Source organism: Vigna unguiculata, chromosome 10 (assembly GCF_037176805.1).
Source record: "Vigna unguiculata cultivar grain cowpea cultivar isolate G323 ecotype 2 chromosome 10, ASM3717680v1, whole genome shotgun sequence".
Taxonomy (NCBI): domain Eukaryota; kingdom Viridiplantae; phylum Streptophyta; class Magnoliopsida; order Fabales; family Fabaceae; genus Vigna; species Vigna unguiculata.
Window position 1 is genome coordinate 10827580 of NC_140801.1, and position 72089 is coordinate 10899668.

The following is a 72089-nucleotide window of genomic DNA, read 5'->3' on the forward strand; positions in this document are numbered from 1 at the left end:
AATATTTTTATATTTCACTTTAATAACAACTTATATTTGCAGTAAATTTTTAAACTTGATTATAATAGTAAAGAATTACACAGTTAAGCTATAAACCATGGTACAAGTAGTTTTAAAAGGTGTTGGGGAAGTCTTTATTCAGTTGAAAGATTGAAGCAAAGTGTGGATCCCTTTCGGTTTCACACAACATCCCCACAAAACAGGGGAAGAGAAAATAGAAGAAGGAAAAAGCAGAACAGGGAAAGCAAGATGAAAGAAAGGCCATGAGTTACAGTATGGCCTTAATATCTCGTCTTGTCTGGGATCAATGTGACTTAGATGCAAACTAAAAATATGAATTCAACTCCTAGGCCCACTTCAAGACATGGGAACAAAGAGTTCAAACACCCACAATATTTGGCTGGTTAACATATAAACCAAAATATTTCAAGAAAACACACGTTCACAACCAGAGTGTGGTCAGGTCAACACCCACAAAACATATTACAAAAAGGATTATATCTTTACAATCACAAGACATAGAAGTGTAAATTCAAATTCTGACAATCATATACCGAACCAAATAAATTCTAACTAGAAACTCAGAAAACCAAAAAATTTTGAAGCTAGGTTGAAGGGTCAATTTAAAAACACTACACATATTCTTATGAAAAATAAAAGTCTTTAGATCATTACCAGGCCTCTTCAATTGTCCCACTTTGATTGAATTTGGTTGAACTCCAATTTTATCCCTTCGTATAAGTACCTCTACCGCTGGACCAGTAAATAAAATCATTATAGAGAAGGATTGAATCCACTGCTTTCCCTCAGAAGGGACGTAAGAAATGTATTTTGGCCACCAATCAAACAGAAAACCAACGCTAAACAAAAATAAAAACAAAGAAAAAAAGAAGACTTACTAGAGGTTGAAATTCAGAGGCGGAACTGGGAGTGGGTTTGTTCTACGAATAATGTATTTGGCGTGGTCTCAACGGAGGAGAGCACCGAAGGAACGAGGTTCGTGGGTGAGAAGAAGTTTCGGAGAGAACTTCCAATTGGCAGTGAACAAAAGAGTTTTTATGGAAAAGGGGTTAAACCCACACTAATCTTGTCCCAACTCACTACACTCAGGGTTTTGGGGGTTTGGAGCTTTTTAAAAAATCCCCATTAAATAGGTCATTAAAATAGGATATAGTTTTAAAGGAGATTGGAGCTGACTTATGTGCTGTGGGTTAAAATGATAGGCGTAGTTCTCCCAGGTGGGTTATTTTGGGCTTAAAAGAGAAATTAACATGTCTGTTTATAATTAAATTTTTTTCTAAAACAAAATTGACTTTATGAAAATTGTTTTCAGCTTTTGATTATTTTTAAAAATTGTTAAAACTGATTATTTGTGTAAACAAAAGACCTTTTTTGGTGACACGAATAAAATAAAACAAATAAACTCTTAATAGAATGAAAAAAATGCCATTTTTTCAATAATAAAAATTTACTGAGAATACAAAATTTCCGATATGTTTTTCTATAAGACAAAAAATTTCTATATTATCAGATGCACGATTAGAAGTTTTTACGTGAAACTAATACAAATAACATGTGTAATACACAATCTCTCTATTGCATAATTATATTAATTAACTATACGTATATGAAAATTATTAATATATATTAAAACATAGCATAAAAAACATAGCATTTCTATATATATATATATATATATATATATATATATATATATATATATATATATATATATATAATGGTTACCTAAAAACATAGCATAAAAAACTAATACGTGAAAAGATTAAAACTAATAATTTTTAAATATAAAAATTATAAGATATACATACTAATAGAAATTAAAGGAGTTTTAATAGTTAAAAAAAAAAAAATCTCCTTAATCCAAGTGATGTCTTCAATTAAAAGTGACGTGTGGAACTTTTGATGACTACATGTTCTGAGCTAGAACTCAAACGCTGACATATGACTCAAAGACTTTTCAAAATCTCTGTTCTCCGTTCTCACATTCTTTTTTGGGTTCAAAGAATTCTACTCAAACAAAGTGAAGGTTGTGTTGTTTTGTGAGCCACGAAATCTTATTAAAATATCAGTAATAGAAGCTTCCCTCTGATCAAGTGCAAGACATGTTTTAAAGAAGAGAAAGAAGCAAAAAGTTGGTAAGTTCAAAGGTCCTTTTCAGTAGGGTTGTTTCTTATCCATTGGTAGATTGATGTAACTCTTCTTTCTGTGTTTTCAGGTACTTGCTGATTTTCATCTACATTATGGAGCTATCACAGGACAGTATTATCGAAGCAAAAGAAGAACTCATGGTTTCATCATTATCTGGTGGATACCCAATTCGCAGAACTGCTTATTTTATCAAACCCTGCATGGAAGGCTCAGCAAATCCTCCTCATTACATGTTCTCTTCTGGAAGAACAGCAACAGTTGCTTCCAACCCCGAAAAGCTGCCACTAGAAGTGATATACAGGGGATGGCATAATCCAAATCAAGAATGGAATACATGGGTTCAACAGATGCAACAAAAGTATGAATATATGTGGATAAGGGCTGGGATAGACCATGCTATCAAAGCTTCTACTTTTCTTATCTGTAGAAATGATGAGTTGATTCTTGAGCTTGCACCAAGGTGGTGTTCAAAGACTAACACGTTTATGTTTTCATGGGTAGAAGCAGCTATAACCCTGCAGGATCTGAATGTGTGTTGGGGTTACTCTGTCAGGGGAGAGCCTTTCTCTAGACCTCTTGTGAGTGATGAGGAAAAGGAAGTAGAACAAGAGTTGATTACTGTGTTTAGGATGTTTTTCAAATCGAAGGCCAAAAGGGCAGATCATAATCCATGGATGAAGTATTTCATGAGTAATGAAAGCAATGTGGAACATGAGGCATTCTTGTGCTGCTGGTTGTCGAGGTTTGTTTTCCCTGGTAGATCATATAACTCCATTCTGAAAAGTGTTTTTCCTATTGCCATACAGTTAGCAAGAGGGACTAAACTAGCTCTTGCACCTGCTGTCTTAGCCAACATTTACAGGGTTTGAGATGGGTGTTTTCCATGTGGAAATCGATCAACTTTTGTATAATATAATATTGGTTCATTTACACAAATTTTTTTACAATCCTTGTTGAACAAGTTCAAACAAAGATTCGAGTTTCGTCCTAATGTAGTTTAGGGAATTAACTCGGGAATCAATCCAAGATGGTAATCTTAAGCCTTAGTGTACTTTTATCCTTGCTAAAATTAAAATGAAAACAATGGGGGAATGAAAGATTAAAAGAATGTATATACCTAAACTGGACCCAATGCGTGCTATCTGAATGCAAAATGCAACTAATGATGATGCAAGAAAGCTGAAAACAGTGCAGGCTAGCAACTTCAGAAACTGTTGATAGACCAGAGAAATCCAAATACTGATTTTTATGATCTAATGCATGCAACAAGTCTAATTTGCCTTGCTAATATGAGATATGCAATTATGATGCAAAATGGAATGCAAAAAAACTGAAATCATGCATGTGAACCTAAAGCTGGCATAGTTGGCAGGGACAGATGTTAATGCAGATTCTGGTTTTCATCTGACCTGCTAGTGGAGATTCTCCCTATGCAGTACTTCAACAAGTCTAGAATGAAATGAAGGAATTAACAATGCTCTTTAATCCTGCAAGAAAAGGACAGAACCTAAAATCACTCTTTGCACATGTTGTGTATCAGATTCGATGTGCACGTGCGGTACAAAAGCCGAAACAAACACACTTGGTAATTTTCTTAGCTATTCTTTTAACCAGTTCCATACAAGTCTGCACATAATTTGAATTTGCTTCTGAGTACAAGACAATATTCAAGTTTCAAAGAATATTGTTACTTCGGTCAAGAGAATTATCAATGAATTAAACAAAATTCAAATATCTCATTTTAACATAACCATTGCTAAAAAACAAGTAAAGGCAACTACACAGGTGTTACCAAAAGAGGGACCATCGCATCAAAATAACCAGCAATACAAGTTAGCAATCTACACATTCTGTTCTACTAGCTAGATTCAGGAACTCTGCTCTATAATGGCAAAAAAGGATTCTTGGACTTCATTTACAAAAAAGGACACTATGGTTCAGCTTTGACTCCAATATTTTAAACTTTATGACCTAATGTTTCTGCTTTAAGCTTGGCAACCACTCTTTCAAGCCTCCCAATCCGGCTTTCAAGATCAGAAGCTATTTCTTCTATGCATGAGCTTGCATATTTCCTTTCCACATTACTGACGCCATCTCTATCACAAAATAAATTATTGATTTTGACTCCATTTCTGTTGTCTTTGACACTTCTTGGTTCTTCAGTACTTAATGATGGAAAAACAATAGATACAAGACTAGAAACATTTTCAACTTCTTCATCACCAACAAGGTTATCGAACTCGCGGGTTGACTCGTAAACCCGTAAGAGTCTGCGAGTCATGACACTGTTGACGAGTTAACTCGCTTATAAACTCGTTATTTTTCAAACTCGGAGTTAACTCGCTGACTTCGTACCAGACTCGCGAGTTTGAGACCGAGTCACCGAGTTCGAAAAACGGGATGAAATGACAGAAAAACATGTAGTTGGCATTCGGATTTTAAGCTCAAACTAAAACCCAACGACCCAAATCGAAAATCCAATTGTAAGCAGAGATCGAAGCCCAAATCCCAAATCGAAAACCCTAATCGAACGCTAACCTATTTCGTGATCTCGAGTTTGAGCTTCATCACCTTCGACGCCGTAGCTCCGCTCGTCCACGTCGTAGTTCTGGTCGCCTCGCGTCGCAGTTCCGATCGCCTCGCGTGGCAGCTCCGTCGGGTCTCTGGTTCAGCGGCGTCACTGTTCCCTTCTTTTAATTTCCCTGTTTCGTTGTTCCCTGGTGCGTACGTATACCCTTCTTGTCTTTCTCCTTTTATTTTGCACGGATAATTTTGTTTGTTTTATATCTGTCTATGTTTGGAGTTCATAAATTTGAGAACTATTAATCGAGTCTTTTTTAAATCTTTGTGGTGGAATAAATCTTAATTTTAAAACGTTTTATTTGAGTATATTTACGATGTTATTTTATTTAAGATTTAATCATTTTTTGATTTTTATTTTGAAGGCAAAATCTTAATTTGGTATTCTTATTTATAAAAATTTTAATTTAGTTTTTTTTTTTAAATATCTCAAATGTACCCTTTCTATTAAATTGAGCTAGATGTCGTTAACTAGACAGTGACATGACAAGGTTGTCCAGTAATGAAACTATGATAAAACAGAGCATAGTGACGTAAAAGTGGAAGGGGAAATTTAAAATAAAAAAAAATAATAGTGAAATTAAATTAGGATTAGGGTTTTTAACCGCCGTATACTCACCGAAACAGTTGCTTTAGGTTCATCAACAACACCAGACTCTTGAGCTGTTTTCAATCTCTTAGTCTCAACAAGGGCTGCAAATACTACAGTGAAAACTGATATAAAAATGCCAGTCCCAATTCTTTGCAGCATTGTGATGCTTGAGGGTTTGCTAGTGATAGCTCTCGTCGCTAGCACAAATAAGCGGTCATAGATGGGACTGAAGAGAACAATGGCCGCAGTCGTAAGTGTTTGAAGAGAAGCAAGAGGTATCGATCTGCTCCATGAAACTATGTGGCTAGTGGTAGGGTCCTCCACCGCATCATAAGTCTTGGTTAGAAATGGGGTGGCCCTACTTCGTGAAGCCCCTCCATTGGCCTCGGAAGAGAAACCACTGTTGATTCATCACCTCCTATTTTGAGACGTTGGCGACGATGAGGAGGATAGTGGTGGCGAATCAAAGTACTCTTCTTTCACAGGGTACAAATAGTTCATTTTGAAAATTAAACAATTTCGATATGTACGGTTCTGATGTGTTAATTCAATTCACCCTTGGCTTCAGGTTAACGTTTGTGAAGTTTGTTCATATGTAGAATGTAAGATCTGAGAAAAATAAATAAATAAATAAATATTTATTTAATAAATGTGAGGGCGAGAATCCCTAAGTTCATTAATATGAATAAAGAAGACAAAGAGCAATGGTAGCTTAAGTGGTTAAGAGTACTTGACTATTATGAGAGGATTTAGGTTCAAGCCTTGTTTCATTAGCATATTAATTTAATTGTTTAATTATTTTAATAATATGCTTGATCATGGTGTGTAATAATATAATCCTAGAGGTGTAGGATTTATTACAAAACATGAATTGGTTGAATGGTTGTGCAATTGTTTGGTAATTGAGTTAGGGTAGGTTCAAACCTTGGCTAGTGTAACATCCTGGCCGGATATTACGGATTTAAATAATAAAATAAAGAAATATATAATAAAACTTCATTTATTATAACTTATGTTCCCAAAATGCGGGAAAAATTAAAACCGTGTAGTAGTAATAAATAATCTCAAAACCTCTACTATAACTGAAACATAAAATCCATAATAAAAACCAAGTTTAATATTAGTTAATGTCTTAAAGGCTTCCACTACCCGCATTTATTAAATAATTATTTATTTAATTATTTAAATTTCACGGGTCTTACAACTAGCACAATTTAGCTTGACTTATTTGCATTTTAATATTTTTTTTTGGTTTTGCAATGTTAGGGAAAACCTAGAAACCCTAGTAGCCATCAAAGAAACCAAAGAGGCATGGAATAATCTGTTACACTCCAATGAACTCACATGTTAATGGTGTTAATTGTTATTTTCGTTTTGGGTAATTAAGGGAGAATTAATAAGGCTAATAATGGATGAAAAGGGAGGAGAGTGGTGCTCTTGGGAAGACATTTTTGTGTGACTACCAAAACGGAGTTTTAGAACCCTAAAAATATAACTTAGGAAAGTGTTAGAAGGCTGAAAGGAGTGCCCAAGGGTGGAGATCAAATGGGAGATCAATTATGGTGTAAGGAAGGATTCTAAGAGTACTTTTGGAGACAGAATTCCAGGTTAGGGGAAGTTAGACCTGTTTTCGTTTCTTATCTTTTGTTATCCGATGAATGTTGTGAAATCTGTATGTGATGGTATGATTCTTGTGGTTTTCATATGTTTCTTTTCTTCGGTTATGGGGTACATAACCTTATTATGTGTGGGGTGATGGGTTCTCTTTGAACCATTTCGGGACAAATTTATTTCCTTTGGTTATTATATATATTAGTTTTATATGAATATTTATTTATACATTATTTGATTACATTATTTTTTTTGTAAGTAACCGATATACATTTCTATGTTATATTGTCTGGCACTTGAGATTGACAATTTCATAACCAAAAGTGTTAAGGGTTTCCGAAATTATAAAATTGAGCAAGATATATATATAAAGATTAACTTAGGAAATCAATACAGTCATAATTTATATATATATATATATATATATATATATATATATATATGGATAACTTTGGATGAATAATTGGTGCTTGATTATGTGATTTGCAATTGAGTGCATTTAAATTGACCAAAGTAGGTGCAATTATGCTGTTTTTCGGATTTTTCGTGCAGTAGGGATCGCCGGGCGGTGGTTTCTTGCCACTAGGCGCTAGGTCACTGATCTTGTTTCGTTGGGCGGCAAGATCAAGTCGCTGGCGACTATGAATTTTCTGGTCTACGCAGTTTTCGTAAAACTACATTTTCTGGTTCGTTAACCATTTGATTTAGCTGAATTTTTGACAGAGGGTTCATAACATGTTGCTCTTTAGTTTGAACAGTGTGATCTTAGTTTGGATGTCTGTAGCTGGAGATATATGACACACATGGTTGCTAGATTGGAAGTCTTTAAAATGCATAGTGATGATAAATTGTGGGCTTGGCATAATGCATTTGGAATGAATAGAATATTGTAGAAAATGTTTTGGAGTTAAATTCAATATGGCATGATTTATTGATAAAATAAAATGTGTAAGGGATTATTGTGAAACCTTAAGTGATGGTGTAATGAATTCATGATGTATGTGATTGTGTTGGATTGTGATCCAGCCATGTGATTATGACTGAATAAGCATATTTGATGTTATGGATTGTATGTTGAGTGCTTGGGGTTCTTTGGAACTTGCTCCAAAGTTCCAAAAAAATTAGTAGCAGGACGTTACTAGTGTGGCGCCTAGCGGTGTGGGGTGTGCCGCCAGGCGATAAAGGAAAACCAGAAAAAGCCTGCAACGCGTGGCACTGGCGGAAAGGGTGATTCCGCCAGGAAGAGAAGATCGGGTAGAGGCTCTAAGAAAGTGCATGGCGCCTGGTGGCGTGAGGTGTCCGCCAGGCGGTCTGGAACCAGACAAAGCCAGGCAACATGTGTGATGCGCCAGGCGGTTTGGGGTGTTGAATTGGACTACGAGGATAATTCTACACGGCTTGGATGGAGGTCTGGATGGAGTGTAACTTGTATTGGGGTAAAACGTGGCCACTCGAGGTTGTAGCTTGGTGGTTTTGGAAGTCCAGTGGAGTGTGAGAGATCGTGACTTGTACGGCGGGGTTTCGGAAGATTGTCCTCTTTAGTGTAACTGATTGAGTTTGGTAGTTTGGGGACAACTACAGACTGTGATTCGTTTTGGGGAACTCCACTTGGTGTCACGAATTGTGGTCGTGGCAAATTATTCCCGCATGTGGACTATTGGTACAAAGTTTCGAAATAGACTAATTCCAAAATTTACTGAAAGTTAAGGGACCAAAAACATATTTAACCCCATATTATTTTAATATAATATACATGTGTTTCTATTTAAAAATTTAACATCAATTTCATGTTATATATATTTTGTACAGGACCATATTACACAGTATGCCTACATTTTACTTTAGCACCAACCGGTGCATATGCATTTCATTTTAATGTAATGTACATATGTTTGTATGTACATGTGTTTCTATTTAAAAATGTCAGGGATATGCTAGATTAGTTACGAGCAGGAATGTTCGTAATGGAGATTTGAGATGTGTGATTGATGCGGGTGGGGAGGTTCGTATCTGTTGTACTCTTGTGTGGGGATACGAGCGGGGATGTTCGTATGTTTCGTGCTCACACTTGAGGCTGCTATGAGCGGGAAGGTTCATAGTAGGTGTTCACGCATGTTGGACTATGACCGGGTAGGTTCGTAGAGTTAGACTACGAGCGGGGAGGTCCGTAGAGCTAGACCACGAGCGGGTACGTTCGTGGAAGCATGATAATCCCTAAGGACCAAGGTTGTGAATGGATCTTTCTCATATAGGTTATGAGATTGGGGTGTAATGTTATCAAGAAGTCAATAAACTAAAAATTGTGCTAAGATAGATCGGGTGCGGGTTAATTTTTATTATTTTATTGATTGTATTATTTTTCTTTCTCAGCTCACCCTTTCTGTTTGTGTTTGGCGATGATCATGTGACTTGTCACGCGGGAACATATGTGAATCCAGGTGAGAACGCCGATGCATAGTGACAGAGCGAGGCAGACGATGGGGGATTGTTCTCTATGTTTTATTTTCATGCATTTTGTAATAAATTTTATGATGCTTTTTCTCTATTATGAACATGTAATAAAGATGGAGTAGTGTGATTGAACTACAGCGAGATAAGTTTTAAATTTTCCCGCACTTGGGAACTTTATATAATGTCTTAAATCCAAAAGAAATTTTATGATATATGCTTTATCTAGTAATATCCATCTAGGGTGTTACAGTGCCAAATTAAATTTTTTTATATATATAATTTTTTTAATTAAACAAATAAACTTTTCATTTTCCTCTACTTAAATTATTTTTCTACATTGATTTACGAATGTACTTTCCAATTTCTAATATTTTTCATTTCTATTCCAATTTAAGACTATTCAACTTATTTATTATGTGTAACAAAATTTGCAATGCAACCCAGATACATTCATAAAATTTTACAAATTTAAATTGAAAATACAAAATCCTTAAATTTCATAATTTAGAATTATACTAATATAAGGAAAACTACAATAGTTCATGCCAATTTCATAAAATAATTCCTAAAATCTTGATTAGGGTTCATACTAATTTGGGGAAAACTTAAGTTGGGAAAAACATCGTAATAGTTATAAGAGAATCATAAATTTAAAATACATAAATCATAATAGAATACTAAACTTGATTAATGAGATATATTGTGATAATACATTCCTCAATCTATTTGTTCTTCCATATCTTCACTGATTATCTTTTTATCTTTCTTTTTACTTTTATATTTTCTAGATAACTTATTGAAAAAAGAACCTTATGTACGGAGACAAAATCCTATTTCTTTTTATTAACGAACATCCACCAAATTGATTTTTATTTTATTTTTTAAACAATAAAAATACATAAATAAATAAGATATATATATATATATATAAATTAAATGATAAAAACTTTTCAAAACTTAATATATATATATATATATATATATATATATAATATATATATATATATATATATATATAATATATATATATATATATATATATATATATATATTATATATATATATTATATATATATATATATATATATAATATATATATATAATATATATATATATAAAATATATAAATTACATATAAAAAATAAAATTAAAAAGACTTTTGGGGAGCCATGGCTCCCCTTAGTCATAATAAAGTTCCGCCAATGAATATGGCTACATTTTACTTTAGCAATGACCTATGCATACTCATTTTATTTTAATATAATATACATGTGTTAAATCTATATGTGTTTCTAATTAAAAATTTTAACACCAATTTCATGTTGTATTATTTTATACGGGACAATATTACACAATAGGCCTACATTTTACACTAACAACGATTTGTGGATACACATTTTATTTTAATATAATGTACATGTGTTTATATCTATATAAGTTTATATTTAATAATTTGGCTTAAATATATATTTGGTCAATATTTTTGTTATTTTTATTCAATTTGGTCCCTATTTTCGTTTTCTGTTCAATTAGGTCATCATTTTCGTCAAATTGTGGTCAATTTGATCATTTTCACTAACGGTGTTTAAATAGTTAACGTTTTTGAATAGTACATGTCATGTGTCAGCTACTGGTCTTTTTGATTTTTTTTTAATTTTGTTTTAATTATTTTATAATTATTTTTATTATTTTTATAATTTTTTATAATTTATTTAATTTCAAAAAATTGTCCACGTGTCAAGTCACAATTGTGCCACGTGTCAATGCTAGTGCCACGTGTCAATTTGTGGTTGTGTTATTTCTTTTTATTCAATTTAATCCAGATATTCGTTATTTTTGTTCAATTCAGTCCCTGTATTCATTATTTTTGTTTAATTTTATCCCAAATTTTGTTAAAATAGAACCATTCAATTTTTAAAATTGACATTATTATTAGTTATTTTTTAAATTCAATTATAAATTATAATATTTAATTATAAATTGAATATAATTCTTAGATTCAATTGTTAAATAGAATATAATTATTTAAATATTATTAAAATATAATTATTAAAATTTTAAAAATATATATTAAGATTTGTAAAATTCACATTTAAATTTAAAATATTTAATATTTTTATTTCATTTTAGATATTAAAATCTAAAATATTTTATATTTAAATGTTAATTTTACAAATATTAGTTTATTTTTCTAAAATATTTTGAATATTTAAAATATTTTTATATATCAATTTTAAAAGTATTTTAGAATATAAATATTAGAAAGAAAAAAAAAATAATTATATTCTTATAATTATTTTAAATAATTATATTCTATTTAGCAATTAAATATAAGAATTTATTCAATTTATAATTAAATTTAATAATACTACCACAAACTGAAATGTGACACTAGCATTGACATGTGGCACAATCGTGACTTGACACATGGACAATTTTTTTGAAATTAAAAAAATTAAAAAAATTAAAAAAATTAAAAAAATTAAAAAAAAATAAAAAAAATTAAAAAAACCAGGAACTGACACGTGGCATGTACTATTAAAAAACGTTAATTATTTAAACATTGTTAGTGAAAAGGACCAAATTGACCATAATTTGACGAAAATAAGAACCTAATTGAACACAAAATGAGAATAGGGACTAAATTGAATAAAAACAACAAAAATAGGGACCAAATGTATATTTAAGGCTAATAATTTTAATATCAATTTCATGTTATATATATTTTGTAAGAGTCATATTACACCAAATGCCTACATTTTACTTTAATAACGATCCATGCATACACATATCATTTTAATATAACATTCAAAGGTTTATATGTACATGTGTTTCTATTTAAAAAATGTTAATACATTCAATCTCATGTTGTATTTAATTTATTCAGAACCTTATTACACAATATGCCTACATTTTACTTTAACAACAGCTCATGGATACATATTTTATTTTAATATAATATACATGTTTTTATTTATATCTACATGGATTTCTATTTAAAAAATTTAACATCAATTTATGGTGTATATATTTTGTACGGGACCATATAACACCATATGCTTACATTTTACTTAAATAATTATCCGTGCATATGCCTTTCACTTTAATATAACATACAAGTATTTATATCTACGTGTTTCAATTCAAAAAATTTAACATCAATTTTATGTTGTATTTAATTTATACTAGACAATATTACATAATATTTCTATATTTTACTTTAACAACACCATACATACACATTTTATTTTAATATAATAATGATATTATTAATATTAATATTAATATTATTAATATTAATATTAATATTATTAATATTAATAATAATATTATTATTATTATTAATACTATTATTACAAATTGTTATAATTAATTAAATCAGTAATATATTTAAATAAGAAATTAATTATTATATATAATTAAACCAGTAATAATAATATTCAAATCATTGATTTATATATAACAAAATAAAATCTGTTTTAAAAATTATAAAATATAAAATGAAAAAAAATACGACCTGTGCGTATGCACGAGTTTCTTACTGGTTAATGACGAAGATCTTCTCTAAAAATTGACTGTATTTAACAAAAATTATTAAATTTTAGTGACGAAGATCTCTTCCAAAGATTTAATAAATTTAACTAAAACTATTCTTAAAGCAAATAAAAAGATAAACATTATACAAAATTATAAAATATAAAATTAGATTATCAGATAATAATAAAATTATTAAAATTACTAAATATAAATAAAAAATATATTTTTTAATTTTAATTTCATATTTTTTTAATTTTTTAATTTTTTAATTTTTTAATTATTTAATTTTACGGATAATGTTTTTATATTTTATAATCAAGCCATTATAAATTTATAAAATTGTAAAATTATATAATTATGAAATATAAAATTAGAAAAATAATATATTAATTATGATGGTTACCTTTAACAAATTATTAATTGACATATATTAATTATGTAAAAATTACAAATTGTAATTAATAATTAAAATGGTTATAGGAAAATTTAAATTTTGAGAACTTTATAATTAAATTAAGAACTTTTATAGAAAGATAATACTAAAATTATTTTTAAAGGGTACAAAACTTTGATATTTATAGATATGAATTATTTTCACATAAAAATTTGTTAAAATTTTACAATTTTACGATTAAAATTATAAATAAATAAATAAAGTTTCAGGTATGCACGATGATCGAAACTCTAAATAAATATACATCACATAAATATACATCATGAATAAAAAGAATTAATATTGTTAAAATTGGAGCTCAAACAAATTCGATCAAAAGTGGGACCAAAAATTGAAGAGGCCTGATAATTATCTAAAGACTTTTATTTTCATAAGAATATGTGTAGTGTTGTTAAATCGACCCTTCAACCTAGTTTCAAAATTTTTCAGTTTTCTGAATTTCTAGTAAGAATTTAATTGGTTCGGTATATGATTGTCAGAATTTGAATTTACTCTTTTCTGTCTCGTGATTACAAAGATATAATATTTTTTGTAATATGTTTTGTGGGTGTTGACCTAACCACACTCTGGTTGTGAATGTGTGTTTTCTTCAAATATTTTGGTTTGTATGTTAACCAGCCAAATATTGTGGGTGTTTGAACTCTTTGTTCCCATGTCTTGAAGTGGGCCTAGGATTTGAATCCATATTTTTAATTTGCATCTAAGTCACATTGATCCCAGACAGGACCAGATATTAAGGCCATCTTGCTTTCCCTGTTCTGCTTTTTCCTTCTTCTATTTTCTCTTCCCCTATTTTTGTTTGTGGGGATGCTGTGTGAAACCCAAAGGATCTATACTTTATTGTACTTTATTGTCATGAATGGAATTTCCTATGATGATTTATATAATACTGAAAGTAGTGGACTAAATTTCCTTGAGGAGAAATGAAATCCGAGGGATAGTTTGTTGAAGTATTGTGTCATGTAGCAATCATTATGAGTCCCAGTGGTATGTGTCTAGACAAAATTGCAAAAACTTCTACTGATTCAATTTTCAATTTATGAAGTATTTTGTGTCATAAACAGTTTGATTTCATTTGTGTCATGAACTTATAGCATGTATAAGCACGACCCTTAAGATCACCTTCCTTAATTCTTATCATGAAAGCGTTTCGAGTCATAGCTGTCAACTTACCAATTATGGAGTTTTTCCACTAGAGTTTTCCTTCTGTGTCCTCCTCTCCTCCACTTGATTCATATATTAATGAGGCATAGACCCTTTTTACCATCGGACTTGTTACTTTTATCCTATTACTGTTAATCTTATTGGAAATGATTTTTTGTCACCATAAGATTCAAAAAAAAAAAAGATTTCAGCTTTTTTGGTTCTTATTAATGTCTCAACTAAAAAGTGGAACACTTACTTCAATAGTACTTTCATTTTTTGGTGGCATGTACTTTGATGAACACTTACATCAAATAGTACTTTCATTTTTTGATGGCATGTACTTTGATGACTAATTTGGTGCCTTGTGTTTACATTTATTACTTCTGTTTTAGTTGAAAACTAGTATTTATACTCGTGCGTATGCACAGGCTTTTTTCGTTTTTTTAATTATATATATATATATATATATATATATATAAATATATATATATATATATATATATATATATATATTAAATATTATAATATTTAAACATTTATATATATATATATATATATATTATTCAATTAATTAAATAATCTACTATGTATATAATGAAATAATTTAGTATATATTTTGAAAATTTATATATATATATATATATATATATAAATATATATATATATATATATATATATATGATTTTGAAAAGTTTAATAATTTAAAGAAATAATTAATAATTATAGATATTAAAATAATTGTTAACATTAAAATGTTGTTTTTTTATTGACTTTATCAACTCTTTATATCACTCGCGAACCACATCTGTGCTTAGTGTCAAGTTTTGAATGATTTCCTCATCAACTTTGTATTGTCAAATAATACTTCACATGGATTGTAGTTTGGATTGTTCTAACAAAGTAATTGATAGAGGACTATCCCAAGATTCCATACAAGAAGAACTTGAAGATGAACTTTTGGGTTTTCTTTTAGAAATTAGTTATGTTTTATGTTTTTGAGTTTTGAGCTTTCTTTTATAATTAGTTTATGCTTTTATGTTTTGGGCTTGGGCCTTCTTGTAGGGTTTGCATGTTTGCTTAAACTTATGTGCCTATAAATAAAGGTACTAAAAACTGATGTAGAACTTTTAGTCATATATTGAATTTGATTTTCATTAAAGAGAGGGTTCTCTTTGTTCTTGGCTTAGGCCTCTGGTTCTTATCAAAGATTAACATCTTTGTGGCGAATCTTCACTTGACTTATCAATCTGCTAGATTGTGGCGTCCTCCATCTCTGTCTTATTTCGCATTCTTCTCTGATTTATTCGTGTCATGCCTCTTGAGGATTCAAATTCAGAAACGATCATACTCTTTCCTGGATAGGATCGTATCATCTAGTATCTAGAGCAAGGTTCTGGTTTGAATTTCCTCTTCTATGTTATTTTTCTGTCATATGAAACAAAAAAAAATTACAATTTTTAATGTCTGCTTGTTTTGTGTTTTGTTTTAAATTTTGTTTGTTTCCTTTGTAAGGAGTAAAACCCCTAAGGTTGTTTCCAATTTGGTTGATTTTTTTTTATTTGGCGTATTTTTTTTTCTTTCTTGTTTGCTATTTAAATTGTGTATTTCTACATTTGATTCGTGGAAATTATTTGTTATTGTGTTTGGGATTTGCAAGTGCCCTTACTTTGATTTACATGAGTATGAGGGTTTGAAGGTTCAATTGTTTAATTTGTTTTTGTGTTGAACTGCAAAAAAAAAAAAAATATTGTGGATCAAGTCAAAAAGAAACAAATATATATTGAAAAAAAAAAGTAGAAAAAGAAGGATCCAGAAAAAAAAAGGGGGAGTTCAATACAACTTTTATTGCAATTTTATTTCTGGTTTATTGATATTTACTTGCAATCAGTCTTTCTCTCAGAGTCTCCGTGTTGTCTCATTTAAATCTCTTTGGTAGTCCTATTATTTTCTAATTTTAATTTTCTTGTTTTGTGTCTTTACAATTCCTTGAAGTTTTGTCTAGTGTTTTGAATCTTCTTTGTCTTCTTAAGTCAAGATTTAGATCTCGCAACTTTCTTCACATTGTTTGTTCACTCTTTCCTTAAGCCACTAGAGTTCTTTGCCAAGCACTAAAGGGAATTTGAGTGGTAAAAGGCAAGAGAGTACATTCAAGAAAAAGCCTATATGTGTGATACACGAGTGGAAAATTGAGTGAAACATTTAGTAGAGTGGTGAGGTAAAAAACAAAAAAAAAAATTATTATTGCTAACATTTTCTTGCAGGACATGACTTCTTCCCAGAATAGTGATCCTGTCTCACCTAAGACTGCGACACTCATGGTTGCACTTGATAAGCTCACATTACAAATGAATCAAATGCAACAACACAATCAACAACAGTTCGAAAGGCTCCAAAAGTTTAATGAAGATGTGAGCGTGAGATTAGAGGGAGTGGAGAGAAGAAGAAGGAGACATGATGATTCAGACCATTCTTCTCATAATGATGAAGCGACACATGATTTTAGGCCACGGCGAGGCCAAAGACGTGAGGCATTTGGGAACCACATGCTTAGGAGGGATAATGATGAGGAGGAGCATGATTTTAAGCCAAGACAAGGCCAAAGACGAGAGGAGTTCGGGAACCACACACCTCGAAGAGATAAGATGTGGAAGAAGATTATAATTCCTAAATTTAATGGAGCTAATGACCCGGAAGCTTACCTGGCATGGGAAATGAAGCTTGACGAAATCTTCAACTCTTACGATTATGAGGATGATGATAAGGTGCTTATGGCTTCCTTGGAGTTTGAAGGCTATGCTATGAATTGGTGGAATCAAATCACCGTGGACATAGCTAGAAGAAGGTGGTTGCCAATTTCTACATGGGAGCAATTAAAGGTAGCTATGAAGGAAAGATTTGTGCCTCCTTATTATAAAAAACAGATCTTCAACAAATTACAACGACTTACACAGGGAAATAAGAGTGTTGAAGAGTATGTTCAAGAGATGGAGGTCACCTTGATGAAAGCTGAAGTGGAAGAAACACATATGGCTACAATGGCTAGATTCTTGAATGGATTAAATAGGGAGATTCAAGATGTGGTGGAAATGCACCATTATGAGACCTTGGAGGATCTTATTCACCAAGCCACCAGAGTGGAACAACAGCTCAAGAGACGAAGCGCCTATAGGAAGTCATCCACCTCATGGAGAGATACGGAGAAATATAAGAAGGAGGAAGCTACTTCTACCATTCCTAAATCTAAGGAGAAAGAGTCCTCAAATGGTAAAGTAACTTCTCAAGCTAGTAATAATGATTCTTCACGTTCTAGTGCAATAAAATGTTTTAAATGTTTGGGTAGAAGACATATCGCAGCTGAATGTCCCAACAAACGAACTATGATGTTGTTGGCAAATGGTGAGTACATTAGTGAGCATTCCGCGGATGATGTGAACCTTGACTTTTGTTTTTGTGTCTCTTAACTGTTCATCTTGTAATGTGAGAATAATTATTTTTGAATGAAATACAGGATTTATTATATGACCTCTCATATTTCATATTTATGAATCCTAATATTTCATAATTATATGACTCTTCATATTGTATAATTGTATGACTAATAATATTCCATAGTCATCTTATCCTAATATTCCATAAGTTGGCATCTCATTTAAGTTTACACTGTACTCCTAAGATAAAAAATGTATATTGTATAGATATAATTTTTATATTAAAATTTTGATAACATGAAAAAAATTTAATGAATCTTATAGTTATAAATAAATTTGTGAATAGTAATGAATAGTAAAATTAAAGGTTAAATGTGTTGTCTCTAAATTATTTATATTGGTTAGAAGAGATGTATCAAAAATATATTTAACCATACAATCTATCATAACAATTATAAACTGAGATTAACACCAAATAACAACAAAAAAAAAAAAAACTCATTTACTAAGCACTACAATACAACCCAACAAATAAACCGCTAATATTACACATCCAACAAAACCCGTGCATACGCACGCAACAATGTTTGTTTGTGTGTTTTTTCATATAGTAAATATATTATATTAGAAGATATTTAGAGTTTGAGGGGAAATAAATATTTTTAATAATAAAAATTTTAGACAATACAAAGAAATGTAAATGATATAGAAATACGATAAAAAAAGGTAAAGAGTAGAAAATGTAAGGTTTAATTACTCGGATGGTATCCACTTTGGTAAAAGTGTGTCAATCTGGTATCCGTTTTTAAAAAAGTGTCAATTGCATCCCATGTGTCAGTCTATGGTTTTTTGACTTTTTTTAATTTTTTTAATTTTTTGAAGAAAAAAATAAAAAAAATGCCACGTGTCAGACCTAATTGAAACACTTTTTCAAAAGTTGGGATGTAATTGACACTTTTTAAAAACGGGTACCAGATTGATACACCTCTACCAAAATGGGTACCATCTGAGTAATTAAACCAAAATATAAAAATAAAAGTATTAGTCGATGCAAAGAAATGTAAACAGTAGACTATCTAAAAATAGAAAGATTAGATTATGCAATACAAAAAAGTATACAAAATAATCAATTTAAAAATACATATGATAGATTATGTGAAAAAATGTAGACCAATGATTGTATAAACTAAAGTAGTGTGTATTGCTAGAGTCGTCTAATATGTATTGTTAGATTCAACTAATTAGTATATGAAGTAACTTGTCTAATGTATATTAGTAGACTCGTTTAATCATTGTATAGACAAAATCGTCTAATTAGTGTCGTTAGACTCATCTAATCAATTTATATTGCTAGACTCGTCTAATTAGTGTATGAACAGTCTCGCGTAATATAATGGAAAGACTCGTCTAATGTATATTAATAGACTTGTCTAATATGTGTATGGACAAACTCGTTTAAGACTCGTCTTCTCAGTATATGAAAAGACTTGTATAATATATATTGCAAGACTTGTATAATCAGTAAATTAACATGCTCATGTATTGTGTATTAAGAAACTCTTCTAACTTGTCTTTGAAAAAAACTCATTTAATTGTAAAACTCATCTAGTCAGTCATTGTACAAACTCGTCTAATGTACATTCAATCACTCGTCTAATATGTGTATGGACAAACTCGTCTAAAATATTTTGTTAAACTCATTTAATCCGTGTATGGACATACTCATCTAATATATACATATGGTTAGACTCGTCGAATCAATGAATAAACATATTAAAATATTAAAATTAAAATATCACTGTAATAGTTATTAAAATTGAAAACATTAAAATTAAAAATATATTCACAATATAAAAGTTTAGTAAACATATTAAAATTAAATATAATTGTAAAAGTTATTGAAATTAAAAATATTGACATTGAAAATATATCTACTATATAAAAATGTAATAAAAATTATTAATTACATTTTTAATATTAGAATAAATAATGACATATAACATAAAATTACAAATATTAGAAAATTCGTATTAAAATAAATTGACATTTTGAAACAAACTAAAAGTAAAAATTTTGTAACGTATCACTAAAAGAGGAATGGGCTGAAAGGTTATCTCCCATTTATTTTTTTTTTTCGAAAAGACCAATAAACAAAATTTTTGAGCATGGAAACCTTTTAAAGATGAAAAAATAGGAGTACTAGTTAAATTAGAAAATATACAATAACATGACAATACTCGCCAAATATAATTCTTACTAAATAAAATTAAATCACATAATATTTATATTTAATTTATTAGGACTCAACAATATATAACTTCTTATTAAATAAAAATTGAATTACATATAACTTTTATATTTAGTTTATTAACAGTTAGCAATAAATACTTGGCACCGAATAATTTAATTGAACATTGTAAAATTTTCAAATGATTAGTTAATTGCTTTGTAACCTACTATGACCAAATAGTGTAGACTTTGTGTATTATATAAATTATATTCAAAAAAATCTATTTTATTGCACTCATATAACTATCTAATTTAATTATTCTAAAGAAAATATAAAGGCCGAAAAGATATTGCTTATTTTTCGAGACTCTGTTATAAAATAGATCAGTCCCAATTTGTTATCTAAAATAATTAAAAAAACTCCGATTATGATGAAGTGAATAATTTCATCAATAAATATTCCATCTTTTCTTCAACTTTGAATTGATTTGATTCACATTTTTCATTTGTGAATATTTTTATCACAAATAAATCTTCATTAATAAAATAAAAAGTAACAAAAAAATTCAGAGGTAGGATGATCGTGAAAATTCTAGTTATAATTCTTTTGATTATTTAGTAGGTGTCGATAACATACAGGATTTCCTATCTGATAAAACTTTTTTAGTTAGGGATAATGGGTGTGAAGCAGTGTCAAACTACCCAACAAGCATTAGCTCTCCCTGAAAAGGAGCCAACAGTTCATCATGCAAGAAAGGACTAGCTGAGCCGAGATCACTAACTCAAACGAATTTAATACTAATAGAAAATACTAATCGAATAGAAATAGAACTGTCTTGCCATAATTTACAAGAACATTTTGTAGTCCTAATAAGAGGGGGGGGGGGTTAAAGATTTACCCGGTGTGAGATATCACATGCTTCGAGGAACCCTAGATGCTGTTAGAGGACCGATTGCTTCTCGGGGATTTTCATAACTCTGTTGTGCAAAAATTGGATATGGATCTGATTCAAGTCATAATATATATGAGATTTCCAAAGTTATTAATAGAGGGTAAGCCTAAAAAACTCGAAGAATTATAGACGAATATAATATAAATGTCATGATATTTTATTGAAAAATGAATTCAAAATGTAACCAATCTTATAATTTTAAAAAAGACCTAATGTTAGGGATTTCTCAATAGGTAATGTTGCTCCAATACCTAAAAAATTGTTTATTATTTTTTCTAGACAGGCGAACTGTAACGTCCCAATTAAATAGATAAAATCAATTTAAATGAAACACCACATACATTAAAATATCCAGAGGGTGCGAAAGTACGGAATATGACGTACACAATACCCCAACATATCCATAACAAAAGGAAGAGGCACCACCGTGCCTAACATGAGTACAATAGTTCAAAAGTAGAACAAGTTCTTATCCAAAACAAGAGAAAATCTAACTAATAAAACTTCTAGCAATGGGCCCCATAGTGAGCCCAATACTCGTTCGAAACCATCAAGCTGCAACATCTCTATTGTCATTACCACTGCCAAGGGTTCTCACATCTGCTCACATCAATAGAATTGATGATCATCGCAAAGGAGTAAAACCCACACACAAACACATAAGCAAACAGAAGGATAAGCTAGTGTAACAATTCTTATATCATAACACTCACATTCAATCACATAGTCAAGCAATAATGACGGGAAATCACACACGAGGTACCAAATCATTTAAGACTCCAAGACTAGACTACCCGGATACGCATAATGAGGCACCACCACAAGACAGTGGAATTATGTCCTAGCAGTGAGGCGTCACCATGAGGCCTTCGCGAAATTACACCCTTACATGAGGCACCACCACGTGGCCTTCGTGGAATTACGTCCTGGCCTTGAGGCACCACCACGTTACCCTCGTGGAATTACGTCCTACCGTTGAGGCACCACCATGAACTCTCACCCTCGATGTTCATGGAATTAAGTCCAATAGATGAGGCACCACCAATTACTCCCACTAGGAAGGTCCATGGGATTATGTCCATCAGATGAGGCACCACCATGAGCTCTCACTACAAGAGTCATGGAATTACGCCTTACTCACACTTTGTACATGTTTCACCAACCAATCAAAAGGTTCCCATAATAATAATATCATGTATAAACAACCAATCATACAACTCATGCTTTCCAATTCATACACAATAAATCAACCTATCATTTCCATCTCAACCTCATATATTAATCAATGCATCATCCCTCAAACCTTTATAGTAAAGCATTCAAGTCAGGCAAGCAAGCAACCACATCATTGGCCATCCACATTATAGCACAAAACCTGCCCCAGTCTCGCTCAGGCTAGAAGACCTCGCTCAGGCGAGAGATCCTCTCGCTTAGGCGAGCCCCTTCTCGCGTAGGCGAGAGCTCGAGCAGTGGAACAACGGCTTCTGCGGATTCTCGCTCAGGCGAGTCCCTTCTCGCCTAGGCGAGATCACGCCTCGCTCAAAATGAAAGCCAGTCGCCTGAGCGACAATTTGTGCAGAAAAGCTTGGGCGAGCCTCTATTAGTCTCGCCTAGGCGAGACACGCTCGCTTGGGCGAGAAAACCAGTGCTCACCATTGTTCACTCCTGAAAAACGTCAGAAACAACACCAAAAATCATACTTTCACCAATACAAAGCAATCAAACCACGAGCATACTTCAAGCATATGATTAAAAGTCAGAAAGCATACGAAAAATGTAAATAATTGTAAACCCTAGCTTCCCTTACCTGGAAATAAGCTAGCAAGGGATCCCGACGCTTACCCCATGAACACAACCACTTCGAGAGTAGTGTTGAGAGCTGTGAACAGTGACACAAAAAGGAAATGAGGTCACTATTTTGAACCCCCTACTAGGAACTACGAAAACCAGCCCAAGGAGAAAAAGTATGGGTTAGGGAACAACTTACTTGGTGTGAAACGAGTTTAGGCGAACTTAGCAGTGGTGGAAACCAAACCCTAGCAGAGAGTGCGACTGCTCAAGGAGGCAAGGGGTTCTGTTTTACGAAAATGAGCATAGTGGTTAGGGTTAGGGCACATTAGGTATGATTTTCGTCTTTGGGCCAGCCCTTAGGCCCATTAGATCAAAGGCAGCCCTTAAAACATTAGGGCAGAAAAAATGGGCCTTACACGAACTCATAACAAAAATAAACCATTCACCAGAAAAACTTTTCCCACATCAAGCATTAACCTATTTTTAACGTACAATTAGATGGAGTAATGATCCAAATAAAAAATAAATTCTGGTTTTAAAGAATACTCCGTTTTTGATAAATAAATGGAAATACTATTTTATAGATTTATGGCAATGTCATTTTGATATTTGGGCATCGAATTAAACCACATGCTCCACCGCTTGTGCGGGCCCTCATCAATTCCTTTGAGTTTCATTCTTGCGAACGTACTCCCCAAGCGGGAATTAGGAGAATTTTCACCTACTCCAAATAGGATCGTCCAGTTCCTATAGAACACGTGAATAGTTATTTCTTGGTTTCCTCCAGTCATTAATAACTTGATTATTTTTAGATAATAGTAGATAGAAACAATGATTGTAAGGAGTCCTATTGAAACCCAGAAATATAAGCCTGCCTGCCATCCACCTCAGAACGCACCGTTCTTATAGAGCGAGAGACGTTTTCACATCTTCTTAGGCTGGGGAGAGGAAAGGTTCCCTTTTTCTAGGATACTCCGGGTTTTTCCATTCCATTTTTTTTGACCGAAATCGGTGGGTTTTGCTCGATTTATTCTTTTACGAATCCCTTAAAAAAAGTTCATCTAAATTCAAGATCTAATAAATTGAATAATTGAAAATTACTCTTTAATTTAACGAATTTGTGACTATCGAATATTAAACTGATTGATTATTTAAAAATAGATTCAAAAAGAAAAAAAGAAAGTTGGTTATTCTATTGTTTATTATTTAAGGAACCCACAAACCAATTTCAAAATCTATCTAGTTTGAACACTTTCAAAAAATTATCTTAAAAGAAATAAATGGCTGGTCGTAGGTTCGAATCCTACTTGGGGAGATTGAATTGATTCTGAAATCTGTAATTCGGAATGAAAGGGTTTGCTTTGACCTAGCCCATTCCCATTTTGGGCGGAGCATATCTACTAATTCTTTAATTCTAGTTAGTAAGGTAAGGAACCCTGAGCAGACTGTCAGTGATAAGCCGGAGGAAGGTTAGGATGACGTCAAGTCATCATGCCCCTTATGCCTTGGGCGACACACGTGCTACAATGGACAAGCTCGAATGACCTATAACAAATGGGTACCTGTACCTGAAACCAGGAACTAATTTCTAGTGGAGATGACAGGGTGGGGCATGTAGCTCAAAGGATTAGAGCACGTGGCTACGAACCACGGTGTCAGGGGTTCAAATTTCTCCTCGCCCACAGCCGGCCAAAAAAGGGAAAGATTTTTCTATGAAGTTCTAAATATGCTTGATATTGCTCCATTAAAAAGGTCTATTTGGTCAAACAAAGAATCAGAGATTCATTGGATTATCAAATGATTGTTTTATTCGATTTATTATTTCCCAACGAAATTGGAATTTTTATTTTCATCAATTTCCTATCTATCATAATTTTCTTATCTATCATAATGACAAGGGATGAGATTTGGAACAGATATAAATTATATGTGAAACACACTTTTTAGAAATACACCAAGAGCACTTCGAGTTATGACTATAATATTCAAATTTTGAAATCAAAAAATGTCCCATCTATAAAAATAAAAATTGAAATATTTTGAAAAAAAATGTTTTTTTTAATAGGAGTGAGACTTCTACTTTTTCTGACGGCAACGAAAAATATTCACCGTATTTGGGCTTTTCCAAACCCAAAAAATCGAAGGAATTCTGAGATTTTTTCTTGATACAAATATTTTTATGCACGCGGGATTTACGGATTGTATCCTTCTAGTTAGTCCATAAGGATCAGACACCCATATTCCGGGACCATACAATCCTGTTACATGAAATGCGCCAAAACCAAAACAAGCCACCCCTGCAAGAAATAAATGAATTCCAAAACTTGCTTTAGTCTCTATTTGTGGTGACAAATACCTCCCTACAACTCTTGAATTAAGAATTCTTGAAACAAATAAATATATCTATCTAAAAAAAATATATTTCTATCTACGAGGGATGAAGTTCTATTAGAAACTTGTTATTTAACAACTGTAACGTCCTAGCCGGAAATTACTTATTTAAATTAAAATAAACTAAACATAATAATAAAACACCTCATTTATTCTCAAAGTTCTTCCCAAAACGCGAAAAATTTAAAATTCAAAGTTAACGCGCCAATAACAAATAAATTGCAGCGTTTAATTATTACACAAATAACCCATCCATAACAGTATTATAAAAGTAGTCAATTTTTCTTCGTAAGGAAAACTACTACAAAAAGAACTACTAAAACTCCCATAGTTGTTCCCCACTCCATCGCTAACCATCCACATGGTCACCTGCATCAACATCTGCTCCTATGTAACAAGTTACATGATCATCGCCAAACACACACAGATAGGGTGAACTCATTTAAATAAACAACTAAAATATGACAACAAGTAAAACAACTCAGAAATATAACACATGTTAGAAATTTCCCCTTTTTCCTTAGTTTCTCAACTTTCAACTCTTGATTTATACGTCTATTATTTCTACACCCTTTGGTGAGTTCACTGATGGATCTTTGCCGCACGAGTGTCTACTCGCCCCTCCGACTCCAGGCCACCACCTAATAGTCCACACATGGGAATGAATTTGCCATGGGCTCTCACCGCGACACCAAGTGGAGTTCCCCAAAATGAATCGAAGTCCGTAGTTGTTCCCAAACAACCAAAACTCTATCAGTTGCACTGAAGAGGGCAATCATCCAAAACCTCGTTGTACGAGCCACGATCTCGCACACTCTACTGGACTTCCTAAACCACCAAGCTACAACCTAGAGTGGCTGCGTGTTACCCAAATACAAGTCGCACTCGTAATTGGGCCCCCAGCCAAAGCATCGCATCATGACCTTCACCCAAAGCTGTGTAGAAAACCTCCTCACGAGCCAACATTGCACCCATAACCGCCTGGGGCACCTGTCACGCCGCCAGGCGGAACCTAATTCCAGATCGCCTGGTGGGCATCTCACCCTGCCAGGCCCCAAGCGCCATACAACAGCCCTCTCACCTCATCACCGCTTGGCGGACACAACCTTGCCGCCAGGTGCCTCGCGTAGACAGTGGCCACTGCCACTGTTTTGTACCTCTTCTGCTTGGTGGCTCGCCCCGAGCCGCTAGGCGTCACACCAATAGCGAAATGCTACTGCTTTTTAGGCATATTAAACAGGTTCCTAAAGGACCCCAAACACACATTACACGAATCATAACACACTCAAAGTCATCCAGTCCCAACAGTATGACTGAATCTTAATGCATTCTTTTAATCCTGCCACAACAATTATCAATATTGCACATATACTTTTAAACAACACAAATAGTGAAGCATACAATCTACTTCACCTCAAACACCAATCCCCTACATGTCATGTTTATTCTCCTTTATCTTCATATTGGATCATGCCACAAAGTTGTCAATATTATACACTCTAAGCTACACAAACATTGTCGCATATAATCTAAACCACTTCAGGGCATCAATCTCACACAGGTGAATCTCATAATTATTCCAAATGAAAGACATACTAAATTACAGTCTATCACATAACACAACACATTTAAAGACAACCCTTACACTACATCCCCCTTAACGATTTCACTTCTTTTAATCCTTCTTTATTCTCTAAAATGTCTCAATCATCTGCATGCTGAATCCCTGTACATATACACATTAATTCGCCTAATTAAACCCCCCCATGACATGAACACAAACAAAATCAAATTTTTCGCTGTGTTGATGGGTCGCCTGGCGGCAACCTCAGTGCCGCCAGGCGATGCGTAAAAAATCTGCTTCTGCCCAGGATTATCTACACCAGTCGTGACCCCAAGCAATCCCAATTCCATCATCTTGCATCATACCGATATAATTTCAAATGTACCCATCATACAAAGTTTATACATTATTCATACTACAACAATTCTATAAAATAGTGCATAGGTCATGAACATATTTCATACTTAATTATTTCCAACCATAACATGAAACCAAATCCCAAATTGATTCACGAGTTTCATGCAGTTTTCCCCAATTACATGGTTTTAGTTCATAATTCATCATGTCAATTATTAGCGTACAATAAAATCCACCCTAAACATCATCACACCACAGACATACCAAAAATCAGAGAAAACTAGGCAACACAATATGTTCTGCCTAGCGGGTCACCCTCTACTGCCAGACAGTTCATAAAGAAAACCCAGATTTTAGGTTCTGGAGCATGTGTCGCCTAGCGGTTCTTCCCGACGTTGCCAGGTGGTTTCTGGAATTTCCAGAACACGACGAATTTCAAAATGAAACAGAGATAGATGCATTCCATTCATCATATTTATTACTCGAGCATATAATGGACATACAAAACATAGAATAGAACTCCCCTAACCTGGTTTCCTTTGCTTAAACTTTGAGTATCCCTTGGTTCTCCCTTACTTCACCAATAACCTTCCTTGACTTCTCTCAATTCAGCCTTAATGATCCACTCACTCTCAATTACCACTGATTTTCACACTTCTCTGCCTATCCAACAATGATAATTGCAGAAACCTTTCTTTTCTCCCTCAATTTGCTTTTTAATGGGTCTTAATAATGGATTAAAGTCCCAAAACGAAAATTGTCTTATTGATGATGTTAATTATCATTCAAGCACACTTAATAGACTGTTTTCTAGCCACCCTTGGGTTTCCTTTAACCCTTCAAATTCAAGCCAAAACTAAAAATAGCAAAAAAAAAGTTTAATTTGGGTTCTCTAAGGCTTGAACCCACAACCATGCCAATGTCAGATCAATGCTCAACCATTCAACTAATCCATGTTTCATGTTAACTAATATGATTCAATTATTATAATATCTCACAACATGATCAACATATATTAAAAATAATAATAATTAACTAACACACAATTGGCATACATAGGACTTGAACTCAAATCCTCTCACACAATCAAAGTGCTCTCAACCATTTGAGCTAACACTTTTCCACATTATACATGTTAGAATGTAATGCCATAAAGGCTTCCACTACCCACATTTATTAAATAATTATTTATTTAATTATTTAAATTCCAATGGAGATGATGGGCTAGAGCTTGTAGCTCAAAGGATTAGAGCACGTGGCTACGAACCATGGTGTCGGGAGTTCGAATTTCTCCTCGCCCACAACCAGCCAAAAAAGGGAAGGATTTTTCTACGGATTTCTAAATATGCTTGATATTGGTCCATTAAAAAAGTCTATTTGGTCAAACAAAGAATCAGAGATTCATTGGATTATCAAATGATTTATTTATTCGATTTATTATTTCCCAACGAAATTGGAATTTTTATTTTCATCAATTTCCTATCTATCATAATTTTCTTATCTATCATAATGACAAGGGACGAGTTTTGGAATATATATATATATATATATATATATATATATATATATATATATATATATGTGAAACACACTTTTTAGAAATACACCAAGGAGCACTTCGAGTTATGACTATAATCAAATTTCGAAACCAAAAAATGTCCCATCTATAAAACTAAAAATTGAAATATTTTGAAAAAAACAGTTTTTTAAATAGGAGTGGGACTTCTACTTTTTCCGACGAAAAATATTCGCCGTATTTGGACTTTTCCAAACCCAAAAAATCGAAGGAATTCTGTGATTTTTTTCTTGATACAAATATTTTTATGCACGTGGGATTTACAGATTGTATCCTTTTAGTTAGTCCATAAGGATCAGACACCCATATTCCGAGACCATACAATCCTGTTACATGAAATGCGCCAAAACCAAAACAAGCCACTCTTGCAAGAAATAAATGAATTCCAAAACTTTCTTTAGTCTCTATTTGTGGTGACATAAATCCCTCCCTACAACTCTTGAATTAAGAATTCTTGAAACAAATAAATATATCTATCTAATATATATATATATATATATATATATATATATATATATATATATATTTCTATCTATGAGGGATGAAGTTCTATTAGAAACTTGTTATTTAACAACCAGACATTTGATTCTTCTTATGGCTAGATCCAATCTCCTGGTCCCTGTGGAAAGGTTTGTATTCAGCTACAAAGTTTATTTTGTACACTACAGGAAGTTCTGTTTTTTTATTACTGGGAATTCTGGGATAAATGGCCGATACTACTGGAAGAATTCCTCTTTGGATAATAGGTACTAGCATGCATAGCAACACCGAGAAATCCACCAATCCACATGTGATGTGTAAACAATGATAGTTGTGTACTATAGTCAGTAGCTAGGTATTCTTGGTAAACAAGAACTTGTTCTTATTAACTCTTTGGTTCAAGAATTTATATATAATTTAAGTGACACAATAAAAGCTTTTTCTATTCTTTTACACATACTTCATAAGCAATGCATTTTTCATAAGGATATTGAATATTACGGGAGAATTCTTTCTGAACCTACTAATCCCTAGATACATTTATTCCTTTTTAGATATATTCTGACCATTAGGATTTGTTCTAATTACTTGACCATTTTAATATAAAGCTTAATATAATACCATACTTAAAGTCCAAAGATCCATTTGACTTCACTGAAATCTTTGACTTTTGGGATGATTAGTTCAAACACAACATCAAAGTCTATATCAAGTGATAAAATGTTAGATCTTTCATGCCCTCGTTCTTTTAATGAAAAGATAAATTTCAGCATAAAAACTCTAGATTAAGTATTTGAGAGTGTTAATTTTTAAGACAAAAATAACAAATACCATGACATGGTCATAATAGTTACAACAACAGAAGTATTGTTAATATATACAAATAGTCATAACAATAAACATGCATAACCATAAAGTAAAAACATGTTTGACGTAATTTTAGGTTTATTCAATGTAAGTGGTGGCTTCTCTAAAAGATCATCCTATTGTTGAACGACTTTTGGATTATCATCATGTGCTATAGTATTTTCTTGTATAGGTGTGATGGTATAAGATTCTTCTGTTGAACACAAAATGTCCATCAAGCTCAAGCCAGTTTCATAGCCAAAAATGGCATTAATCTACATTTTCACTTCTAACAGTCAAAACACACTCATCAGTAACACATAAAACAAAATCTAAAAGATGAAAGTTACACCTTAAAGACAAATAAGTTTAATTGAATAAAAAGGATTTTACCATTAAAAAGAACAAAAAATCACCTGCAATGAGCTTGTCACACTCTTTGATTAAATTAACAAATCTTGAGTTGGCTAGAGACAATGAAGCAGTCTCCAGAGCAACCTTGGCATTATGATACTCCTCAAGCTTCATGCATGCAATTCTGAAATTGAAACAAAATATCATAATTCAATCAAGTAAATAAAGCTTTTGTTGAGCCATAGAAAATATTTTTAATCGATCTATATTTAAGAGAAAATCAAGTACTTAATGAGAAAATTATCTCAAAATTATATTTAAGAGAAAGTTATAAATCATTTTAAGAAAATTTGTAGCCATGTTGCAAGATCAAAGGACTGAAAACAATTGGGATTAACCCCAATGTGATAGCAATAACTTGATTCCAAAGAAGCTATTTCATAAATCATATTTCTTGGTCCATCCAACAATTTTCACCCTGGCTAATGTGTGTTACAAAACATTAGTACAAAAATGTTTTATTCACATTCATGTTTTGTTGAAAATTGTAGTTTTCATTCTTTTTACAATTTGAACATATTTGAAAAACAAAGGTTATATCAGTTATTACATATTCAAGGGCAACATAACCATTTGTAGTCATTACATATTTAGCAGATCTTTCAACTTTAGCAATTCTTGGAATACCTTCAAGCATGAATATATAATAGTTAGATGAAAGGAGAACATAATATCAAAAGGGGGTACATTGTTAGAACTAAAAGTGCTTGTTTTTAACAAATAACTGCACATATATAACATTAATTCACCTTCAAAACTTTTGTCCAAGCTGCCAACCATCTTAAATAGTTTATGAAAATGGGGCTTATAGTATTATACATTCTTAAATTACTATTAGTAAAATAATAGAATAAAATAAAGATACATAATCAAAGATTAACTTCTCTACAATTAAATGCATACCAGTAACCATGAGAACTGCTATTCATGAAAGGTACAAAATGTTTAACAGTTAAAGGAAAAATGTTAAGGAATCCACATCTTTAGAAGCCACAACATAAAGCTATAATATATAAAGCATTCAACATAATTTATATAGAAAAATTATATTAAAGGAAATGTTGCCAATTAATTTGAAGGATTAAGTTGATAAAATTATTTAAAAGGTGCATGTAGAACAAAAAAAAATATTCAGATGGGAAAAACACAGAACAATGGTAAAAGCATTGGTTTTCATGACAATAACTAAAATTGAAAAACACAAATTGCAATAAACCTTCAACCAAAATCCCCATCAGAATAGCCTTCACCTCCAATTATGTCATTGCATAGGCATCGCCAACCACTTGAAACAAACACAACCCGTTACCACATGAACTGTTATTCATGAAAGGTAGAAAAAGTTTATTAGATAAAAGAAAAGATGGAGGTTCATTAAAACTTTAATTCCTATTTCTTCATAAACAAAGTATGTCCTTTTACTAAAACTTAAAGTACTTTTACTTCGTCAAACATGAAGAACTGCCAAATAAACTAACCTAACACTCAATAAGCTCTTCCAAAAGATGTTTGTTCCAAACAAATTGTGACCTAAAACATTCATCAAGTTTCAACTAAACTAACAATGTCATACCACCATACAAATCCTAGTAAAACAAAATAATTTATCGTAGAAGTTTCATAAGCACAAATTGTATTATTAAGAAGTTAGTACATTAGCTCCTAGATGAATATAAAACTATAAAGTCCAGGTAAAGGACAAAATATAAATACGTTACAAAGACATTGTTAAAAAAACTATATTAAAATATTTTGTAACTATATATATAATTCAAAAAGGATGCAAAAAACATAAATTACATTCAAAGATAGTTAGTTTTTTAGCTCCTACCTTTTGCTTTGGTCTTCTTGAAACTCAAAGTTACAGAAGAAAGTTAGTATAAATACTGCAAAAAAGAAAAGTCATAGTAAAAACAATAATGTAAATATATTATTGAGATATTGTCAAAATAAACCTTTGGTAGAAGTTTTAGAAACAAAAATTGTATAATGAGGATGCTATCACATTAGCACTCGAATGAATGTTGCAAATCCAAATACAAATCCAAATTGGGAAGAACGAATAATACACCACAATCAACATTCACATTTAAATGTTCAATAAAATAAATTCCTAAGACTGAAACTTACAAAATTCAGTGGTTAATTCCATTTGTCTCCTTGTCTACCTATTATAAAATATACAAGTGGTGATTTAAATTTGAAATAAGTAGGATCAAACTTTTATAAGAAAACAAACTACAAACCTTAAATTGTTACCTCCAAACTTATATGATGACATTTAAGCAAATTAATGGTAGTATCAAGCTATCTATTAATAGTTCTCAAGAAATAAGTGGTATCTTGAATCATCAAACCTTTAGAACTGGTTCGCCTTTGTTGGGGTTTGCATATTGCTTCGCCAGTGTCTGTTGATGTGCATGTGCAACTCGTCCTGCTATAGATTTCTCAAATTGTTCTTGTCTACAATTCCAATCAACACACACAAATTGGTCTAGTTACTTTACTTATGCAATCACTAACCTATAGAAGAGCTTTATTTAGGGTTAACAATCGAAAACTCTTCAACATGGAGCATTTTTAGGGTTAAGGGTAATGTTATTAAGCAAATCCAGATAAATAAGACCAAAACAAAAATATCATGAACTCATTTAGGCAATCCTATATTTCAGCTTCTAACCTGTGTAGTGGTTGGAGCAAGATACGACATTGACACTAAAGGACAATGGAGGTGAAACTAAAGGAGTCTCAATTCGACAAAGGTCTGGTAGTGGGCGATTTTAGGGATGGAGTCGATTATGGTAGAGGATGAGTGAACACGGTGGTCGCGTGGTGAAGTTGTCGTCTAGGTTGACCGTGGAGGCTCATCAGACTCTCACTAGCGTTTGAGTGAAACGATGGATGAAAGGATCGAGAGGAGGGTTTCTTTAGTGATGGTTGTAAAGTGAAGAAGATGAAGGTGTGATTGAAGAAAAGAATGAGAACGATTGGTTTAGGGGAGAAAAAGAGATGGAAGGTGAGGGGTTCTGTGCACGAAGAATGAGAATTGGTTTTTTGTTTTAGAAAGGAAATTGGGAATTTGAATGGGTTGTGCAAGTGCCCAAGGAGAGGGAAAATGATTTGGGAACGTCCATTAATCCTTTCATTGTTGTCCTATCAGTAGAGTAGTGGCTAGTCATCAAAACAGTGAGGCTAAAATCGTCAATTGCTTAGAATTTGTGTTTAAAAGTGATAGATGACGAAAAAACCCAAAGTTTGAACACATGTCAAAATAATACATAGGGCTAGTTTCGTATTTTATCTAATGGTTCATTTTCTTATATATATATATATATATAGTAGATATAATAGATATACAATTTTTGTTTGATGAATCAATTAAATAAGTGTGAGAGGAAGTCGTTTCTAAACTCAAATTATGACTCATTGATATTGATATACCTGACTTGACATTTCTAAATATGTTGAGAAAGATCATGAAATAATTTTAGGTAGATCGCTCAATTGGTATATTTATCATGTGCAAAAGGGCATTGGAAAAGATTGTCCCCCATCCCTTTTCATGCTCTCTTTGCAAGGCTCATATTCTATGAACTCAGGTGGCAATATTCACACTTTTGGATTTTGGGTTGAGCTCATTGGTCCCCTCATTCCATCCAATTTCCTTTCATTGCTCCATTCTTTTCACACTACACATACAGTAGTAACCATTTTAGAGAGAGTTAGTTTTAGCAAATTAGACAAGATTTTGTTAGGCATATATTGTTTCAGCACAATCCCATCAACAACACCAGCATACCATTCTCTACCTCTAGGGTCCTACTTTGATCTACATAAGCCACTTCTATATTCCAAACCATCCAAATTCACCTCTCTTGTAATCAATGGCCATAGAAGGATGTAAGTTGCATTGTTCTTGTCTTCCCTTTCCATTAATATCCCTCTTCCGTACTCTGAAAAATCTAACCATTAAACTAAATTTGCAGTTGTGATCTCTTTGATTTGCATTAGGAGCAAGTCCCTTATAAAGTGGCATAGTCTTGGCAAAAGGAAATTGTGAGGGACACGAGGGCACGAATTGAAAAGGAAGGAGATTGTAATGACAACCTTATTATTCTACAACACCCTCCTGTTTATACATTGGGCACTGCTAGTACTATGGAGAACCTCAAGTTTGACATGAAAAATGCTCCTTTTAATATTTATCGCACTGAGCTTGGTGGAGAGGTTACATACCATGGCCCTAATCAGGTGATTGCACTAAATCACTTGCTATAGTGTAGATTCCTATTTTTATTTATTTTGTATAGCAGTTCATAACATAATTGTGCTTTGCATTACAACTAGTTATGTACCCAATTATCAACCTCCGAACGCACAAGATGGATCTTCATTGGTACCTTAGGAATCTTGAAGAGGTTGTCATTCGTGTTCTTTCTTCAACATTTTCAATTCAGGCTTCTATGGTGGAAGGTTTAACTGGTGTTTGGGTTGGTAAACCTCTAAATCCTATTGATATAACACTTGTAATTTGGTATTTTTTGCTCTGCACGACCTGTCCTGATTTTGAATTATCTTGGTTATGACACATTAGCAGATAATAGTTACTCTGTCTTGAAGTTATTTAGTTTAAATTTAGAGAATTTTCAAATATGTTCCAATAAGATCTTTCTCTCTTAGCCATAACATTTGTGTTCATTTCATGACATTCCCTAAGGGATTTATTTGAGATGATTAGATTTTAGTTTCATACATAAATATCCAAATTAAATCAAGATTAGTATTAGTAATGCATTACAAATTAATAAAAAATTATGCTTGTGAGTTTGTGATGATTCAAATAATTTTTCTTTTACCTTAGTAATGCATGACAGGAAATGAGAAACTAGCAGCCGCTAGCATCAAAGTGTTTGGCTGGATAACCTATCATGGCTTGGCACTTAATGTCACAATAGATTTGTCTCCCTTTAAATGGATCATCCCATGTGAAATTCGAGACCGTCAAGTAGGAAGCATTAAGGGGTTGGTGAGAGACGGTGTTGGTCATGGAAGAGCTGATTTGTATAATCTGAATGATGCTAGTCTTATTCATATTACCCATGAATCCTTGCTTGAAGAATTCTCACAATCTTTTCAACTTGAATACAATTACAAAAGCATTTCTTCCACCATATTGTATGAAAGTAAATGAAGCTCTCTTACCAAATAAACACAACAAGGTTAAATTTGTATGATGGTATAATATCCCTTGTCTCTGAAAAATATCATCTGTTTTGCAGTAGAAAACACTTATGAATAGCTAGATGATAAAATTTTTGAAACTATTGAGATTGTGGCTTATGTATCTTGAGGATGGCGTTTGGTCTGATGTATGTTGTTCCAAGCATGTACAAGTTTGGAGATTTATGAAAAACTTATGATTGGATTAGACTCTTTTCTTGTAAAATATTAACATTTAACAAAAACTAGAATTCATACATCTTTATAGTGAATACATAATTCTATCACTACAAAAATGTAGGTTTTTTTCGTCGGTCAAAATTGGACGCCACTAGTGCAAAACCAACGAAAAGAGCATGATCTCGTCGGTCCAGCGACGAAAACATGGACGACGCCCATTTCCTAGATGCAAAACTCATTTGCATCGGCCAAATGGGGACAAACATTTGCTGCTTGTTTATCGTTGGCTTAACCGACGAAAACACAAAAAATAAAATAATAAGTTCGTATGCGTGGGTCAAGCCCACGAACACCTGAAAATTTTTCAAATTTTGCGTGGGCTAAGCACACAAATGATTCCCTATGCGTAGGCCAAGCCCACGAATGATTGAAATAAAATATCTAAAACAGAGGGCTTTGCGTGGGTTTAGCCGACGCAAACAATTTCCCTTATAATTGTTGGCGTGGGCTTAGCCCACACAAATGTTTATTTCCAAGCACATCGCAATATCTGCATCCAACAATACCAAAACCTGCATCCAGACACATTTCAAACAATAATTCAGGATATCATTTGATTCATTTAGAAGCGAAATTGCAAAACACAAAATTAAGTAAATTGTGAGTTTAATTAGATCAAATTACAGTCGCACAAAAATCTACAAGTCTAAAATTCACAGAAGACAAGTCCACCTAAAAAGCTTATTCTAAAAACCTAATTTGGATCACATAACCAAAAAATTACTCAATCAATAGGAATTCAATCAACAATGTAGTGAAGTTCAATCAACAAGAGTACAATCACTAACCTGGATGCTTCAAAAATCTGCTGGGTTCGAACAAAAATCCCTAAATCGCGCTTACGAAAATCCCTAAATCTGCGAGGAATCTCGTCGGCGCACCCTTTCTCGCCCAAACCTCCACGCTCGTCACGACATTTGTCTTGCGAGAGCAGCTCCTCGCATCGTAACAGAACCTCGCCTCCTCACAGCAAGTGGCGTCTTTGAAGAAGCTAGCCTCATTGGAGTATTGTTCTTGTCGCCCACTTGCCTCGATGGAATTTCGCCACTCATGGAAGAAAACGCATGCCACAGAGAAGGAGGGAAATGTCAAGGCTGACTCGAGGGAAGAGGAAAGCAGAAGGGGGAAAAGTGACATCTAAAGTTTTCCCCCTATACTTTAACCTAAAGTTTAATTTTTTTTATCTTAGCAGTGTATGCGTGGGTCAGCCGACGCAAACAATTTAATTTGTTATGCGTGGGCCATCCAATGCAACTTATTGGTTGATTTGCGTCGGCCAAACCGACGAGAATCTAAAATTAATATGTTGTTCATTTCTACGAATAGATAATTTTTGTTTCTAAATAACTTTTTGGTTACCGTCGATTTTGCGTGGGTCTGACCGTCGTATTTTACGTCCTACACTGATCCGACGCCATAATTTCGATGCTAAAATCGCACATTCTTGTTGTGTATTATTTGTTCAACCGTCAGAATCGTCAAAAAACCCAACAATGTAATTAATAGTTCTCTATCTTATTTTTGAAATTCATGCTTGTTTTACTAACCCTTGTTAATTTGATGGTTGATGTATATTATTTATGATGATCAAGATTTTTTTAGTATAAGTTGGTAATTTTGCCAATTTCTGTCGGTATTTTGTATCTACAAAAGTGTCTAATTTTTCATTATCATTAATTGATTTTTGAAACTAAGGAACATTTGGTTTAAACAACACGTTACTTTTTATTGGTAATTTATCTTAAATAGATTGTTAAAGGTGTTAAAGTGAAAAACTTGTGTTAGCATGATATTTAAAAAATCTATCCTTTTTCAGTTTATGCTTCATTTGGTTCAATGAAACATTTTGATTAAAGCTGAACATAAACTACTTACACTAAACAAATACACCAAAGTCAAAAACTAGAAACCAAATCTGGATTTTATTTATTTACAAATTAGAAATTAAACAAAATAAGAGCTAAACTAATAAGAGTTGTTAAAAACAATGACAAAGATTTTTGTAATAGAAAACGAAACAAAAGACTCAAGACTAATCTAAAGTAACTATCTAAGCAAAATTAAAACAGCAAAAGAAAGTACTGAACAAGTCCATAACAGAGAAATAGAAATCAAAACAATAATTGACTATTCAAACTAACAAGAAAAACTAGAACTAGAAACCAACATAGTGAAATAAACTAAGAATGATAAAAACAGCAAGGGGGACTAAGTCTAATCTAATCTGGAAACCAACATAGTGAAAAAAAAAGATTCTAATCTAAAAACAACAAAGAAATTAGCTAAGCAAGTTAAAAATGATAAAATCAAGATAAAAACTATGCTAATTACTAAAATCAGCAACGAATTTAAAATTTTACTATAAAACCTGGAATTGTACTACTAACAGAACAAAACTTAGTTATCTAAATCCAAACCAACAAATGTGATCATATTTGAACTACTTCTACAATTTTGAATCAGAAAAGTATGACTAAAATTAATGCTAACTGCCAAAAACAATGAAACTAAATCAAAACATCAAATATGAACTGGAATCTAGATAAAAACAGCAAGGGGGACTAAGTCAGCTACAAAAATACTACTAAATTTTGTATCTGAATCTAAATCTGCATCTATAAAACTGAAATAGGACACTACAAATAACATGAACAGAACAAAATCAAATAGATCACTACTCAGTAAAGTAATCCAAAGTATTTAAACAATGTTAAATCAATAAGATGGGATTAAAACTATATCTACACACTAAAAACAACAAAGAATGTATATTAATACTACAATCAAACTAGGAAACAGTGAAACAGATTGACTCTTGAAAGGTTAACTCAAACCATATTCAGCAAAAATACTATGTATTAAGTACCTATAAAAAAGTAAAAAAATAAAATCACCAACTGACACATGACCGTCATTATTCATTACCGTTAATTATTTAAACGACATAAGCAAAAAATGACCAAATTGAACAAAGTTGATGAAAATTGGAACCTGATTGAACAAAAAAACAATATCAGAACTAAATTGACAAAACTGAACGAAAATAGAGACCAAATGTATATTTTAACCAAAAAAGAAAAGAGTTATCTTTAATTTAGCCTAAGTCAATTTTTTTTAGTTTATATAAAAAATATATCAAATTGGGACTAATGCAATTAAAGGATGTCTTAACCAACAAGTTTAACATTCTTTATCAACATGGCAATTAGTACCTAACAAGTTTAACATTATTTGTCAACATGTAAGTAATGAAAGTAATTAAAATCAATTAGAGTAATTTTACCACATTCAACAAAATCTTCTTCAAAGGTAAAGTCAAGGGATCCAAACCCTTCTCTTTTCGTCATGTTTACACAAATCAGTTATATCAACTTTGTGAAACTTTGGTAGTTGAAGTATAATCGTAAGAATAAATATGCATTTAAGCCATGAGATTCATTGCATTGTTCAATGACAATGCCAATTTACTATGATTTTGCTTTGCTCTCTATAATATTATCATTTACAATTACTCAAACGTGTCATACTTACTATTTTTAGGTTCTAAAGAAACACTGGAACACAACTTCACCTACATGTATAGTATAAAGAGAATATGTTCATATGCTTTTTAGTTTTGAACTAGTTCAACCAAAGCATAAGCACTCACAGATTCAGAACAAGACCATACATATATCATATGCAGTAAGTTGGAACATTGGTGGGTCGATACACAAAGGTCCTGACATTGTGTGAATATCCTGATGGGTGATTGTAACTGAATTTGACTCCCAAGCTGTCCTCACCAAGTTGAGTGCACTGTTCATGGAAACTACTGATTGGTTGAGCTAGACACGCGTCCCAACAATCACTCTACAACATTGTCTCAACCACTGTGTATATCCCCTTGGCATCTGTGAATGCCTAATAGTTTAGAACTTCTCCAGACTGGTGATGCAAAGAATAACAACCTCAGCAACTACATTAGAGCACTAAAGTCAATTGCCTTTTTGTTAAGAAAAGGAGATATTAGTCTAATAGTAAAGTAGAATATGTTAAAATTGATATATGGAAATTGCATTCTGATTTGTGAGTTACAAATTTAAATACTTCTGAATGATCGATAGGGAGTAGTAACGTTAGAAAATGGTGAAAAGAACACCCATAAGAAAGGGAAATACAACATGAAACTATAAGGGAGAAATATGCATGAATATACTTAAGCTTCAAAGCAATTGTAAAGGATGGCAAGATGGCCAGTAAAATCTCCTTTGTGCAGTTTTTTTATGGTTGTTAAAGTTCAAAGTTAAACCACCACCCAAAAAAATGGAATGATATGAATGTTGAAACTATGAATATTCACCAAAATAGTTAAATCTGAAAATGGGATTACATAAAAAACCAAAGACAGAAGAATAAGAAAGAATACTTGTTTTTGATAGAGATAACATTAAATTAGGTTGCACACAACCAACATTAAATGTTGTCTAAGTTTATTGCACATAACCATGAGACATCAGTGCAAGCAAATAAAAGGATCTTCAGGATAAAAATAAGGGATTTTAGATCATCAAACTTTTGAAAATGAGAACAATCAACCAATTGAGAGATTTTCACCTCGACAAGTATCAAACTCGTTGAGAAAACGAGTTTAAGAGACACATATATGCTACAAAACCATAGAAAGATAACTAAGATCCTACGAGTTTGATCTTCAATCCTACAAAACCATTGAAACTTTGATTGCAAATATAAGGTTTTTGGGTCAACCGTCACTATAATTGTAACCATATATATCCATAATTTCCTACAATATCAAAGATCACAACAAAATTGCAACTGCTATAGTAATTTAAAACCTTGGTGTTCTTTTGTTATATGACAAATTTAATTCGCTAGGTCAAACAACCAGAAAATCAAGGAAACAATTTGAAGGGCTACACGGTTAAGACGCTAACAACTATCCACACCACTGGTAACACGCACAAGTAAATTTTCAACCTAGTTAAACAATCAGTGGAGAGTGTTATGGCTTATTTACAACAACAAAAAGCAAACAATTTTCATCAAAAAAGGAATACACCATTCCAGAAACTCAATCAAAACCACACAAATTGAAACAAAACACATAAGAGAGAGAGAGAGAGGAAAACCTTCAACCACATGATCTTCAGGTCCAAGATAAGAATCTCCACAAACATCACAAATAAATCTTCCATGGATTTCACTAGTCCAAGCACTCACACCAAAAACAAAAAGCAAAAGAATCAAACCCATCATTGTCTTCTCTGTTTCCGTGGTTGAGATTGAGAAAAACAACAAAAATGGCACTTTTCTCAGAGAAATACTTTTGGGTTCAGGCATAGTTTTCTTTTAACTCTAACACTGCATTGATATTTCCACCGACACAATAGGTAAAATACTGAATGAATAAGTCCAACGTCTGAGTCGACCAGAGTAGGGACTAAATTGTCATTATGTAAAAGTTCAGGGGCTAAAGTGGGAAATAAAGAAAGGGTTAAGTATGTTTTTGGTCCCTTAACTTTTAGTGAAAATTGAAATTAGTCCCTCTTCGAAACTTTAGACCAATTTAGTCCCCAATCTTTAATAAATGAGTGAATTTAGTCCTTTTAACCAAATTTTGTTAAGTTTATTTGACGTTTTAAACGCGTTTCTAAGTAAACATTGAAGCGAAAATGAGTTAAACGATGTAAAAACATATTTAACCCATAAAGAAATTATTCCCATTGTTCTATGTTTTATAAATACCAACTAAACTCTTCACATGTACTTGTGTTGTGCAGCTTCTAAGAAGGTGATTGGGGGGACTGGTACATTACCAATACCCTTTGTCATGATGTATGGATAATTTCTTTTAATGCATTGAAAATTTCTTTTAATGTGTGTTTGTTTTATTGTTTGTGTGTTGCGCGCTTTGGATAAGACTAACATTGTTATTGATTGTTTTGTTGTTTACTGTTCGTGTTTATTGTTAGCTAGGAGGTTCGATTTTTCTTTTCTTTTCAATAGGGTTTTTTTAATTAAAGCTTCTGAAGAATGAAGAATGAATTGGGTTGGGTCTTAAAGGTAGCAACAAATAAGGTCAAGTGAGTTTATATAAGAAGTTGTGCCCACGAAATTCAAGATTTGTCATAAACGTTAAAACGATAGCAAATTTTGTGTTACTTTTCTTTCCCTTCTCTCTCTAATTGCTAAGTTCTCTGCTTAACTCCGATTGTAGAGCCACTAGCAGAAAAACGACAATTCTCAAACCCCTCACAAATGTGCCTTCCTCAAATGTTATGGTTTTGGGTGGTTGAAATCTAACCGGGTGCTGCTTTAAGGAGTTCATCTTCGGTATTATCCAGTGTCCTTTACCAAAACCAGGGAATGCTGAAAGATGTGGCTGAAAGTTAAAAGTTCCCTCTCTAGTGTTAATGAAGTTGTAGCACCATGTGTGCTAGCCTTATTAATCCTTGGTAAGATTGGATATTTAGACCACTATGAATATCTATTTTATGCTCATTTGCTTGAGGAGGTTGGAAATATGAACAATTGTGTGATGTCAAAACGTGATGTTTGTGAAAATGGCTGAGCTTTGAACATCACTAGAATAGTTTACTACTTTCTGATAGTGTAAGCACACCCGAACTCAGTAAATACTTGGTATATTATACTATCGAAAGTAGCATTGGTCTTATGCAAAAAGTGCTGCAGAAAATGGAGCAGAAGAGAGGTGTGCTTCTGCAAAAATATGAACTTGGTAGGTTGCTCCAGAAGTGATATACAAAAAGGGTTACGATGGGACGAAAGCAGATATTTGGTCATGTGGGGTAATCTTGTTTTGTTCTATTGGCTGGTCATCTTCCATTCCATGATTCAAATCTGATGGAGATGTACAGGATAATCAATAAAAGGGGTATTCAAATTTCTTAAATGGTTTGCACTAGATGTCCGTGACTATTTTCAGAATATTGGATCCAAACCCAAAGACTAAGATATCAAATGCCAAAATTATTAAATCTTCTCGGTTTAAAGTGGGGTTGGAGAATCCTGCTATTACTGCAACCGAAAACCAAGAGCCGGCTCCCCTGAATGATGAATGAATACTTGAAGCGTGCGAGAATGATGGTCCACCTATTGTAGAGTCAAAATATACTGATCACGCCTTGTAATTTGAATGATTTTGCTATTATCTCCTTCTCAACTGGGTTTGATTTATCTGGTATGTTTGAGGACCATGTTCCCATGAAAGAGATGTGGTTCATGTAAAATAACCCTGCTTCGAGTATAATCTCTAAGTTGGAAGAAATTTGTAAGAAGCTTTGCTTGAAAGTAAGGAAGAAAGATGGAGGCTTGTTGAAGTTGGAGGGCTCTAAGAAAAGGGAGTTTAGGTGTTGATGCTGAGATTACCCCACTCCTCCACATGGTGGAACTTCAAAAGTCCAATGGTGATACCATGAAGTATCAAAAGCTTTTTACACAGGATATCAAACCAGCACTTGAAGACATTGTTTTGACATGGCAAGGAGAACAACCATAACAAGAACAACAACATCATGAAGTAGTTTAGGAAGAGCACCAACCTTCTCATACCGTTTAGTTTCCTCATCAACAGTGAGGGCACTATGTCTTGGGGATATAAGAGTATTGACTCTCATAATCAAGCTCAATGTCGCTTATGCTTTTTCATTTTTTGTGGGGAGTATAATGTGTTTGTTTGGGTGACTAACTAATATTTAATTTAAAATCTATCGTGTTTTCCTTTTTTATATCTTTTGATGAGAAAAGTTTGTTATTTTTTTTTCAATTTGATGGCTACCATATGATTATTTTCAAGGTTTTAAATTCTAGTTAATATTGTAGATTCATTATGATCTTTTATGTTTCTGAAATTGCAAACCAATGCAATTACCATTGTAGTTGTTTTAATCATAAAATCTTTGGTGGTTGTTATTACAATTACAGTTGTGGACCTTTTATTGAAGTATTTTCTAGAGGACGGTGTTGTTTTTTGGTTTGGTCCTTTGGACTTGTAGGTGAGGGTTAGGTTGCAGTTTACAAGTGGAGGGAGATAACTTAATCTGTTTTTTAAGTTTGGTACTTTGGATCTGTTTTCTTGCTTTTTGGTTTGGTGCTTTGGACTTGTAGGTGAGGTTTGGGTTGAGGTTTACAAGTGGAGGGAGATGGATTAATCTGTTTTTGTTTGGTACTTTGGATCTGTTTTCTTGCTTTCATATATATATATATATATATATATATATATATATATATATATGCCACATAAGTTGGGTGATATTTATTGCCCTTTATTGTCATGAATAAAATTCCCTATGAGGATTTATAATGGAAGTAGTGGACTGAATTCCCTTAAGGAGAAATGAAATCTGAGGGATGTTCTTCTACAATTTGTTGAAGTATTGTGCCATGTAGCATCCATTATGAGTCGTAATGGTATCATCTAGCTAAATTACAAAAAATTCTACTCATTCAATTGTCAATTTATGAAGTATATTGTGTCATAAGCAGTTTGGTTTCATCTGTGTCATGAACGGGGTATAATATAAGCACGACCATTAAGACCGCCTTCCTTAATTCTTACCATGGAAGCATTTTGAGTCATAGCTGTGCAAAATCAACTTACCAATTATGAAGTTTTGCCACTAGGGTTTTCTTTGGGTTCTCCTCTCCTCCACTTGATTCATATATTAATGAGACATAAACCCATTTTACCATTGGACCTGATACTTTTATCCTAATTACTGTTGATCTTATTGAAAATGATTTTTTGTCACCATAAGATTCAACAAACAGGATTTCAACTTCTTTGGTTCTTGATTAATATCTCAAATAGAAAGTCGGAACACTTACATCAAATATTACTCTTCCTTTTTTGGTGGCATGTACTTTGACAACTGATTTGGTGCCTTGAGCCTAGGGATGTCAAAAAAATCCGTACCCACGGGTATCCGCAGATAAAATCCGCAACGGGTAGGAAACAAATATTAAAAATGGATACCCGCTACCCGCTGGTATGGGTATTTTTGATACCTGCATGTTAACAGGGCGGGTACGGGTATCATAGTATCCGTACCTATGGATACCCGTACCCGCTAAACTTTAATTCAAAAAAATACCTTCATATATATATATATATATATATTAGTAAAAAACATTATGAGTCTTCATTCAGTAATGGTGCTCGGATTCTTACCCCACATCGAGGTAGATTACTTCCAGATATTGTAGAGGCATTGATGTGTTTCCAAGACTGGTTATGGACCAACATGGAAGGTAATGAAATCAACACTTTTACTTAGATATTTTAAGTAAGTGATTGTTAGAAATTTTTAATGAACTTCTTATGTTTTCAAGCTCTTCTAGATTAAAATCGGACAACATGAAACTTTATACAATGTTGCAAGAGGTGGACATTGATGAAATTAGTAATTTCTTTAATATTTCATTCAAAAATAAACTACAATATAAATTGTTAGTGATTTTTTATTTGTTTGTTTTTCAGGAATCAATTGAAGAAAATGAACTTGTTGATCTAAGCACTAGTTATGGTTAAATATATATTTTTTAATATTTATGTAAATACCCGCGGGTACCCGTGGATACCCGCGAATATGAAAAAAATAGGCGGATACTCGCATAACAAATACGTGATGGATATGGGTACGGGTACAAGACGAATATTTATCCAGCGGATAGGGTATGGGGGAGCTACTACCTGTACCCTACCCGCCCCGTTGACATCCCTACTTGAGGCTGCTTGTATTAGTCCTATTTTAGTTGAAAATATAAAATTTATGTTTCATGAATCAATTAAATATGTGAGAGGAAATGGTTTCTAAACTCAAATTATGAGTCATTGATATTGATATACCTAACTTGTCATTTCTAAATATTTGAGAAATACCATGAAATAATTTTAAGTATATCGCTAAATTAGTATATTTATCATGTGCAGAAGGGCATTGGAAAAGATTGTCCCCCTCCCTTTTCATGTTCTGTTGGCAAGCTCATATTCTATGAACTCAGGTGGCAATGTTCACACTTTTGGATTTTGGGTTGAGCTCATTGATCCCCTTATTCCATCCAATTTCCTTTCATTGCTCCATTGTTTTCACACTACACATACAGTCGGTATCATTTCAGAGAGTTAGTTATAGCAAATTAGACATGATTTTGTTAGGTACATATTGTTTCACCACAATCCCATCAACAACATCAACTTACCCTTCTCTGCCTATAGGGTCCTACTTTGATCTACACAAGCCACTTCTATATTCCAAACCATCCAAATTCGCCTCTCTTGTAATCAATGGCCACAAAAGGATGTAAGTTGCATTGTTCTTATCTTCCCTTTCCATTAATAACCCTCTTCCTTACTCTTAAAAATCTAACCATTAAACTAAATTTGCATCTGTGATCTCTTTGATTTGCATCAGGAGCAAGTCCCTTATGAAGTGGCATGGTCTTGGCAAAAGGAAATACTCAAGGACAAGAGGGCACAAATTGAAAAGAAAGGAGATTGTAATGACACCCTTATTATTCTACAACATTCTCCTGTTTATACATTAGGCACTGCTAGTATTGTGGAGATCCTCAAGTTTGACATGAAAAATGCTCCTTTTAATATTTATCGCACTGTGCGTGGTGGAGAGGTTACATACCATGGTCCTAGGCAGGTGCTTGCACTAAATCACTTGCTATAGTTTATTTTCCTATTTTTATTTATTTTGTATAGCAGTTCATAACATAACTGTGCTTTACATTACAGCTAGTCATGTACCCAATTATCAACCTACGAACGCACAATATGGATCTTCATTTGTACCTTAGGATTCTTGAAGAGGTTGTCATTCGTGTTCTTTCTTCAACATTTTCTATTCAGGCTTCTACGGTGGAAGGTTTAACTGGTGTTTGGGTTGGTAAACCTCTAAATTCTATTTATATAACACTTGTAGTTTCGTATTTTTGGTTCTGCACAACCTGCCCTGATTCTGAATTATCTTGGTTATTACACATTAGCAGATAATAAATGTTTTGCCTTGGATTGTATTGTTTAACTCTAAAGTATTTTCACATATGATCCAATAAGATCTTTCTCTCTTAGCTATAATATTTGTGTCCATTTCATGTGACATTCCCTCAGGGATTTTTGAGATGATAAGATGTTAGTATCATCCATAAATTTCAAATTAAATCAAGATTACAAACAGTTACATTTCTAGTATTCAGCAAAACGGATGAGACTTCTACTGTGAAATAAGATTATACAACACATTTGATTATGCTTGTGAGTTTGTGATGATTCAGATAATTTTTCTCTTGCCTTAGCAATGCATTAGAGGAAATGAGAAATTGGCAGTTGTTGGCATCATAGTGTCTAGCTGGATAACCTATCATGGCTTGGCACTTAATGTCACAACAGATTGGTCTTCCTTCAAAAGAATCATCCCATGTGGAATTCGAGACCGTCAAGTAGGAAGCATTAAGGAGTTTGTGAGAAAGGGTGTTGGTCATGAAAGAACTGATTTGCATCATTTGAATGATGCTAGTCTTATTCATATTACACATAAATCCTTGCTTGAATAATTCTCACAAGCATTTCAACTTGAATACAGTTAAAAAAGTGTTTCTTCCACCATGTTGTATGAAAGGAAATGAAGCTCTCTTACCAAATAAGCACAACAAGGTTAAATTTGAATGATGGTATAATATCCCTTGTCTTTGAAAAATATCATCTGTTTTGCATTAGAACACACTTGTACATACTTTATACGTTTTACCAATTTCTTGAGATGAATAGCTAGATGATAAAAATTATGAAAGTTCTCTATCTTGTTTTTGAAAAAAATATTATTCATTCTTATTTTACTGACCTTTGTTAATTTGATGGTTGCTTCGAAGTTTCAGAAATGTAAATTTCTGGGGTCTATTTCTTTTATCTTTGGTCAACATGAAAAATTAGTAGTGAGTTGGCGTGTAGTATATTATGATAATCAAGATTGTAGTATCTGAGTTTGTAATTTTGCCAATTTCTGTTAGTATTTATATCTAGATTGACAACTTTTGGAACGAAGGAGCTTTGATTTAAACAAAACGTTATCTTTTAATGCAATACAAGAATTCTACTTATTTCCGGCAGAATATTACAAACGGATCCATATCCGCCGCAAATAGTTGATTATCGACGGATTTATCTACGAATATCGTCGTCTAATTTACCGACGGACATATCCGTCGGTGATCCGTTAATAAATAGTATGAGAAAACTATTCCATCGATAATTGTGTCGGTAAAAGTGTTAAACCCTTATCAACGGATTGTGCCGTCGGTAAATCCTTCGGTAAGGGCCTCGACAAAATGACTTAAACATTTCAGATTTCATTTTCCCCACTTTATTTTTCCCGCAACACTCACTCTGAACCCTCATCCGCCGAACACCTTTCACTGTCATCCACTGCCATCGCGATGAGGGTGTGACACCGCGACGAGGGTTTGCTACCAGAGATTTGAGAGGAAGGACGATGTCTCCGCACAACCACTACTGAGGGTGTCCCGTTCGACGAGAGCGTCACGGTGCCGCCACTGCCATTGTTCTGTTGTCGCGACATTGGCGGAGAAGCTTCCGGTGAGTAGGGTTTGATTCTCTTGTTTTCGCCACCTCATCCCTTTGTTATTAGTTTCGTGTTTTTGTTTGTGTGATGAACATTGAGGTTGCGAGGGATGATCGTTGTTTAATAGTGCCACAATTTTTGGGAGAGCTCTTGGCGCGATAGAGGCTGCTAAATTGGTGATTGCACCATCGACGGAGGTTAGTGGAACTGATAATGTTAACTGTGTAGGAAGTGTTGGCAACTATATGTTTAGTTTATCCTGTGCTGTTATGATGGATCTGCTTTTCTGTCAATTTGTCCCTGAGCATTTGGAATTAAATATAACACCTGTGATTATTTGATGTTGTCATGAATTGGTGTTGTGCTTTCATTTGTTTAGTTGCGATTTGGCCAATGCTGTGATTAAATGCTATTGTGCTTTCCTTTGTTTGGGTCTGAATGGGAATTTGCACAATTCCAATTGCACAATTCTAGTTTATAAAATGGGCTTGGTTTGTTCAAGAGTGGTTCTTGAGGCAAATTGGGATTTAACTCGGGACATTGAACCAATAATCTATATGGCAACATTTATAGCTTGTGAAATTTGTTATTGAGTCTTGGGCTTAGTTTTTGTTTCCTTTTCTTTGTTATTTATCCAGCAGTGCAAAGGCCTAAGTTTGGGGGTGTGATAACTCCCAGTTTTGTAGTAATTTTGGAGGCCAAGATTGTATTCGTGTAAGCTTTATAAAGTGCATTTGAGCATGCTACTTGCATTCCTTGTCTTGGTGCAGTGAAATTTATTTAAGTGAGGTTCTAATTCAGTTTCAATCTATTATTTCTTAAGCCTCATTGCATTCCTAATTCTCTTGCCAAATCCTTTAACACGATTGCTTTAGCCTCTTATTACTTTGAGTGATTGTTACGTTGTGAAACTAATTCTAATTAACTCCAGCCTTTGATTTTTGTACCTTAGTTTCTAAAACTAATTATAATTAACTCCAGCATTTGAATTATATTTCTTCTTCCTACCTTTCACGTTTAGGCTTTGGTTAATAGCAACCTATTCCTACACTAAGACTAATACTCATTCTAGTGGCTTCTTATATAAGCCCTATTGCAGAAATTAATATAGTGACAAGCTAATTAAGTAGTTATGAACTTTTGTTCTATTGAAGTTTGTATATGTTGTTTGTATTTCATTTCAATTTTTGCCTTTGCCTTTGATTCATGTTGTAATGGAAATTTGAAAACTTTATCATTTTATCTTTATTATGATAGGGGAGGAAAGGGTAAGGGTCAGAGAGGTTGTGGACCTAAATTGATAAGAGCTGCGAAGGATTTCCCTAAAAGGGTTGTATTTTTGTGAGGTATTTCTTTCCATTTGCCCTCAATTTTTACAAGAGCATGCATGGCTGATTTTTGAGTTGTAAATGTGATGAGTTGATGATCTTTACATGTAAAAAGACATAAAATTAAATACAAAGAAGGCCAACCTTGCTTTCTTTCTCATCTTTAATTAACTATTGTATCAATATTAATTTTGTTCTGTGGTTTCCTTCTTAGTCACTTTATGTGTTGTGTGGTTGGTTTAATTGGTAGAGTGGTTCATGCGAATCTCTTTTCTCAATTTCCTCTCATTCTTTTCTACTGCACTTTGTCCCTCTTATGTTATAACATATCTTACCATTTAAGGTTTGTAAGATACGAAACAGAAATTGGTAATCAGAGGTTTCTTTTCATGTTGGACTTAAGTAGTAATAGGTTTATTACTTAAGCCTCATGTTCTTTGACTACCACAAAAGTAACACTGTCATTGTTTGCCTTCTCACAGAACATGGGTGAAGTTCCCAGCCACCGTCGTTGGGTGTATGATGAGTTCAAATTTTTGCCCTCATTTAATATTTAAATTTGGGGATTTAATTGAATTTTCTGTGCTTAAAGATTGATTTAATTAGGATTTGTGATTATTGGATTTATTGAGTACGTTTGGTAAAAATGGCGTAAAAATTGATTTTAGTTGCATAAAATATTATTGGATATTCTAACATTTGTTAAAGCAGCTGGAATTTATTTTTGGTCAATTAATAGTGTGATTTTGAAATATTCAAAGTTACAAAATAAGTCCAAAATCAAGAAATTCTGGAAAAGAATAAATCAGGAGCTAAATGCACCCCCAGATTTTATTTGCACACTCCTCCTGCAAGTGGACCACAAAAACCTGTTCTGCACCCCCAGTTTTCACTAAGTTGCACCCCCTCCTACCACTTAAACCCAACTCACTCAGATCATGCCATGTGGTAATCGTCCACTTATTAAATTAACCAATCAGATAAAGACATGTGTCATGATCTAGCAACTCAAAATTCAGCCAATAACATGTTGCCACGTCATCACCTTCAACCTCCCAAACCCTAGCCTCCATCTCCTTCGATCACCATGGCAGCCGCCGCCACCATCTCCTCGCCGCCGCACTTCTTCATGCCGCCGCACCGCCGCAGACCTGCCACCACGACGTACCAGAGGAGACGTCACACAGCCGCCGCCGCACCACTGCACCAGCCACCGTCCATCTTCTCGCCTCCGAACCTGCAACTTCGAACCACCCAGCGGCGCCACCATCTTCCTCCATCAAATCGCGACCATCTTCTCCGCGTTTTCGAGCCTCCATTCCAGCAGTTCTGCGCAACCACCACAACCACCATGCCATCTCCATCGTAGCTGCAACAGTGCCGCCACCGTTCTCGCCACTATCGCGCACCATTCTCGCGGCCACCACGCACCACCATTTGCGCGAACCAGCGCCGTCACGCACTCCGCCGCGTTCTGCGCAGCAGCAGCCACGAACCTGCGCATCTTCGTCAATCACAGCAATACCAGCAGCTCCATCAGTTCGCACCTCCACCACTTGCCGGAAAACACAGAACGAGCACCACCACGCCCGCTGGAGCAGCCGCCATTGCCGTCAGCCGCGCCGTCACGCACAACCAAGGGAGGAAGGAGCAGCAAACCCTAATTCTGGAGAGAGAGTACTCTGTGCCACGTGTCAGCATCTGATAGGACAGTCAAACTGGTCAACTCTGGTCAACTGGTCAACTCTGATCAACTGGTCAAAGTCAGCAGTCAACTCTGGTCAAAACTGCAAATATGGTTAAATGAGAGGGGCAGAATTGGAAATTGGACAGGAATTAAGTTGCTAATTAATTAAATAAAAATAAAAGATTTTAGCAACTGACAGATAAAGTCCAAAGTCCAGTGGAAGCCTATATAAAGAGACTTAAGGGAGCAGAAGCGGAGATAACTTGGAACAGAGAACTTACAGCTTAGACACTTAGAACTCTCTGGTTTTGGCAGATACCGTCTCCACCACATCTCTCATTCTTTCTTTTATTTTCTTTCATTCATATCATCATGTATTCCATCAAAGCCATGGAGGACTAAGCTTTTAGGGTTGATTCCACTGTAATTTCTTAAATGGATTCTAAGGGTAGATGAATTTATGTGTTTGTTATTTTGATTATTGTTGTGGTTTTTGTTTATCTATGTCCTTTGCTTCTTAATCGAATAGAAAATAATGATTTTAAATCTACATGCATGCTAATCATATGAGCTAAAAGGTTTTTAAATTAAATTGAGACTTTACTTTGATTTTGTTTAGAAACTTTCATTTGATTAAATAAGTTTTCGCCAATAATTGAGACTTTACTTTGATTAGTGGTAATTACTTTAACTAAAATTAGTCAAGACTTTACTTTGATTAATTAAGTTTTCTATTTGGTGAAGAAATAAAGGAATAGACATGATTAGACATAGTAAAATTAATTGAGACTGTACTTTGATTGAATTTACTATGGATAATCTAACAATTCTCACTTTTAATTGAGACTGTATTTGAATTAAAAGTGAGGATGCCAACAAATGAATTGAGTCTTTACATTGATTGATTTGTAAATCAACAACAATAATTAATTTAACAATAATCTCTAGATAACCAATGAAGAATCTTATTTAGAAAAAGTAGTGGAATTGACCTATTTACTATTATTGTGTTTACAATCTTCCGTGTCATTTTCTTTGCATATCAAAACCCCCTATTTTTATAGTTGCTAGTTTTAATTGCATTTTTAAGAATCAAATATTTGAGATCAATTCCGTATTCGTTGTGAGACGACTCAGGGTTATCTTAACCCTAACTATTTTGTTCACTACAAACTGGCAATACTGAAGTTGCTAAAGTAGTGGTAATTTGATCGCCTAATGACAGTGATATCAAATTTGGCACCGTTGCTGGGGAATACGGTTAGTATTTCTTTTATTTTGATTCTGTTTTTATTTATTTATTTTATTTTATTTTATTTTATTTTTTATTTTTTATTTATTTATTTATTTTACGCATATACGTTTAATATAGTTTGTTATTTTGTAGTCTCTAGTTTTCTTTTAATATATTCCAAGCAAAGTTCTATTTTTGTTTTGATTAAGAATTTCTTTTAAGAAATTTTTTGAGACTAGTTTGGAAAACTCTGTCTAGGAAAGACTTGGTATTTGAGTTGTCCACTGTGACGCACCTCTCTTTCCTGGGAGTAGACCCAACGACATCTTAACTCATTTCTTTCTTGAAATCTTTCTCCAAAACAAGAATAGGAAGAAAAAAAAAACACACAGGGAAACACTTTCAGGTGGACTGCATAGTGCATGACTCGGGCCAATCTGGGTCAATTTTATCAACTTGATTCAGAACTTGAAAGGAACTTGCGTAAATCACGTAGGAGACTTGAACTCAGGTGTTCTACTGAAGGAGCACCATCATCATCTGAACCTACCACTGAAAGTGTGCCACTAGAATCACCTCGGTGATTAACATATCTTCTGATCCATCACCTGAACCAGAAATTCAAGAAGATAGAATGGAAGAAAGAACAATAAGAGAGTTGGCTTCACCGGATGCAGCAATTACACAAAACATGTGCATCTAATATCCAGATGGAGAATGTGAGCTTAAGTCTGGGTTAATCCATCTTTTACCCAAATTCCATGGATTAGCAGGAGAAGACCCGTACCATCATTTGAAGGAATTTCATGTTGTTTGTTCATTCATGAGACCTACAACAGTGACAGAGGAACATATCAAGCTTAAGGCTTTTCCATTCTCATTGCAAGATGCTGCTAAGAATTGGTTATACTGCCTTCCGCCAGGATCCATCAATACTTGGGAGACTCTGAAAAGATTATTTCTGGAAAATTTTTTTCCAGCATCTAGAGTTGCTGCTATTCGCAAAGATATTTATGGGATAAGGCAACAAGAAAGAGAATGTCTTCACGAGTATTGGGAAAGATTCAAAAAGTTATGTGCTTCTTGTCCTCATCACCAAATAAACGAGCATCTCCTCATTCAATACTTTTATGAGGGATTGAGTATCATGGATAGACAAATGATAGATGCTGCAAGTGGAGGGTCATTGGTGGACAAAACGCCAACAAATGCAAGACAATTGATTGAAACTATGGCGTCGAACCATCAACAATTTTCCACAAGGAGTAATTCTATAACTCTATTGAAGGGAACCCATGGAGTAGAAGCTTCATATGTTGCAGATCACAACAAATTAGAAGGGAAGTTGGATGACTTAGCGGCCATGGTAAGGACCTTGACAGACTTACAGAAAAAGCCTATCCCTTCTACTTTATGTGGAATTTTTGCTTCTACTAATCATGCTACAGAGGCTTGTTCTATGTTAAAAGAGACAGGGACGTTAGACAATGAACAACCTCAGGCATATGCTGCAAACATCTATGGCAATAATAGACCACCTCGACAACAATACAACCATGATTTGTCCTCCAACAAGTACAACCCAGATTGGAAGGAATATCCCAGCCAGAAATGGGGAAATCAACAGCCTCAACACCAACAAGTCTATGTTCCACCTCAACAGAGGCAACAACCACAACCAGCTGCAACCTCTGGTGATTCAAACATGGAACCAATGATGAAAATGATGGCTGACATGATGAAGGGACAAATCAATGAGTTGAAATAGGCAATGGAAGCAACCAATCAAAATTTGCAAAATCAGATTGGACAAATGGCAAATGAGTTAAATCAGATGAAGTCTCAACAAGGCTCAAGCAATTTGCTTGCACAAACTGTAATTAACCCGCGAAATGTAAGTGTTATTACTTTAAGATCGGGTAAGCAAATACAAGGCCTTGGGGATGCCCAAGAAGATGAAGATAAGGACAATGAAGTTGTACCTAATGATGAAAGAGGAAGATCAGATGAAGCAACACAAGCAACATCTGAGATACTTGCACCCAGTGATAACTCCAGGTTGGTATCCCCTAATACTTCCTCTGAAAATTCTTCTCCTTATTCTCCTCCTCCTCCCTATCCAAACCGTTTGAAACCAAAAACTAAAAGGATGGAGGAGTTAGACAAAGAAATCCTGAATACTTTCAAGAAAGTGGAGATAAACATCCCTTTGTTGGATGCTGTGAGACAAATTCCTAAATACGCCAAGTTTCTCAAAGAATTATGTACACATAAAAGGCGTATTATGGACAAAGAGGTAGTGAACATGGGAAGAAACGTCTCTAGCTTAATTAAGAAGCCTGCAGTCAGAATGCCGCAAAAGTGTAAGGATCCATGTATGTTTTCTGTTCCCTGCATTATAGGAAGTACTAAGTTTGACAATGCTATGCTAGATTTAGGAGCTTCTATTAATGTAATGCCTTTATCTGTTTTTACTTCACTTCATCTTGGACCTCTTAAGTCTACTGATCTGGTCATTCAATTGGCCAACCGTAGCACAGTTAACCCTGCAGGTGTGCTAGAAGATGTGCTTGTCCGTGTGGACAAGTTAATTTTTCCTGCAGATTTCTACATCTTGGACATGAAGGATGATGAAGGAATGAGTTCAACCACAATTATCTTGGGAAGACCATTCATGATGACAGCACGTACCAAGATAGACGTGCATGCAGGATCCTTGACTATGGAGATAGGAGATGAGAAGGTGCAGTTCAATGTGCTAGAAGCCATGAAGCACCCAATTGAAGACCATTCTTTGTTTTGTATTGATTTATTGAGTAATGTAGTGAACAATTATGCTTTTGGACTTTTGGACGTTTTATCTGGTTTTTCTTCTTCTTTGGATTTTTCTCTTTCGAATATTTCGGGCTCAATTTTAGACGAAAGAGAAAATTGTAAAACAGGTGATGTTGAGGACGCGGTGTCACTATTTGATACATTTGTGGCGTCCAAGTGTGATGCTGAGGTGGCTGAAATTACCTTAGGCAGTAAAATGTTGCCATCTGTGGAACAACCACCCACTTTGGAGTTGAAACCTTTACCACCTCATTTGAAATATGTTTATCTTGAGAGGGATGGGAAACTCCCTGTTATTATATCTGCCTTGCTTACTGACGAGCAGGAACAAAAGCTATTGCAAGTTATCAAAGATCACAAGCGAGCAATAGGCTGAACTTTGGCAGATATTCCTGGTATTAGTCCTTCTTTCTGCATGCACAGAATACTCTTGGAGGAGGATGCTAAGCCAGTAAGGCAACCTCAGAGGAGACTGAATCCTCACCTGATGGTGGTTGTAAAGAAAGAAGTCACCAAGTTGCTACAAGCAGGTATTATATATCCTATTTCTGACAGCACTTGGGTGAGTTCTGTACATGTGGTCCCCAAGAAATCTGGGATCACCGTGGTCAAGAATGAGAAGAACGAGTTGATTCCTACTCGTATTCAGAATAGCTGGAGGGTCTGTATTGATTATAGAAGACTAAACCAGGCCACCAGGAAGGACCACTTTCCTTTACCATTCATGGACCAAATGTTAGATCGATTGGCAGGTAAGTCTCATTACTATTTTCTTGATGGATTCTCTGGGTATTTTCAGATTTGGATTGCCCCAGAGGATCAACATAAGACTACTTTTACTTGTCCATTCGGTACATATGCTTATAGGAAAATGCCATTTGGCCTTTGCAATGCTCCTGGAACATTTCAGCGATGTATGATGAGTATTTTTACAGATTTGTTGGAGCATTGTATTGAGGTTTTTATGGATGATTTTAGTGTATATGGTTCATCTTTTGATCACTGCTTGTCTAATCTTGCTAGAGTCTTGGAAAGATGTGAAGAAACTAACCTTGTCCTAAATTTTGAAAAATGTCATTTTATGGTGGAACAAGGTATAGTTTTAGGTCACGTTGTTTCCAAGAATGGTATATCTGTAGATCCTGCTAAAATTGATATTATTTCACAATTGCCTTACCCCTCTTCTGTGAAAGAGGTTCGATCTTTTCTTGGACATGCAGGATTTTACAGGAGGTTTATCAAGGACTTCAGCAAGATAGCCAACCCTCTATCCAACTTGTTGCAAAAGGATGTAGCATTTGACTTTGGAGAGAGGTGCAAAGATGTGTTTGATACATTGAAAAAGGCGCTTACCACCACTCCTATCATCCAGCCACCTGACTGGACATTACCATTCGAGCTGATGTGTGATGCATCAAACTTTGCAGTAGGAGTGGTGCTTGCACAAAAAGATGGGAAGCTATCACATGTGATATATTATGCTTCCAGAACGTTGGACACAGCGCAGGCTAACTACACCACAACTGAGAAGGAATTATTGGTTGTTGTGTTTGCCTTGGATAAATTCAGACCGTATATACTTGGTTCCAAGGTAATTGTTTATACTGATCATGCAGCATTAAAATTCCTTCTGAAGAAAGCAGATTCAAAACCAAGGTTGATCAGATGGATGCTACTGCTCCAAGAGTTTGACATTGAGATTCTAGACAGAAGTGGAGCGCATAACTTAGTAGCCGATCATCTTAGCAGGATTGAAAATGGAGAAGATCACATTCCTATTAAGGATGACTTTCCTGACGAAGTCCTCCTAGCATTGACTACTGTGAAAGGTATGTTTCTTGAACCTTGGTTTGCTGACATTGTTAATTATTTGGTTGTTTCTGCTATTCCTCCTTCCTTCTCCAAATATGAAAGAATCAAGCTAAAAAGTGAGGCAAAATACTATATCTGGGAAGATCCAATCTTATGGCGCATTGGTAGTGACCAAGTCATAAGGAGGTGTGTTCCAGATATCGAGATACCTCATGTGCTTGAGTTCTGTCATTCGTCTCCTTTTGGTGGACATTATGGCACACAAAGAACCGGTAGGAAGGTGTTGGATTATGGATTATATTGGCCTACTATCTTTAAAGATGCACAGAGAGTATATGAAAATTGTGAGCAGTGCCAAAGGGCAGCCAGATCCATTACAAGAAGGGATGAAATGCCTCAACAACCCATGCTATATTGTGAGGTATTTGATATTTGGGGTATTGATTTTATGGGTCCTTTTCCTCCTTCTTTTGGGTTTTCTTATATTTTGCTTACTGTAGACTATGTCTCCAAATGGGTGGAGGCCATAGCTACAAGGACTAATGATTCTCGAGTTGTTATGAGTTTTGTCAGGTCTAACATTTTCTGCAGATTTGGGATACCACGAGCCATCATCAGTGACCAGGGGACTCATTTCTGTAATAGGCTACTTGAGAACATGTTGAAGAAGTATGGGGTAACACATCGCATTGCTACACCATATCACCCCCAAACTAATGGGCAAGCAGAGATCTCTAACAGGGAGATTAAAAAGATATTAGAGAAAGTAGTGAAGCCTAGTCGAAAGGATTGGGCCACAAGATTGGATGATGCACTTTGGGCACACAGGACAGCCTACAAAACACCTATAGGTATCTCACCTTTCAGGGTGGTTTTTGGAAAGGCTTGTCATCTACCTGTGGAGATTGAACATCGGGCCTATTGGGCCGTGAAAGCATGCAACTTGGATTTGGAAGAAGCAGGAAATGAGCGAAAACTTCAGTTGCAAGAATTAGAAGAGATTAGGCTTGCAGCCTATGAAAACTCAAAGTTCTACAAAGAGAAAACCAAGAAGTTCCATGACCAAAAGCTTGTGGCTAGAAAGGATTTCAAGGTAGGCCAGAAGGTGTTACTATACAAATCCAAGCTTGGTCACATGAGTGGTAAGTTGCGCTCTACTTGGGAAGGACCATACATTGTTACAGAAGTCTTCCCTTATGGAGCAGTGGAGATCAAGGAAGAATCCTCAACAAGAACTTTTAAAGTTAATGGGCATCGTCTTCGGATATTCAATGAAAATCAAGATATGCTGAATAAGACGATGGATGGGATGAACTTGACTTCTCCCTCATACCTTCCACCTTGAGGAGGTAAGTAAACTTCATACTTTTTCTTTGCATTTTATACATATTTTATACATTGAGGACAATGCATGGATAAAGTGTGGGGGTGCGGGGAGATTTCCCCCTTCTGATTTTGTTTTCTATTTGTTTTGTTTTTTTTCTTTTCTAATTTTGTTTTTTGTTTGTTTTTATTTGTTATTTGTTTGTTTTTATTAAAAAAAAAGTTTCTGCTTTCAATAAAACATATTGACATTGGATTTTTGGATTTGATTTACTAATTGGAACGATCATAATTCTGGGAAAATAAGAGTCATGTGCTATGAATGGATTGTTTCTGTGATTTACCGATTGAGTTGATTTGAGAGTTTCTGAAATAAATCTTTTGTGAAAGAGTTTTTGACCTTGTGAGTTTTGAGCTTTATTGTAAGGATGAACTACCGTGTGTCATTCCTATTTTTCTTGTGTGACTTGCTCATGTCTTGTTGGTACTCAAATGTTTAGCTTGATTCTGTTGTTTTGCATCTTAGGCGAACATGCATGATTTGATATGACTGAGGCATTTCTTGTTTTTAGCTACTTGGCCAAATAAGCTAACCATAACATTGATCCATTGGTAGCCCCTTGAGCTTAAACCTTTTTTTCTTGTTTTGAGCATATTGCTAAACCTTAAAAAGAAAAAGACCATGTTTTTCCTTACCTTAGGGAGAAAGAAGGAACTAGTGGATTATGTTGAGATTGGTTGAGGAATAAAGTGTGGGGGTGAGTATTTCCCCCACAAAGTTGTAAAAATGGCAAAAAGGAAAATAATTGTTGATGACAGAGTGTTGTAATGAAAAATGATTGCTGTCTGAGAAAGAGCAACAAAGGATAAAAAAAAAACAAAGAGAAGTAAGGATTATTTTTGAAACTATGCTCCATAACTCTTTCTTCCCTACTATTTCAAAAACACACAAATCCTAAAGTTTTTCCTACCTTTGCCTTGGCCTCATTATAACCTGTGAAAAGTCCTCATGATTTTTGAATGCATATTTTCTGAAAGCTGTGAATATTAGAGTCTTGCTAAGCATTGAGAGTGTTTACTTGCATGGGTATTTTGAGTGAAAACACAAGCCAAAACACTTGAGCGAATCTTGGTGAGAGAATATATATTTAACTTGAGTGTTTCTCTTTCATATTTGATTGTAAACTCAAAAGATTAACTCATGTGTGAAAAACAGAATTTTATCCATTTGTATGTGCATGACAACATGATTTCTAGAAGATTGATCTGTTTCCATTGGTATTCATTTCTTTAATCCACTGAAAATATGGAATAAAAGACCCAGAAAAAAGTTTTGAAATTGTTCAATTTTGCCCAGAAGTGCAAAAGGATAAGTGTGGGTGTGTGATGAGTTCAAATTTTTGCCCTCATTTAATATTTAAATTTGGGGATTTAATTGAATTTTATGTGCTTAAAGATTGATTTAATTAGGATTTGTGATTATTGGATTTATTGAGTACGTTTGGTAAAAATGGCGTAAAAATTGATTTTAGTTGCATAAAATATTATTGGATATTCTAACGTTTGTTAATGCAGCTGGAATTTATTTTTGGTCAATTAATAGTGTGATTTTAAAATATTCAAAGTTACAAAATAAGTCCAAAATCAAGAAATTCTGGAAAAGAATAAATCAGGAGCTAAATGCACTCCCAGATTTTATTTGCACACTCCTCCTGCAAGTGGACCACAAAAACCTGTTCTGCACCCCCAGTTCTCACTAAGTTGCACCCCCTCCTACCACTTAAACCCAACTCACTCAGATCATGCCATGTGGAATTTCTCCACTTATTAAATTAACCAATCAGATAAAGACATGTGTCATGATCTAGCAACTCAAAATTCAGCCAATAACATGTTGCCACGTCATCACCTTCAACCTCCCAAACCCTAGCCTCCATCTCCTTCCATCACCATGGCAGCCGCCGTCGCCATCTCCTCGCCGCCGCACTTCTTCATGCCGTCGCACCGCCGCAGACCTGCCACCACGACGTACCAGCGGAGACATCCCACAGCCGCCGCCGCACTACTGCACCAGCCACCGTCCATCTTCTCGCCTCCGCACCTGCAACTTCGAACCACCCAGCGGCGCCACCATCTTCCTCCATCAAATCGCGACCATCTTCTCCGCGTTTTCGAGCCTCCGTTCCAGCAGTTCTGCGCAACCACCACAACCACCGTGCCATCTCCATCGCAGCTGCAGCAGTGCCGCCACCGTTCTCGCCACTATCGCGCACCATTCTCGCGGCCACCATGCACCACCATCTGCGCGAACCAGCGCCGTCACGCACTCCGCCACGTTCTGCGCAGCAGCAGCCATGAACCTGCGCATCTTCGTCAATCACAACAATACCAGCACCTCCATCAGTTCGCACCTCCACCACTTGCCGGAAAACACAGAACGAGCACCACCACGCCCGCCGGAGCAGCCGCCATTGTCGTCAGCCGCGCCGTCACGCACAACCAAGGGAGGAAGGAGCAGCAAACCCTAATTCTAGAAAGAGAGTACTCTGTGCCACGTGTCAGCATCTAATAGGACAGTCAAACTGGTCAACTCTGGTCAACTGGTCAACTCTGATCAACTGGTCAAAGTCAGTAGTCAACTCTGGTCAAAACTGCAAATATGGTTAAATGAGAGGGGCAGAATTGGAAATTGGACAGGAATTAAGTTGCTAATTAATTAAATAAAAATAAAAGATTTTAGCAACAGACAGATAAAGCCCAAAGTCCAGTGGAAGCCTATATAAAGAGACTTAAGGGAGCAGAAGCGGAGATAACTTGGAACAGAGAACTTACAGCTTAGACACTTAGAATTCTCTGGTTTTGGCAGATACCGTCTCCACCACATCTCTCATTCTTTCTTTTATTTTCTTTCATTCATATCATCATGTATTCCATCAAAGCCATGGAGGACTAAGCTTTTAGGGTTGATTCCACTGTAATTTCTTAAATGGATTCTAAGGGTAGATGAATTTATGTGTTTGTTATTTTGATTATTGTTGTGGTTTTTGTTTATCTATGTCCTTTGCTTCTTAATCGAATAGAAAATAATGATTTTAAATCTACATGCATGCTAATCATATGAGCTAAAAGGTTTTTAAATTAAATTGAGACTTTACTTTGATTTTGTTTAGAAACTTTCATTTGATTAAATAAGTTTTTGCCAATAATTGAGACTTTACTTTGATTAGTGGTAATTACTTTAACTAAAATTAGTCAAGACTTTACTTTGATTAATTAAGTTTTCTATTTGGTGAAGAAATAAAGGAATAGACATGATTAGACATAGTAAAATTAATTGAGACTGTACTTTGATTGAATTTACTATGGATAATCTAACAATTCTCACTTTTAATTGAGACTGTATTTTGATTAAAAGTGAGGATGCCAACAAATGAATTGAGTCTTTACATTGATTGATTTGTAAATCAACAACAATAATTAATTTAACAATAATCTCTAGATAACCAATGAAGAATCTTATTTAGAAAAAGTAGTGGAATTGACCTATTTACTATTATTGTGTTTACAATCTTCCGTGTCATTTTCTTTGCATATCAAAACCCCCTATTTTTATAGTTGCTAGTTTTAATTGCATTTTTAAGAATCAAATATTTGAGATCAATTCCGTATTCGTTGTGAGACGACTCAGGGTTATCTTAACCCTAACTATTTTGTTCACTACAAACTGGCAATACTGAAGTTGCTAAAGTAGTGGTAATTTGATCGCCTAACGACAGCGATATCAGTGTATGACCGTTGTTACAGTGGTAGGAGAGGCTTGAAGGAAACTTTTGTGATAAGAGTTGAACAATTTATTCAGACTGCTCGACAATATAAATATTATGCTCTTGAGGGAGGGATTAGATGTCCCTGCATTAAGTGCAAATGTAGTCATATATGTTTATGTTTAATATTGAAGTTGAAGTAGATATCTACTATTTGTTTAGAATGGATCAGATATTATAATTGGCAGGTCTGTTTCTGAATATCTGTGATTTGCAGGTCTGTTTAATTATGTGTGGTTTTGGCAAACATGCAAAACAGACTCTGTAGTCTGATGAATATTTACCGACGGCATTACCGACGGATGTATCCATTGGTGAAACTCATACTACTCTTTTCGAAGGGTCTTTGTCCGTCGGGAATTACCAACGGAATTATCCGTCGGTATAAGAAGTCGTTACTGACGGATTTTTGGCCGTCGAAATTCTGTCAAAAATTACTAGTTACCGACGAAAATGGGTTTTTACCGACGTCGGTAATATATGATTTTCTTGCAGTGATGGTAATTTATCTGAAATAAATTACTAAAGGTGTTAAAGTGAAAAACTTGTCTCAGTATGATATTTAAGAAATGTATCCTTTTTCAGTTTATGCTTCATTTAGTTCTATGAAATATTTAGATTAAAGATTAAAGTTGAATTAAACTACGTACTAAAACTAAACAAATACACCAGAGTAAAAAACTTGGAATTATACTACTATCAGAACAAAACTTGGTTAACTGAACCCAAACGAGCAAATGTAGTCATATTTGAACTACTTCTGCAATTTTGAAATAGAAAAGTATGACTAAAATTAATGCTAACTACCAAAAACAATGAAACTAAATCAAAACATCAAATATGAACTAGAATCTAACTAAAAGCAGCAAGGCAGACTAAATCAGCTACCGAAATACTACTAAATTTTGTATCTGAATCTAAATCTGCATCTATAAAACTGAAACCGAACACTAAAATTAACAAAAACAGAACTATGCATTCTTTCTCTGATTTTTTTTATACGCAATACTCTATCCAGTGCTGGATTTGGATGCTTGAACTGGATTTGAAGCCTCTGTACTGTACCATTCACAGCAGCTGCAGCTATATCACACTCATCTAACAGAACTGCACCGGAAAGTCAGCATCAACAACTTTAATTAAATCTGCTACTTGATCATCAACGTGTAACTCAGCATCAACAACTTTTAATTCAACAATCCAAGTAGGACTGTTATTCTCAAATTCAGAATGAACTTCATTAGCAAAAAGGGTATTCAAATGTGAATAAGAGTCAACAAAGCTAACTGCAACTATATTAATATTATCAATGGCAAATGTTGACTCAAGAACTAGTACAGATTTAACATTTTACTTCGCCTTATAGGCCTCGGTTATAGAGGAACCGAAGCCTATAAGGAGGCGGTGGCATTTTTGCAATTTCGTCCAACTATATTGCCTCGGGTCCACTAAAAACCGGTGCAGTAAGGGGTTTTAGGCCTCGGTTACAAAAGAACCGAAGCCTATAAGGCAACCTAGTAACCCTAATTTCAAAAATGCCACCAGCGTTAGTATTATTGGTCTCGGGTTTTTATTGAACGAGGCAATAAAGGGCTTTATGCCTCAGTTAGTAATTGAACCGAGGCCATAAAGCCTCTTATAATTTCCAATTCGCAAACTCTCACTGTTCATTGTCTCCCACAACTCTCTTCCCTCTGCGCGAACCCTCCAATTTCTGGTCTCCAGCGAGCTTCATCCAGCGGCTAGGGTTTTTCATCGGAGCCGCCTTGCCTCAGCCCCCTGGAACCTCCTCCATCACGATCGTTGCGCCGCCTCTGAACGGCTTGCTCCTCCGTCTCTTTCTCTCGCGCATAACTCAGCACCTAAGCCCTAAGCTGCCATCTCTAGCATCCCACAGTTGTCGGCGTCGACGAGCCTCCACCTCGAGCGTCTTTAAGCCCACCGTGGTCCGCTGCGATTGCCGCTCTCGCTCAACTCCCGCATCTTATCGCTACTCTGCCACTTCGGAACCCTTGTCTTCCGCTGCAATTTCTGACGAAGGTTTCACTCTCCGTTCTTGTAAGTCAAGTTGGAGCTACGACAAACTGGTTTCATCCTAACTCAACTCCATTGGTGTTGTTCTGGTGTTTTATTCATTCTATTTGTTGCTCGCTGCATTTTGGGGACTTTGATGGGGTTTTGAAAGGGGAAGCATGTATGTTATTTTGTGTTTACCGAATGTGGCTGAGCCGAGAGTGGTGGATCCTTGAACCACGTTTCTGTTGCCAGTGACGACAATTTTGTCTATGCCATCTGCTACGAACATCACGTTATGCAGATTCTGTCCAATGTTCACCTTCTCGTTATAGATCCTTGATTTTACATATATGATTGCTCTTGCAGGATGATTGTTTCCCATTGCGGCAAATGCATTCACTGCTGCTTGGATTGTTCTGTGTGTCCCTGCACCATCTTGTGCTACTGTGAAATGTGGTTGTTTCTGGATTGGTTGCAACGTTCCGAGTATATGGCTTCGGTTCGACCACAACCAGAGCCGAAAAGAGGGTATTTTTGCTTCGGTTGACACCCGGGACCAAAAGTTACCCCTTTTTGCCTCACCCCAATATGCCTCGGTTCTGGAACCGGGGCAGAATATTAAAAATAACTGAGGCCATAAGGCCTTACTGCACTGGTAATGTATATTATATTAGGATGATCAAGATTGTAGTATCTGAGTTTTCAATTTTGCCAATTTCTGTCAGTATTTATATCTACGAAAGTGTCTAATTCTTCATTATCATTAATTGATTTTTGGAACGTCGAAGCATTTGATTTAAACAATACGTTATCTTTTAATGGTATTTTATCTGAAATAGATTGCTAAAGGTGTTGTTAAGTAAATAGAAAAACTTGTCTCAGCATGATATTTAAGAAATCTATCCTTTTTCAGGTTATATTTCATTTGGTTGAATTATAAAGAAATTTTCCATACTCCATTTGGTTTATTATAATATTCAGATTACAGGTAAAAATATTTCTAAATCTATACAAATAATATAACTCTCTTGGTGGTGTTATATAGAAACTATGATTGAAAATATGACAATTACTATAAGAAAATCTCTCATTAACAACCAATTTTAGCGATCAAAAGTTATTAGTCATTACACTCATTAATTTAGATACCGATTTACAAAAAAAAAAAAATATTATTAAAGAAGTCACTCTTATGAATAAAAAATTATAATTGATAGCTAAATTTATTATTATAATTACTAACAAATTTTAATCACTAAAATTCGTTAATTCGTTAATGAGACATTTTCTTTTCTTGTTTTAGAGGAGAGTTTCTTAAAGAATATTTTGTCTATATTGACATAAAGTTCTCTGGGTAGGCCTAGTTAATACTTGTCATCCTCCCCACAGCAATTTCTAAAGCTAAAAATTAAACACGTCTAAAAGTTATTCAAGTTGGCTTTCGAAAAAGTTTCTCCCTAAGAATATAAAAAAAAAATTAAAATTAGTGACTTTATAGGTTAAATTTTTTTATACTAAAATAAAAAGATAAAAATTAAAAATTTTATAGAAAGATATTTATTTTTTTCTTATTTTCCAAACTTAGGATCTTGTAAAAATATTCGTCTAAATGAACCAATACTATATTATACAAAACACCCATCTCATACACCAGTTTTGATCTGGACAGAGATATAACAGTAGAGTGCATTCTGATTAGGAATAAGCAGAACCATAAACATTCAACCATGCAATCAGTACAGTTACTCAAATTACTAACCATATTATATATTCTAACAGTGCGCAATGAATATGAACATTTTAGAATCTGTAAAATCTACCATGACATTGCAATCGGCTAGACTAACAGGAACGATGTTTCTTTCATATTCGGCATTCATATATCATTTTTTTTAGTCTAAAAGGCCAGATGGAAGCTGAATTATGACTAAATGCATTGGCCCTGTAATGCTGTGAAATCTGTCTAGGACGATGTACCAGTGCTAACTAAGGTCCTATAGTAATAGTATCATGTTAAACTTGTTTTGCAAAAATTCATGTCATGTAGTTCTGCAAGTATATATAAACGGAAATACATGTTAACAAGTAGTAAGGTTTTGGTTTCATACGCTAATAATTTTTTCAACAGTGACTAAATTTTTCTATCTTTAATTTTCCAATCACTGTCTCCAGTTTTTTTATTTGTGTTCAAGATCTATTACATTCATTCCAGATACACAATTATAGCTTTCATCTTGAGCCCTAGATAGGCTTGCTTCTATGCTCCAATTTGCATCTTCAACCTCTTCCTTCAAAATCAATGGTTCAACACTATCTTTCCCAACCAGTTTTGCCTGTGGTGACATCCTTTTAGCATTTTCGTAATCTGCAGTAGAGGCTGAAGAACTCTGATTGGACAAATTTTTACATCTTGCTGGAACTTCATCATGTATATTTTCATTATCTTTGAAACCATCTTGAGCAGAATTTCCCGAAGGAACAGTTTTCAAGCGTTTAACAAGAAGATCGATCAGAAGGCACATTAGCATCACTGTTCTCTTTCGCTGCACAATATTCTTAGCAAAATCATGTTGATTCGGTAGCACCGATTGCTTCCACCACTTTGCATAACATGTGGTAACATCTCCCTCAAAAAGCCTAGCAGGAAAATACAACTTTTAAGCCTTGGTGCTCATGACGGCTTCAAAGATACCAACTTTCTTCCACACTGATTCATACCTGTCTCTAAGGTCATCCACCCATTCGACCCATTTCCTGTATGTGGGGCGCCAGCAGGTGAAATGGATCACCAAAGGCCACTCCTTTGGTTCAAAAACCGATGGCAGTGGCATAGTCATAGAAATTGAAAGGACCTCAGCAACTCGTCCTTCCAGAGATTCTGCAGGGGGTTTCAGAAAAAAGGCTGCTCTCAGAGTTGGTTTACTGTCACCAACTGGTGAAACCATGAAATCTTCCCTCACCTCCATGATGCTCCACAATGATTCATCCATGTTGAAAATTAAAACCGAAAACTTTAGTTCTATTCTAGTTTGATCAATGGAATGTGAAAATGTAACAAAAGGTGTGGAAGGTTAATGAAATGAACCCAGATAAACAAAATTGGCTACTGTCAATGCATTGCCTAGGCCAATAAAATGGCTCATGAAGTTGTTGTGTGGAACTTGAACCACGAAAATAAAGCTGTGTCTCTTTTTCAGCAAGTCAAAAAGAAGAAAAACATCCTCAAAAAAAAAAAAATTGAATTTGTGGTTTGACGAATAATTCTCTTTATATAAATTTTAAATTAGAATAAAATTATTTCAAAAATTGAATAATTATAAAAGTTATATTTCAAAATAAAAATAGATTACAATAAATTAATTTACAAAAATATTAAAATTTACAATAATTAGTTTATTTCGTTTTTGTAATTAATTATTTTACTATAACATAAAATATAACTATTAATAAAATGCTAACTTAATTATTTTATTTTATTTTTTATTTTAGTATTTTTTTATTTTAATTATTTGTTTTTATAGTGTAAAAACATATACTAAAAAATATAAAATTAATTTATTTTGTTTCATTTATTATTGACTAATATTGTTTTATTGTAATATAATATTATATTAACAAAATATTAATAATATAATTAATAAATGCTTATAATTTATTCTACTATTTAAATTGTGTAAACGTAAATATTAATAAAACATAATCTCTTTATATTTCTTTTGTTTAATTTAAATGTAAGAAAAAAGTTATAATTTTAAAGTGTCATTATTCTTTTTTATTGAATATAGTAGTGACAAGTAAAATATTTTAAAGTCTAGGTAAAATTAAAAGAAAAACCTAAAAGTATAAAGTATTTGTGTAATTATTTTATTTTGCCGCATATATAAGCGTGGTTCATCAAAGAGACCGACAAACACACACCTAATAAAAACCTATCCTCTATTTATATAAATAATTTCAAAAAATTATATAGGTTCAATTACTCTTAAAGTATCCAATTTGGTGATAGTTTATTAAATTGGTACCCGATTTTAAAAAAGTGTCAATTGCGTACCCAAATACGTTTATATGCATCAATTGAGTCCATCCCGTTAAATTGTCACAAACAGCGTTAAGAATGTGATGATGTGGCAATGGTGAACGGATACGTGTCAATTTAAAAAGCAATGATTGCTAAAAACATAATTGTACAGTGACGTGGTTTGTTATATTAATGGAAAATCAGTGTGTTGTGCCCTAATTGAGGAATTCAGTTTTCGTTAATTTCTTCCTCTACTTCATCTCCTTTGCCTTCTTTCTTCTATTTTGTAGTTCGTTGTTGATTCGGAAGAGGTTGTTGTTGGTGAATCTGCAATGTCTCGCAATGAAGGGTGTTCATGTTCTTCGTGGGGTTCGCAGAAGCAAAGTGTCTCCTCCATTGGTGGTTCGTATAGGGTGTTGGGTGATTCCCCTCTTTGCTTTTGTGGGGAGATTGTTGTATTGAGAGTGGCTATAACAATTAGGAATGCTGGAAAACAATTTTGGGGTTGTTCTAATTATAAGGTTGGAGTAGATGTATGATTTTAATTTAATTTTGATTGAATCTTTAATTAGCATTGACTGTTTTGTATTAATGTTGGATTGTTGGTTGTTGTAAACAGCGAAGTGGTGGGAACAAGCTATTTAAAGGGTGCAATTACTTCAAATGGTTCAATGAAGATAATGGGATGAAAAAGATGCTGCCATTGGGAAACAAAGGAAACAGATTTATAGCCTGGAAAAAGCACTTATGATTTCTGATAAATGGGTTAAAATTTTAAGTGTGATAATATTGTTTTTTCTTTTCGTTAATGTAATATTAGTTTGTAAGTTAGTACAAAAGAGCTGCTGGAATGTTGTTAGAGTGATTGTTTCAATAAGTAAGACTGTAATGTTGTAATGAATTGTTATTGAATGAATGAGAAGTTTGAGTGATATTGTTCACTGAATCAGTTTTTGATTTATTCACATTTAACAATATTTGATAATGAAGATAAGGTGCCCATATGAGAAAATAGATAATATTAAAGTGGTTCAGAATGCCATTTGACTACATATTATTGTTCTTCAAAAAAACAACACTAAGTTTGTAAATAATAGCACTAAGTAAAGGTGCTTCCAAAATAACAGTACTACATTGTAAATAACAGCACTACATTGTTCATTAAATGACATCCAATACAAAGTAAATACATATTGATCTTCCAAAATAAAACAACAGCTGCAATCATGTCTTCATGGCTTCGTGATTGGTCCCCTCCTAAATGACAATTTTTCTCTAAAAGTGGTTGTTGTTGTTGGTTGAATTTGATTAGTTGAAGTAATCTGACTTGGTTGAGGTACTTGAGTCTGTTGGCATGAAGAATTTTGGGTTGCCTGGGTAGGGTGACTTTGCTGCTGATTTGTTGCTGCTGGCACAACTGGTTTAGATGCAGTAATCTGACTTTGTTGAGCACCACTCATATCAGTTGGCTGAGTAGGTTGAGTATGTTGACTTGGTTGAAGTGATTCAGTTGGTTGACTTGCTTGAGTTTGTTCAGTAGCTGTTGTTCCTTCTTGTGTAGCTGATGGAGTTGGTTGTTGCTCTAATGGAGGTGCATGGGGACAAGTATTTCGTTTGTGTCCAAGTGCTCTGCAAATCACACATCTTTTACGTGTTCCACCTTGCCTCACTTGCGTGTCATCCTTCCTCAGCTCCCAAGACTCCAACCTTCGTTCTTTCTTGGTCTTCCATGCATCACTCTTTTAACAAGAGGTAACACATCATCATAAGACGTCATTTCCCACAGATGAGGTCCATTGACAGGATAGATCATTGACAAATAGGTCTCCTTGTATATTGACTTTAAAAACTAGTGTGGGAGATAATCCTCTGCATTCAAATTCAAAAATCGGATGGCACTCAGTGCGTGACAGCAGGGTATTGTTGTTATGGTCCATTTCCTACCGCTACACTCCTGTTTGTCTAAATCCACCACAAATTTCTCCCCAACCATGGAAGTATGGCTGACCTCAAATAGTTTTTGTCCAGACCAACTGCAATGAATACAAAATATAATTAAATAAAAGGCACAACAGATTCAGATTTAATCAAACAACATTGCAATTAGAACCATCAAATGCATTTACCTTGGTAACCAATATTTGGTCTTGTCTGCTTCCTTCTCTAGTCTGTCTATAATTTTTGGGCAAATAGAACCATCAAATACATTTACCTTCTTTCTATTGGAAGCCCATCTCTACATCAGGTACATTCAAATTTCTTTCATCATGGTTATGATGGTTTTACTCCTGGAATCCACTATTGTGCTATTGAAACCCTTAGACATGTTATTCACAACAGTTTCAGATGCTGGCCTTAATGTAAATTTGGACCTGGACCAGAATCTGCTTCCAGACAAAAAAGCAGTTTAAATAAAAAATAGTTTACACCAGGCATTTGTATCAGATGCTTAAATAAAAACAGTCTTTAAAACATGCCTTGGGGGAATTTGTATCAGATGCTTAAAAGCATCAACATTCAACTCTTTAATGTCCCTCATCACAATCTCCCATGCTTGAGGGTGTGTGGCATATGCTGCTTTCCACAGTAGACATTTTAGATTTTTGCCAAGGAATTTTTTCCTGAAATTGGAGTATATATGACATACACAAAATCTTTGATCCACACTAGGCAACAATTCTTGCAATGTTGGAAGCAGTCCCTGCAATTTTGAGTGCATAACAAGTGATTGTCAAATAATTAGGACTCGCAAATAAGCATTAAAATAGGAGGGGAATATAGTTACTCATTTTTTGTTGGTCTGATATGAAAGTGATTTTCGAACAAATTTCAGTCCCTCCTAGGTATTTTATCATCAAATTAAGAAACCAAGTCCATGTTTCCTTATTCTCTACTTCAACCACTACGTATGCCAATGGAAGCATTTAGTCATTTACATCTCTGCCCACAGCTGTTAACAGTTCCCTCCCATATTTTCCCTTCAGAAAACAACCATCTACACCAATTATAGGCCTACAACAGAAGAAACTATCTTTACAAGCCTTCAGGCATACATATAGTCGTTTGAAAATGGATTTCCCTCATTCTCATCAACCTGGACTTTCACAGTGGAACTTGGATTTGACCTTAACAGCTCATGTGCATAGTCGTAAACTCGTTTATATTGTTCTTGGAATGATCCATCAATGTTGTTGTATGTCATAGTCTTAGCCCTAAAGGCTATTGATCTTGAAACACCAATGTTCCATTTCCTCCCTATTTTGTTTTTCAAATCAGTCAACTTTATATTTGGGTTCTCTCTTAGTGTTTTTTCCAGCCTCCCACTTAACCACTTTGAAGTCATTAAACGCACGTTCAATTCCCTATTACATG

The 72089-nt window shown here is 34.1% G+C and overlaps 2 protein-coding genes, 2 long non-coding RNA genes, 1 other non-coding gene and 3 pseudogenes across 6 annotated transcripts in view; 6 read left to right on the forward strand and 2 right to left on the reverse strand.

The window, feature by feature from the left end:
- The window catches only part of LOC114167261 (octanoyltransferase LIP2p, chloroplastic-like), a 4354-nt gene extending 2818 nt beyond the window's left edge, over positions 1-1536 (reverse strand). Inside the window, exons 1-2 of the mRNA XM_028052288.2 lie at positions 900-1536; positions 676-753 (exon numbers count right to left, since the gene is read on the reverse strand). The gene's annotated coding sequence lies outside the window, so the exon portion shown is untranslated. The remainder of the gene's footprint in view (positions 1-675; positions 754-899) is intronic.
- Positions 1537-1783: 247 nt separating this feature from the next.
- Positions 1784-3238, forward strand: LOC114165231 (uncharacterized). The gene has a single exon (XM_028049889.2). The coding sequence runs from the start codon at positions 2262-2264 to the stop codon at positions 3036-3038; it is 777 nt and encodes a 258-aa protein (XP_027905690.1). The 5' UTR covers positions 1784-2261; the 3' UTR covers positions 3039-3238.
- A 1289-nt stretch (positions 3239-4527) lies between these two features.
- Positions 4528-5919, forward strand: LOC146882129 (uncharacterized). Its single transcript, XR_014985448.1, has 2 exons — positions 4528-4889; positions 5482-5919. It is a non-coding gene; the product is annotated as an uncharacterized LOC146882129 (long non-coding RNA).
- Positions 5920-14258: 8339 nt separating this feature from the next.
- LOC114167999 (small nucleolar RNA R21) lies at positions 14259-14334 on the forward strand. Its single transcript, XR_003600597.1, has one exon. It is a non-coding gene; the product is annotated as a small nucleolar RNA R21 (small nucleolar RNA).
- Positions 14335-34139: 19805 nt separating this feature from the next.
- On the forward strand, positions 34140-35760 carry LOC114166264 (octanoyltransferase LIP2p, chloroplastic-like; annotated as a pseudogene).
- Positions 35761-39463: 3703 nt separating this feature from the next.
- LOC146882130 (uncharacterized) lies at positions 39464-41402 on the reverse strand (annotated as a pseudogene). Its single transcript, XR_014985297.1, has 2 exons — positions 41162-41402; positions 39464-39987 (listed from the first exon to the last, which is right to left on the reverse strand). The product of XR_014985297.1 is annotated as an uncharacterized LOC146882130 (transcript).
- Positions 41403-42408: 1006 nt separating this feature from the next.
- Positions 42409-43786, forward strand: LOC146882131 (CBL-interacting protein kinase 2-like; annotated as a pseudogene).
- A 2203-nt stretch (positions 43787-45989) lies between these two features.
- On the forward strand, positions 45990-47794 carry LOC114165232 (uncharacterized). Its single transcript, XR_014984904.1, has 3 exons — positions 45990-46354; positions 46466-46705; positions 46798-47794. It is a non-coding gene; the product is annotated as an uncharacterized LOC114165232 (long non-coding RNA).
- The last annotated feature ends 24295 nt before the right edge of the window (positions 47795-72089 follow it).

Bases quoted from the DNA above. Each gene is read 5' to 3' on its own strand.
- LOC114165231 (XM_028049889.2), top strand. From the start codon at position 2,262: ATGGAGCTATCACAGGACAGTATTATCGAAGCAAAAGAAGAACTCATG.